Source organism: Brachyistius frenatus, unplaced genomic scaffold, assembly GCF_029030835.1.
Source record: "Brachyistius frenatus isolate BFR_SWC_R1_liver_20210118 unplaced genomic scaffold, ASM2903083v1 Contig_167, whole genome shotgun sequence".
NCBI lineage: Eukaryota > Metazoa > Chordata > Actinopteri > Embiotocidae > Brachyistius > Brachyistius frenatus.
The window spans coordinates 761,367-833,297 of NW_027210766.1; the positions used below are offsets into that span (position 1 = coordinate 761,367).

The 71,931-nt window shown below is 44.0% G+C and overlaps 4 protein-coding genes and 1 pseudogene across 4 annotated transcripts in view; 3 read left to right on the forward strand and 2 right to left on the reverse strand.

The window, feature by feature from the left end:
- Positions 1-1,720: 1,720 nt before the first annotated feature.
- On the forward strand, positions 1,721-7,422 carry LOC138631841 (cyclic AMP-responsive element-binding protein 1-like). The gene is given in 9 exon segments (XM_069717028.1): positions 1,721-1,834; positions 1,837-1,878; positions 2,828-2,940; positions 3,013-3,159; positions 3,409-3,509; positions 4,569-4,720; positions 5,105-5,290; positions 5,451-5,604; positions 5,838-7,422. Coding segments are annotated over 9 exon segments (1,056 nt in total). The 5' UTR covers positions 1,721-1,818; the 3' UTR covers positions 5,983-7,422.
- A 4,294-nt stretch (positions 7,423-11,716) lies between these two features.
- ccnyl1 (cyclin Y-like 1) lies at positions 11,717-26,958 on the forward strand. The gene is made up of 10 exons (XM_069717050.1): positions 11,717-12,821; positions 15,263-15,337; positions 16,206-16,249; positions 16,711-16,811; positions 17,240-17,275; positions 17,486-17,537; positions 20,249-20,368; positions 21,128-21,294; positions 23,779-23,941; positions 24,600-26,958. The coding sequence occupies exons 1-10, from the start codon at positions 12,659-12,661 to the stop codon at positions 24,714-24,716; spliced, it is 1,038 nt and encodes a 345-aa protein (XP_069573151.1). The 5' UTR covers positions 11,717-12,658; the 3' UTR covers positions 24,717-26,958.
- A 1,259-nt stretch (positions 26,959-28,217) lies between these two features.
- Positions 28,218-32,368, reverse strand: LOC138631860 (frizzled-5-like). Its single transcript, XM_069717049.1, is given in 2 exon segments — positions 28,218-31,983; positions 31,985-32,368. Coding segments are annotated over 2 exon segments (1,734 nt in total). The 5' UTR covers positions 32,039-32,368; the 3' UTR covers positions 28,218-30,303.
- Positions 32,369-44,191: 11,823 nt separating this feature from the next.
- The window catches only part of plekhm3 (pleckstrin homology domain containing, family M, member 3), a 33,444-nt gene continuing 5,704 nt past the window's right edge, over positions 44,192-71,931 (reverse strand). The window contains exons 3-8 of the mRNA XM_069717048.1: positions 67,095-68,195; positions 59,302-59,447; positions 58,589-58,782; positions 54,063-54,126; positions 46,024-46,181; positions 44,192-44,573 (exon numbers count right to left, since the gene is read on the reverse strand). Coding sequence (XP_069573149.1) covers positions 44,408-44,573; positions 46,024-46,181; positions 54,063-54,126; positions 58,589-58,782; positions 59,302-59,447; positions 67,095-68,195 — 1,829 coding nt within the window. The 3' untranslated portion in view covers positions 44,192-44,407. The remainder of the gene's footprint in view (positions 44,574-46,023; positions 46,182-54,062; positions 54,127-58,588; positions 58,783-59,301; positions 59,448-67,094; positions 68,196-71,931) is intronic.
- Positions 70,588-71,626, forward strand: LOC138631843 (ubiquitin-conjugating enzyme E2 D3 pseudogene; annotated as a pseudogene).

The window sequence follows — 71,931 nt, forward strand, 5'->3', positions numbered from 1 at the left end:
GCTGCAAGCGCCTCGAGGCAGCCGGGATCACGTCTCCAAAGCGCTTTTATATATATATAAAATATATATTATATAAATAAATAAATAAAAAAAAAAAAAAAAAAAACCTGTGCAGGCGGGGAGATGGGTTCAGACCAGGAGATTCATATGTCAACAACGTTGATTAACTTCTATTTCTGAGTGTTATATCAGACAATACTGAATCTGAGAAGCTCCTAGAGGTCATTTCTTTACAAAACAAGGCTTTACTGTTTGCTTTACTTTATTTTGCTCATTAAAAAGAATTAAATGAATTTAGAAAGTGGGAAGGGGCTGCGTTTTGACATAGTTTAGGACTGTTATCATTATACATTTTATTAAAATTAAAAAAAAAAAAAAAAAAAAAAAAAAGTACTATCTGCCAAAAAACATTCAGATTTATCCTTTACTGTGATTTGTCTCATCCTCCCGTAGTCTATATTCAGCAGCCAGCTGTAGGGGTGGGTATGGTTAAAACTTTATTTTTCATTATGTCAAAACTTATTTCCATAATTAACGTTTCTTTTTTTTTTTTTTTACCTCATTCGTATGACAAAATATATTTTCTCTAGCAGCAACGGTAATGTTTACAGTAGTGTGGATATAACTATGAACTCAGTAGCACGTCGCTGGGAAGTCATCTAAAGCTGTCAATAGAACAAATAATATCCCAAGAGATGGTCATTTAACAGGAGACCAGCTGGTCCACCTTAAAGGTCAGTCTTCGTTAAGGGAGTTCGGTGACCTTCGGCTCACCTGTTGTTTTTCTGCTTTTAGGCTAACCTCCCCCAATCATTCTGATTAGCAGGCGGGAACATGGCTTGTCTGGTGGAGCGTTTATCCACCAACGCACCAACCACAGCCCGAACCGGGGCTGATCAAACCGCGGGCCGGATTGAATCCTGTTTGAGATTTTTTTTTTTTTTAATTTTTTTTATGGCCCGCCAGGGGAGATGCCTGTCTGATCACTGTTTTCACCTGTAACACACGGACACGTAGCCGCTATAAGCACCTTATGTCTGCTTGAAATTGTATTATAAACAGGCCCAAGAGTGTTTTACGTCCCAAATTGATACCATACATGTTATTTTATGGCCATTCATTGACAAAACGGGCCTCCTTGGTATTGAGTTTGAGCCGCCCGTAGCCTGAGCCACACACACACACACACACACACACACACACACACACACACACACACACACACACACACACACACACACACACGCCGTCCTGCAGCCTCACACTCTCTCCCTCTTTGTGTTCAGCCCAGATGCCGTGAAAGATCTGGTGGGCGATGTACCTGAGTGTTATGTTAGGAGGGGAAAAAACCCAGTGAGTCCCAGTAATAACGATTTCAAACCTGTAACAGATCATACAGGTTGTTTTGAGGGGAAACCCGTTTGCAGATTTGTTATTGCAGTTTGGAGGATAACTGTTCAGAGGAAACCAGGAAATCACCACATGACACATTTAATTGCAGATTACTTCTGGCATCACCCAGAACATTACAATATCAGGTTTCTCTCGCGTAGAGGATTTAAAAGGAAACGGTGCGTCATTCGCACTGCTGAAAAGACGAGACGGGACGCAGGGGGACTACCGCAGGAGGAAGGGACAGACCGGACAACTGGCGAGGGATTGTTCGATTCTTCACACCAAACACAAACAGCAGATGTCTTCCATCGCGTCAAAATGTCTCCGTTCCTCTTCAGCAGCAGTTTCTCGTCATTATTTCCATAGTTTTCCGACGCAGACGTCACCATCGAAGGGCCCACGTTCCACGTTCGGGGCGCTCACATGATTTACCATACCCACATTTTTTGGGACGAGAGCAGAGCACCAACTTTCACACCACAAGTAAGATTTGACTTTTAGCTGTAACACGTGTGGGAATCAGGGAGTTAGTTTGCAGGGGCATCCTTTTGATCCACGTGATTTCAGCAGTTCATTCCCCCCCCCCCCCCCAAAAAAAAAAAAAAAAATAGCTGTTTTAAGAAGAATATGAAGACAATGAGACCTGGTCTTAACCCTCGTGTTGTCCTCGGGTCAAAATGACCCGCAGCTGTGTTCAACCGAGTTCTATTTTATTTCTATACTTTTATATGTTTTTTGGGGATCGTTGGTCATCATTCTTTAAAGAAACCCTCACAGCCTCCTTGTCACCAATGATCCCCAAAAAATATGAAAATAAAATAGAACTTGGTTGAACACAGCTGCGGGTCATTTTTGACCCGAGGACAACAGGAGGGTTAATTAGACCTGAAGTTTGATTGTCCCAAACACAGAGGGAACAACCGGCGCCGACAGCACTTCCTGTCACTTTGGCTGCGCTTCACGCTGTCAGCGTCCCTCAGAGATGAACGGGCAGACCGTAACCTTTCAAAACCCCGTCCCAACCCGAGTGAACGTCATCTGTCCTACAACCAAACAAAACAAAGTGGAACCACTGATGAACCTGCAGCCTTCCTATTTTTTCATATATTTTACACGTTGTATTTTTCATTGACCAGATCTTTGCATATCCACAGATTCCGATGACATTTTTAATAGATGACCGACAAATGTAAGAACAAGTAGAGATCTGTGAGTGAATGTTCTCGGAACAAATATAGTCGATTTACATTTTTAGATGGACATTTTTACTCCGATTGGTATTTTTGGCGTCAGCGTATCTACATTTCATGACGGTTAGCTTGTGTGTGTTTTAAATTCAGTTTTCTGGTGTCCTGATCTCTACGGGTGCTGTGGCTGCAGCTCCACAAATGTTCACTTTTAACAGCTTCCCCTTTCAAATCTCCATCCTCAGCTCAGCCGGTGAAGATGGAGTCAGTGGTGGAGGCTCAGCAGGGGGTGGAGACTGCTGTGATGGAGACGGAGACCCATCAGATCACCCAGGCGCAGATCGCCACTCTGGCACAGGTGACGCGCATCGCTTTTGGTTTTCGCCGCGGTCTGTCGGAACAGCTCGGTGACATCCCCTCTGAATTGTAGGTAACCATGGCAACAGGACACGCCTCGGCAACAGGTCCCACGGTAACGCTGGTGCAGCTGCCCAACGGACAGACGGTTCAGGTCCACGGCGTCATCCAGGCTGCACAGCCGTCGGTGATCCAGTCCCCACATATCCAGGCTGTACAGGTGAAAAACACACACGCACACACACACACACACACACACACACACACACACACACACACACACACACACACACACACACACACACACACACACACACACACACACACACACACACACACACACACACACACACACACACACACGTGCAGTCTTTAGTTTTTTGGTGTTTCATATTCTTCGACACTATAAACAACATGAAGTAAGAAGCTCTTGGTTAACGTATTTCTGTGGTGTTTTGGTTGTTTCCAGATCTCCACCATAGCAGAAAGTGAAGACTCCCAGGAGTCGGTAGACAGTGTGACGGACTCGCAGAAGCGCAGAGAGATTTTATCACGGCGCCCCTCGTACAGGTGATTTCTACGAGACACTGCCAAGTCAATTATGCTGTCCTACTGCTAAATTAATAACCTCCTATATCCTGATATTTTGTAATTTAACTCAAACAAAATATTGTACAAAACTCTGGATTAAAGTGCACACACCAATGTCGTTCTTTTTTTGTTGTTGCATGTTTGTACATTTCATAATCAGATTTTTTTTATATATATATATATATATTTTGTTTTGCAAGACATGTTGAGATGTAAACTCTGCTTGTTTGCGGGGCATCATGATGATAGTCTGTAATAAGAAACTTGTACATGTAACCCGAGGAACCACCTGCCTCTGACTGTCTATCACGGGGCTAATTTCAACCAATCAGATCATTCTGATCTCCTCTTCACCCAGAGCTGGTTGTAGGTCCTCATGGGTTGGTGCTTGGCACGGGGGTCATCACGTCAAGTGTGTGAAGCTGTTTTATTCTGCCGTCTGCACAGCTTCGTACCCAAACGAGGAGCGTCTGGTCGTTTTTTTTTTTTTTTTTTTCAACGTCCTGATTTGATCTTTTTTTTTCTTGATTTTTCTGCTTCTGGCAGGCAAATGTTGTGAAACCGTTTATAATTTGTCCAGTTTTTTTTCGTTTTTTTTTTTTTTCTATTTCCTACTTTGTTGTGCGTGAGCTTACAAACAAAGACGTAATTGCCGTTGATGTAGTTATGTGATGTGCAATCGGGAGTCTGCACGAGGATTCTCTGTGTTGTTCCTCCGTCTGAACTCCTGCCCGCTGGATCTGCTCTGTCGAGCGTTAGACTGCAGTGGCAGCGATCAGCTGCAGCGGACGTCTTCAGTCGGAACAAGAAGTCGATGCGAACAGGTCCGGTGGAGAAATAGCCTTAAGCTCGACAGGGTGGATCCTTGCAAGGTTGCATTATCTCATGAATCCGGCTGACTCGCAATGTAAACAGACATGTGCACCTTTTAAAAAAATCGTGCAATTTCACGCAAATAATTGCGCACTTTCTCGACCATGACGACCTCAACTCGTGAACTCGTACGAAGTAAATCTTGACGGCTGCTTGTCCCGACAGGAAAATCCTCAACGACCTCTCGTCCGACGCGCCGGCCGTCCCTCGTATCGAGGAGGAAAAGGCCGAGGAGGACTTCTGTGCTGCCACCACGCCGTCCATCACCACCGTCACCGTCCCCACGCCCATCTACCAGACCAGCAGCGGCCAATACAGTAGGTGACAGCAGGCTTGGAGCTCTACGTAATTCAGACTTCATAGTTGGGTAAGCTTTGTCGGTTAAACGGAGCAGGTTGTGTTCACGGTAACAGACTTAAATCAGCACACGTCAGAACGCTCGGTCCCGATGCTGGAAGTCAACTAGTTTTGGCGTTTGTCACCCACCAGTAGGTCGAAGTAGACGGAAATATTGCCTCATAAGAAGTTACGGTGGTCAGTCTGGGTCATGTTTCACGGTTTTGGTTCATAATTGAAATGTGATCTGTCCTGGTATGACTTCCCAACTCTTGAGTACAAAACTAAAAAGGGCCGTACCATCATCTGATCGTTTTTGGATTCGTTCTCTCATCTGTTCCCGTCTTCTCCCCGTTCTCACGCAGTTGCGATCACGCAGGGCGGGGCCATTCAGCTGTCCAACAACGGCACCGATGGGGTCCAGGGTATTCAGACTCTGACCATGACCAACGCGGCAGCGGCCACCCAGCCGGGAGCCACCATCCTGCAGTACGCACAGACCAGCGACGGCCAGCAGATTCTGGTTCCCAGTAACCAGGTGGTGGTCCAAGGTGAGAGCGGGGATCCGGTACCATTAAACGCGCCCATAACTTTAGAAAATATGTCTTTCTAATTGGACTAATTTTCTGCTGGTGTCAGCAAATACATTTATCTTTTTTTTTTTTTTTTTTTTTTTGAACAAGCTAATGCAACATTTCCCCGGCCGTTTAGCTACCTCCGGTGACGTCCAGGCCTATCAGATCCGAGCAGCACCCGCCAGCACCATCGCCCCCGGGGTGGTCATGGCCTCTTCCCCCGCCCTCCCCACCCAGGGTGCCACCGAAGAGGTCACCAGGAAACGGGAGGTCCGCCTCATGAAGAACAGGTATGAACTGAGGAGGCATCTCTTGTGTGGTAAATAACCCCTTTGCAGTTTTGTGAGATAGAAGCTCAGCATCCACAGCTGCTGCTGTCTGGAGAAAGAAGCCTGATGGTCAGTGTCAGTAGTATAAATAGAAGGCTCTCCCAAAATCCCCCCTCTCCCCCCCCCCACACACACACAAAACCAACCATGAGAAAAAAACCAAACATCCAACCTGTGTGTTGTTCCTCCTGCAGAGAGGCGGCCCGTGAGTGTCGCAGGAAGAAGAAGGAGTACGTTAAGTGTCTGGAGAACCGAGTGGCCGTCCTGGAGAACCAAAACAAGACGCTCATCGAAGAACTTAAAGCCCTTAAGGACCTTTACTGCCATAAATCTGAGTAGCTCCTGTCCTTCAACACCGAGCTGGGCCAAGTAGCATTTCGAGTTCCTTTCAAAGTACCTTGACGGTTTGATTCTGCCTGTCTGTCTGTCCGCAGCGAGCATACGGCTGTCGGTACAAGAATTTCAAAATACACAAAGTGTTGTGGACTGTCATCGAGGTCGAACGGTAAAACATCGGAAGTGAAACTTTATAGTCTGAAAACAAAAGCTACAATCCTGTGCAATATTATTTAAAGGTGCGGTCAGCTGCTGGCGACAGTTAGCATGTTGCTACACACACACACGCCCGCGTCTTATTGTCATAGTTTTGGCCAACACCCGTATCCGTCAGCACGTCACTGCTGAGAACCTTAACTCTGCTTTTCTACATCAAAAAGAGCCTCCGCGTGGTTTCTTCTTGTCGTCCAACCAGGTGAAACAAAAGGGTGAATACCAACGTGGTTCATAATAGTTTACCGAACTACCGACGTTTATCGTACCTGCTGAGACCTCCAGTGTTTCTCACTCGCATTTAGTTTCAGCGGCCCCCAAAAAAAAAAAAAAAGGGCTGCTTTTCATATATATTTGGCATCATTGGACTCCAGTAGAGTTTCCGTGTTTACTGTGTAAGCAATAATGCCCCCGTCGCGGTCGGCCTTTTGAGGCATCGCCACTGTTGCCGTGGTTACCTGCCGTTTTGATTTACCTCGGGCTCTGACGTGCAGCTGTAGTTAAACAGTTGTGTTTAAAGTGCACTAATACTCCACTGTTAAACCGTTTACCGGCCGAAACCACGACAACAAGACAGCTTGTGAAAAAAAAAAAAAAAAAAAAATCAGAAGCCTTTTAATGTGAATACAAATTCGATATTTTTGCCTGCTGCATATTTTGGTCTACTTTATGGCACATTTTACAATTAGCGCAACGGTTCAGATGTGTATGAGGCAAGCTGCGGTTAAAGGCTTTGAATGAATCATGAATCTCTACTTGATCCACTTCCTGATGTTGAACCGCCCTCGTATAGCGACTTGTAGGGACTCTTACAACTCAATCGGGCTCAAACAAGTCTTTTTTTTTTTCTAAGTGTTTTTAAAGATGCTACCAACTGCCGATCGAAAAGGAAAGGGAACTGTGTGTGTGTCTGTTAAAAGGGGACGTATTATAGCGTGACGTCACACTTTTCCATTCATTCATGTTGTTTGTTTGGTCGTCAAGGCTGCTGTTACTGTAAGATCATGAGCAGGCTGAGTTTTAAAAAGAAAGATTATTGTTTTTACAGCCTGGGGTCTTATTTTTTACGAGCTTTGGACAACATTCCTATCAGTGATGGAAACATTTTACTCACGAGCTTAAAGGATCAGCGTGTCAGACTAGGGGGGATCTATTGACAGAAATTAATTCAAATTATGTTTCATTGGTGAATATATATATATATGAATTAATGCATTTTAATTTCCTTACCTGTAGATATATATATATATATATATATATACAGACACCAATGAAACATAATATATATATATATATATATATATATAGATGAATGCATTTTAATTTCCTTACCTGTAGATATATATATATATATATATATGTATGTATGTACATATACATATATATATATTGTTGATAACGCAACGCGCTGCTTGTGCTGCCTCCCCAGATATCAGCCCTTAAGTGGGTGAGTGAAATGTTGTCTCAAAACAGATACGAGTGACGTCTAACAAGGGCGAAAATAAACTAAACGAAAACGCACATTAGATCAGCAACTTTCTAGGAGGTTTCACGACTAACGTTAAACGTGAAATCAAGCTTCATCTCATCAGTTTGTCATTAAAAAAAATTATCACCAGGATAACAAAAACAAATTCAATTTTTTTCGTATCATTTGTCAGTTGTTTTCCAATGTTATGTCTTGTTTTGCAACATGTGAAATATGGATTGTGACAACATGCCAGACTGCGCAGCCATTTTTTAATAATAATGTAGCAGATGGGATTCTTTGTGAAATCCACAGGAGTTATCGGCTACAATCATACGAGTTTAATACTAATAATCATAAAAGACGTGCGTTCTGTTGAAAAGAGGCGACTTTTGTAGGACTGTTTGATGTTTTTGAGAGGATCCGTGTACGTGTTTGTCAGTTTATTTTTTTATATTCCTGTACATATCCTCTACAGCATGTGTAGACCTCATGTATTTCTGTTTGTTTGATATGAAACATGTTCTTATGGCTCGTATGAATCCGACTTTGCATATTTGTAAGATACATCGGCGTACGAGTCGAAGGGCATCGTATGTTTGTATTCGTGTCATCCACCAGGCCTACCGTCGTCATGGCAGCTAAGTGTGTGAGAAAAGGCCTTTTGTTGGAGATGTTATACTTTGGAGTGTCGTGCTCTGTTTAGGATCAGCAGTGTTTGTTTGTGGAGAAGAGCGAGTCTGTTGAGAGCAGTTGGGGGTATACAACATGTGTCAGTCTCATCATGTACAATCCTCTTCATTGGGAAACTTTATTGACCATATTCTTTAACTGTAAATGTATTTTTTTTTATCTGTGAAGCAGAAACGGCTCCGGCAGTAAATGTTTTTTTTTTTTAATATCTCTCAAGTCATCAAATGAAAGCACAACTTTTATTTCCACTGGAGCCTTTTTTTTAATGTTTATTTTATTGTACTTTTACGACATTTATTTTATTACAGAGCTACTTTATGATTGTTTTTTTTTTTGTGTGTTTTTTTTACTGACATTGGATTCAGTGGAAAAATACATGTCAGTAAATCAATCATTAACATGTGAATAATCTTCAAACAAAGGTATGACATTTTTAGGGAATCGGATGACGTCAGGCGTTTTCCTCTCGATCACTGTCAATGCTCGATCGTTGTTCCGGTAACTTCTATGTCGACCTTTAAACAGTAGTTTGGTCCACTTGTTAGCTTTTTTTCCCCTATAGATTTTAAATGTATTTCAAAGCCGCATGATAAAAAGCGGCCGTATGTGAGTGGGAGCTGTTAACTCGGGAAGGCCTTCGGTTTGTTTGGCTGAAAGCTCCAGAAGCTAATATGTGGACCTTAAAATGAAAGTTAAAGTTTCTAAACCTCAGTCGTGAGCTGAGAAGAAATTTGAGGGATGTGGGGGGGCTCTAAGAGCCCAATTTACATGTACACTAGAATCCATGTAGACAACCTTACAAAATCACAAATAATCTTTTTGTAAAGCGTTTCATGTGATGAAATGAAGTCTGGCAAAACACATCTCGGGCCTGTCTGGTTGTAAAAGCTTATTTTCAGAGGAGAGAACAGAACCAATATTCAGTAATAACTGCGATCAGTGCCAGGGGTTGAACAGTGAGTGTAGGGTTGGGTAGCACTCAAAACATTTACCAGTGCCATTACGTCATCTAAATTACTGAGATGAAGTGTATTCTGGGTAAAAAAAAAATCGATCTCGTTCACATCCGGTGTTGGTGCTGAAAAAAAAACAAAAAACTGGAGTAATAATCTTTTTTTTCTGTTCATTTGATATAATGAGCTCAACTTTGTGATGTGAATACACTTTATCTTTCCAACGATACCAACAGTGGTTTGAGTTCTGCCAGAATAGTTTGTACCCACGGGCCTCATTTGTGCATGTAACAGATGTGTTTAAAAGCATATATATATATATATATATAGAATTTCTAGGTCAGTAATAATGACATTTTTTTCTAACTTTTAATGTGATCAGTTTCTATATTGCCACTTTTACACGTTATCAAAAATGCCATGTATTGTATATTACCTTGTAGAGACATGGTCACCAAACGAGGCATTACATCCTGTTTGTTTGAACATTTGTCACATGATGAAACTACCAGCCCATTATTTCAAAGTGCTGTTACTCCGACATTACATCACTCTTTTGTAAACACCTCCTATGTCACAATAAACTGCTCTTGAAGACTGTTATGTATTTTACTGTTAATTCATTATGTATAAACGTTCAATTCACGACAGATCGATGGACTGCAAGAGGTAAATTTTAGAATTTGAAAGACAGCTACCCTAAAGATTGATTGCAGAGAATTTGATAATTTTGCAAGTAAATTTTTAGCATCTCATTTGAACAAACGTGAACCTGCTTTGGTTAAAGGTTTAAAAAACTATGGCTCACACAATGTTTTCTTCGTCTTTAAAAAATTAAGAGCCGGGTTCCCATATTCTCACATCAATAATTGGAAAATTTAGCTTAAAAATCATGTTTTGACTACATTTTATGAATTTCCATTGGTGGTGAAAGAAATATTCAGATAGTAATGTGAAAAGCTGTGTATTCAAGCTTTTGTTTAAAGATGCTGTAAAGTAGAAATGAAAATGAGTTTTAAGCTGCATTACATCACATGTCAATTCATTATATCACGTCAATTCATTACATCACGTCAACTCATTACATCACGTCAATTCAAACTTTGAACCTGCTCAGGTTGAGCTGAAAGTCTTTCTCTTCCACTGATGTCCCTTTAGCGAGGCTCTTCACGAAATCAATCCACCTCGTTTTCCTTTCTTCATCAGTAGGGAATTTAAATAGCGGTGCAGCGCTGCTTTGGAGGTTCTTGCTTCCAGGAAAGATGCACTTGCGGGTGGAGGGAGACGTCCTGTAGCAGCCAGCTGATGTACAATAACAATCTGACTACGGCAGGAGTAGAACTGAAGTCGAGTGGGATGACCTCTTATGCAAATGAGCTCCAGGCTTTCACCGTGTGAGAGGAGGAGCCATGCAGAAGGTTATATAAACCGGCTGTGATCTGACATAGATAGGCTGTTGTGACGTAGATAGGTTAGGTTTTTAGCCCCGCCTAAAAAAAAAAACCTGAGCTGAAGACGGGTGAGAAACTGTTTAACGGTCTAACTCCACATTTCAGTGCGACAAAGTTTAAAAGCTTTGCACATGCTTTCAGCAACTCATTTCACACGTATGTAATGTATTGAGAAGCAAATCTTGGAATTTGCTTTATAGCATCTTTAAGCAGAAGAATAGAAGTATTATTCGAAAAATATAGTATCAAGATTGAAGTACTGATGTAGAAGGTCTCATCCCAGGTTATTGCTGATACATTCATGTGTAAGCAGCATTTGAATGTTTACCTATTTACATTCTGTTGGCTATTTAAATCTATAGCTATACATACTAGTTTTACGCCTCACTGATCATTTTATCCATGCAAAAATTGCAACATCACATTTTGAGAAAATTAAGCATTTCAAGAATGGGACAAAAACCTCCAAATTGTAGCACTTAAGTTTATGTGCTCAGTTGCTTTCAGTAATGTTCAGTTTTGTTTTATTTTATAACTAGTTGTATGTAGCTGCAGAAACATTTCTCCCATTTATGACACTATGCAACTTCACGCTAAAACATCTGCAGCAGACTAAATATATCAATAATATATTTCACGGACGAGGAGATGAAATCAAATATATTAAGTGTTACCGTCCTCAGGCTTCCCGTTTCTTTCGTTGCTTGAATGAGGCGGGATGGATTGATTGACAGGTAGAGAGTGCAATAGAGGACGTGCTTCAGTTTTCACTGTCAAAAAAGGGTGTGGATCGGTGACGATACAAAAATAGTAGCGTCGTTGTTTCATCGGTTTAAATCGATTTTAACAGACGGCCACTCCAACCAATGAGCGACTTTCACGGGTCCTTGTTTTGATTTATCAGCCAATAGGACTGAATGGAATTCCTAAATGGGCGGGTGCACAACATTCCTTGCCAAGTAGTGCCGTTTGTGAGCTCCGGCAACAGATGGCGGCGGCTCCTACGTACGGCACAAATCTGACAGGGTGGAGACTCTGATGGGGAAGACCGGACCAGTAACCAGAGTTGTTTGTCCAGTGAGGAACCGGGAGAAGGCGTTGTCAAGCGAACTTCATTGATAATTTCTCGCCTACAGTTTTGGATTTCTTCCTCCTCCTCCTCCTCCTCCTCCTCCCCCCCCCCTTCCCTTAACTTCCTGCTGGAGGCCGCAGAAAGCCTCGAGCTAGATTTGACGACAACGCCGCGCCGAGTGCAAAGAAGAGCCCCATATGGAAATGTTTGGAAAGTCTCGCAAAATGTATTCGCTTAGAACTTGACGTTTTGAAGTCGTAACGCACTCATTTTTTAATTTATTTTTTAATTTTTTTATTATATAGAGTTAGTTGTGTTTACATGATAGTAAAAAGTAGAATTAATGTGGAACAGAGGGGAAAAAGTTACTCGTTAGCCAGCCTGCTACAATGCTAGTTAGCCACCTAGCCGCGGAGCCTCCTATCATGTTGAATGAATGAGTGAACGGACGAGCGACCCGCCCGCGTTTAACTTGACAACCCTGCTTGTTTGTTTGTGCAAAGAGCACGTCGAATATTACGCGAGGCGACGCTGATTGTCCTACGACGAGGTTTCTAGGGTAGCTGCTCTTCGGCTTTGTCGCTCTGCTTTTAACCCGCAAATGGACAGGAATGCGGTCCCTCGGAGTCGGCGGACGGCGGCGATTTAGCACGCAAAGATAGCGTCGCGGTAATACCGACTATAGCCCGGTGATGTTTATGAGGCTGGTGGAAGCCAACTTTAGCTAGCGACTACAATACATATATATTATTTTTTTTTTGCACTACCCCACCCACCTCCCCCCTCGGACTTGGCTGCTATAGTGTGAAGCCTGCTCCCAGAGGTTGGCATGGGGAACACGGTGTCATGCTGCGTCTCTCCCGAGTCGAGCCCCAAGCTGCCGTCGCGACAAGCGGCGGAGCGGCTGGAGGAGCTCCAGACCAGCACCGAAGTGAGCGATGACAACACGGTGCCCTACCTGCAGCACATTAGCGACAGAGAGGTCCCTGATGGTAAGTGTCGACCCTGATATCTCAAGCACACTTGTAATGTTTAAAAAATAAAAATAAAAAAGCAGATTTTTTTTTTCCTTTACAGTATTTGAGCCCATGAAACACAACAGCCTTATTTATTTGTTTGTTTATAGGGGGGGCACTGACACTGAAGAGTGATTTTTGACATGTGATGCTCAAGATGACAGACACACACACACACACACATATATATATATATATATACCTAGTTACTTGTGTCAGTGTTATGGACACGCAAACAAGGAAGAATCTTTAGTGTAACCACACACACAACGTATTTGTCATCTTAACCCGTCACAACTGCAGGCTCAGTACCCAAACAGATTTAAGGCGGCTGCCAAGCTGCCAGACGTGTTTATTGCCATCCTGCCGCCAGCACTGCAACGATGATGAGGGCATTCTTGGCACAATTTAGTTAGCCACTGCATCGTATTGATCTCACCGGTGTCGCTTTACCAAGTTCAACATGAGCAATCCTCATCTTCGTGGAGCCACATCAACCACTCAGAAGCCCTTTATTGTTTTGTCATAGTTTATTTCCCACCGATCAATGAAATAAAGTAGAAATAGAAAGTGATCACGTTTAAATTGGAACAAACGTGATTTCTTCTTCTTCTTTTTTTTTTTTTAACAGCCGGCAAACAAGCTTCTTCTTCTTCTTCTTAATAATGTGTCTCTCCAACCGGCTCCTCTGTGACTTCACCCAGCCAAAGGTGCAAGTTAAGGTTAGCCAATGGGGGCTGTGTCTTCAGACAACACTACTCAGTGTGTCTTTCACCCCTCTCTGTCCGTGCTGTGATTTCACGCTGGGATGCAGACCCCCGATCAGAAAGGCATCTCGGACATTTCTCTCTGATGTCCGCCTCAAGCTCAGTTTTTGCCCCATTGGCCCTGATGTCGCCACTCTTCATTGATTCCCAGACATGTCCGCGTTCTCGTGGACAGAAGTGTGTGAGTGGGGTTTGGTGAGACCAGCTGTCGGCCGGGTGATCAGTCCGGCGGTCCTTCTCGCATTCCTTGCTGTCGTCGCTTTTCAGACGCTTTCCATCGCCTAATCCCCCTGTTTTTTTTTATGTAATGCGCTGTCTGTTCGGATTTAGAAAAAGAAGACTTATTTTCTCAGTAATTCTCATGCACAAACCAGGGCGGTTGTATTTGCTATCCGTCATATCTACAAACAACTTGGTCTTCTACAGTAGCTGCTGATGAATCTACAATTTCATCTAATCATACTTCATGTCGTCTTTTACACAGTGGCAAAAAATAAAACCTGAAGTTATGTTTGGATATGTAAGTTTCAAATGTGGTTTGTGATTGTAAAACGGTTTACTATAAAAGCCGGTTAGTGTCGTGACCTCAGGTTAATTTTGGAGCTGTTGAAGCAGCCTTTAACCAATCGGCATTGACCAGCATATGTGCCAAAACTTTAATCACCACAACTACATTTGGAAATACGAGACTTGACTTCAGTATCATTGCACTGAGCCACTTCCACTCTGATTTTTGTAAAGAAAACTGAAGCTGTTCCTCTCGATAAGAAAACCTCGCCATGTTCCTCGGGTAGAATCTTCATTGGTAAAATGGTCAGCAAAGTCAGAAAGTAATGGGGTGCAATATATTTGCTAATACACAGACAAGTTTGATTTGAAATGTTCATTATTAAAGGTAAATTACAGAATTTTATCTGAACAGGGAATATTAAGCCATTGATTCACACTCCACCTGCCAGTCCGTATATTAACATTTGTTTCTTTTAAGTCGTGTTTGTTTTGTTTTTTAAAATTTTTTATTTTATACACTTTATTAATCCCCGAGGGGAAATTTCTTCACTACAGCAGGGGGCTCTCAGGGGGGAGCTGCTGCAGCAGGCTGCCACTAGCGCAGCGCCAGGTAACCTGACCTGAGGTGCATGTTTTTGGATGATGGGAGGAAGCCGGAGAACCCGGAGAGAACCCACGCAAGCACAGGGAGAACATGCAAACTCCGCACAGAAAGGCCCAGGACCGGATTCGAACCCGGAACCTTTTTTGCTGTGAGGTGACAGTGCTAACCACTGCACCACCGTGCCGCCCTAATCACATGGTGTCGAGTGTCCCACAGACACAATCAAACAGTTGTCTGTCAGTGACCCCTGATAATTCTCTGCCAATCTATTCTGCAAGCAAACTGCACTTCCTGCTCATCTGTGGGGCTTTTTTTTTTTTTTTTTTGCGGTATTAGTTTACACATGTCCAAGTCTCGCGTTGCACCAATTACTTCATAACGGATAAAGATATTTTACAGAACCATACCGCGTGCACGAGTTTGTTAGCGCCTGGTTTTTGTATTTTCTCCTTTTGGATTTATCTCTACCCAAAAAAAGAAGTCAAGAGTCAGGCAGCTCACTGTTTAAGGTGCATTTCTGCGTTTTGTTTCCTCAGAGCTGGCGTTGGAGTCGAACCCGTCGGACCACGCCCGAGCAAGCACCATCTTCCTTAGCAAGTCCCAGACAGACGGTGAGCACTCCTAACCTGACACACACACACACACACACACACACACACACACACACGCACGCACACACACGCACACACCATGTGATTCTCATTAACCGTCTTCTTTAAGACCCTGTGAACAGTAAACACGCTCACATCTTAAAAGACATGAAGTGGAATTAGATCTTCAGACAGATTATGTTTTCAGGTGTGTGATGTTTGTTTTGATTTGCTTGAAGGCTAATTTCCAGTCACAGATCCTGTTTTTCTTTTGTTTTGATTTTATAGACGCTTCAATGCTGCCCGTGTTGTTGTGTTGTTAGCTTGTTAAGTTTAGCGTGCGTTATGCACCACTGGAGTCACAGGCATCTCTAAAAGTCAAGTCAGTAAATCCTGACATTGACTAATGTAGATTTCTTCAATTAGATGTACGTAACCGATGACGACAACATATGACCGGATGTAGCTCAGGACGTTCAGAGCAGAGTTTGCAGGGTATCTGCAAGTCTCGAAAAGTCTTAAGAATCCATTAAATTACACATTTATAAAAACATTTGAAATATTGTTTTTTTTTTTAATCCCTAATCCGTTTGTTTCTTGCCTCTTATCTGGGTCCACATTTCAACCGTCACTTACTGAAGGATGTACAAACTTGACTTGTGACTTGAATGCAAATAAATTCACATGACAAATACACAGAGACCTTCATTTTTCGTCATATTTTCCATGATTCTTTGCACCAGTACGACTGAAAAAGGAACTAATTTTTGCTTTAAAATGGTAAAAAAAAAAACTTATTTTAAAAATTGATTTGGTGAATGTTGCAGACGTTGTATGATCTATGCTACCTTCAGCTTGTTTTTAGCTGAACATATCTCTTCCTTTGCAGTACGAGACAAGAGGAAAAGCAACCACATAAACCATATCAGTCATGTAAGTATCAGTTATTTTGTCTTTCATGAACTGATTCAAATTTGAACAGTTCTGGGTTTTTGAAGTCTGTAGATTTTGGGAATTAATTAACATTTCATTGTAGATAGTTTTGTTTGTATTTAATATCTTTATATGTGCCTATTGTTGTGCGAAATAAAATAATTAATTAGAATGAAATGCTGTTGGTGTGGAAACCCTTCAAACAACATTGGAGCTCAGAAGTAAAAAGAAAATGGTGTATTTTCCCACTTGGGGGTCGGAACTTTCACTCTTTTTCCAGTTGCTCACGAACGCATCATTAACAACTGACAATAAGTTAAAAGCCCCTTTTTAGATCACAGGTGAAGTGTTTTTTTTTTTTTTTCAAGAGAAGAAATGACACATGGCTGTTTGACCCAACAACTATTGCCCGTCCCCGGATCAATTCAAGTTGTATAATGTTGTGATTTCACCGTCTCCAGGTATCCCCTGGTCCACTGTCGAAGAAGTACAGCTCCTGTTCCACCATCTTCATCGACGATAGCACCGTCAGCCAGCCAAACCTCAAAAGCACAATCAAATGGTGAGATTGTCGTGCTCATAAACACACACACACACACACACACACACACACACACACACACACAGAGAGAAACATAAACACACAGCGCTGCGTTGTCCAAAAGTCGCCCATTTTACATGAGAAAATCTTGTTACATCACAGCGCTGTAATCCTAAAGTAATACCGAACGGATGCGTGACTAAAACAGATGTTCTTACACCTCATGTAGGACAGCCATCTCTAATGGCATTATTTTCCAGAATCTGGATAATCACGACTTTATCAGGATTATCTGAGTGTGATTAAGCGAAGCACTCATTCTGAATGTGTCAAACGTTTTGTCGCACTATAATCTCGGACACACACACACACCCGACCACAACCACATACCAGTGTCCCATTCAGAAAAAAAAGTAAACAAATTGTAATTTTTATCTCTCTTTCTCCAGTGTCACTTTAGCAATATACTACCACATCAAAAACAGGTAAGTGTACAACTTTCGCTTCATCCTTCTCATGTCGTTTGTGGCACAGTTTGTTGCTGAAACAAGTGTGTGTGTGTGTGTGTGTGTGTGTGTGTGTGTGTGTGTGTGTGTGTGTGTGTGTGTGTGTGTGTGTGTGTGTGTGTGTGTGTGTGTGTGTGTGTGTGTGTGTGTGAGAGACGCATATTGACTGACGTGTTGTTTGATCTGTAGGGATTCTGGCAAGTCACTGGACATCTTTGATGAGAAGTTGCACCCCTTATCAGTAAGTATGTTGATGAGATTTGCTCAGACTGTCAGTCTCATCACCTCAGAGCAAACAAGGGTACAACAAAGGAGGACCAGTTCATCCAGTCGTTTATTTATCCTAGAGCAGGGTTCTCCAGCCAGCGTAGTGGAGCGGCGGTTTAGCTCCGCCCTTCATGAAACACACAGAGATCAGAGGACAGAAACGCAGAGACTCTCACACTGAGCGGGAAAGAAACGGGTGCTCAAAAATTAGGTCAATTTTATAAAGACTATATTTTTTGGCTTGGACTATAAAGCGAGTGTCTGTGAGTGAAAGAGAGATCAAAGTTATACTGCAGTTTGACTGAATGCTGCGACTTTTCAAATGAAATGCCTTCTAGTTTCATAAAGGCTCCAGCCATATACCAGGTTTTGACCTGGACGTGTTTCTTTCAGAAGGGGCCCAATCGAACAGGAAACGCTGGATTTTCCCCTCAAATCCTATTTAGACGCTTTTATTGGAAACTTTTCAAACCAGTTTGGCAACATGCTGCGTGCCAAGTTTCAGAGATCAAAATACAAGATGAACATAAATAAAACAGTCTGGGCATGTTTATGATTTATGATGAGATCAAAACAGTTCCAGACCTAAGGTGCCTATTAGCTTAAAAATCCTTATTTGTTAAAGGTGAAAGCGGTGCAACTGTATCCAGACTAACAATAACTCGGCCTTTTTGAATTGTCATAATAAAACAGATCTCGAGTATGTGCATTTTGACAGCGTTAGCATGACATCAACCAGGTGATTTACCACAACAGAACTGTTATACATCGGACTATTGTATTTTTGGAGTCAGTGAGAGAAATGACGCCGTCTTTATTTTAGTATCTCAACAGAGTTTGTCCCGTAAGTAGTGAAGGCAGTCCTGAGACACACTTCTAGTTTTATATCATATGAGAACAACAAGACTCACACGTGTACGTGGATGTGAAGATGTACTTTCCTTCTCCGTTCTTCCGAGCCTTCAGGAAACCCGGCAGAAAACAAGCCTCGATTTGACTTCTCTTCACGCCGCTTTCTTTCACGACAATCATGCGGTCGTTTCACAACAAACAAAATGATTTATTACTTGTTTCAGCCGACAAAGCAAATACAAACAGACCTTCCAGTACATTAGCTCTGGGTGTGTCGATTTTCAAAATCAATTTTACGTCTCTTTAGCTTCCAGAGAGACATTTTGAAGCTTGCTATTAGTTCGGCTTGCGTAACTCTCTCTTTAGCAGGTGTGACGCAGATAATCTCATCGCAGTCAATTCCAGCACACACTCTTAAACACACCGAGAGCTTACGCACAAAGACGGTCTATGAGTTTAGATGCCACACTCCTACTTGCCTCCATCCTTGTCGATTGTTCAGATGTCTTAAAGGAGTTCAAAGATGTTCTACTTTAGTTTTATTCATCATCCCATTTACATGTCAGGCATCTTCTCGTAGAAAGAGTCCAGCGGGACGGATCCGTCCCGACGGCTGCAGCTTGAACAGCTCTCTGCTACAGAAGATAATGACTGGGAGCTGGTACGGTAGATCAGACCTGCTCTCAACTGATTATCTCTCTTGCTGCAGACCTTTTTTTTGTTTCTGTCATCGCCTTCGTTTTCTTTTCAGTCTGGTAGTTCGTCCATGCGAGAGCCAGAGGTTGACCAGTTGGCCTCTTACAATTATTACACAATCGCCTGAGAGCCTTTAATCAAGCTGATCCCAATCATTTTTTATATATCATTCAAATCTTTTTCTCCATCTGTATGAAAACAGCTCAATGCAGCCAAATTAAAAATTTGAGGGCGCCTTTTTGATGACGCTCTCGTCTTCTTCTATGGTTTTAATGGCACATGAGTGGAGAATTGGCACCACCGGCTCTTTTCATTGAGACATGTAACCTCTCATTTTTACCGGCTGTATTTCAATCGGCATCCATCGATATGAACGTCAATGACTTGGTTGCAAAGCCAAACACCACAGCAGTGCTGATGGGAACGTGTTGGTTTGAAGCCCGGTGGGAAAAAGAACCGCCAAAAAGCAGTTCATCACAATTATTCCTATGAGAATTAATCATCAATTATAATTCAATGATTATAACAGCCCCAGTGGTGTCTCAGTACAATACTTTGCTTTGTGTAGTACCAGTTAAAATACCTCTGCTTCCTTCAGTTGTTAATAACAGTGCTGTGATTTACTGGTTTAAAAAAAGAGGACAAATGTCCATCTCATCCCCTCATGTGGTCGGTGTTAATGGTTTCCATAGTCACTGAGGGACGTTAGTGGCGTTACATCTGAAGGTCCCAAACATCTGTACCAGACATCTGCGACCATTGTTGTGATTACTTGCTACTGTTATTTCACTTGTATCCAACAATATGATTTTGGCACGCTTGACGAGATGCACGTTTAGACGAGCTCCGTTTGCGGTTTGTTTTTTCTCTAGAAAGTTTTGAATATTTCAAGAGCCAAGTCGGCACATTAAGCACACGTGAATTGAATCTCCACGGCGACCGTTTACAGCACATACGATGGCACAGTGCACTTATCTTATTTACCTGTGTGTGTGTGTGTGTGTGTGTGTGTGTGTGTGTGTGTGTGTGTGTGTGTGTGTGTGTGTGTGTGTGTGTGTGTGTGTGTGTGTGTGTGTGTGTGTGTGTGTGTGTGTGTGTGTGTGTGTGTGTGTGTGTGTGTGTGTTCACCCCGTACAGAGAGAGCCCGTGCCAGATGACTACTCCCATGTTGACCCAGAACACAAACTGATCTACCGCTTCGTCAGGACGCTGTTCAGCGCTGCACAGCTCACCGCAGAATGTGCCATCGTCACACTGGTACGTGGCTGCCTCCATCATTTTGTGGTATCGCACAACTGTCGCCTCCGAACATTGAATACCAATGAAACTACTTCTATCTGTCCAGCTGCGCTCGTGTTATTTGCTGTTGTTAAAAAAAAAAACCTGTGATGTTGCATTAGCTGGTCACCAGAGGGCAGTAAACTCCTGGAAACGGACTTTTCCTAAACAAATGGCACTTGAGCTGTGGATGTGTGTATGATGATAACAGTACAGGTTGTACATCAGACGGTGGGTTCTCATCAAAGAGTTGGACCGGTTGGATTACTGTACGCTTTTACGTTACACGATGCGACACACTGAGCAGGCTTGTCCTATAATGTGCAAATGAAAACTATTGTAAAACAAAATGATCATCCGTCACAGTTTGTGTTACGTTTTTCTCTTTTTACCACCTTATGTTCTGTTTTCAAAACGGCAATCCAGTCTTTATGATATCACCATATCTATGATGTTTTTTTTTTTTTTTTTTTTTTTTCAGTTCGTAGCAGGTCGGCTGTTTGATTTGCCCCTGGTTGTTTTCTTTCTGTTTGTCAGGTGTAACAACAACAACAACAACAAAAACTATGACAAGAATAAAAACCTTTTAAAGATAATGTTTAATAGTTACATAATGGAGAACGTGTTGGTACACGCACGCATACAGATGTCTCTGATGGTACATAAAGGATTAGTAAAGGAATTATGGAGGATGTAACTGCAAAAAAAAATGAAACGTTCCTTCCCCCCCACCCCCAGGTGTATTTGGAGCGCCTGCTGACCTACGCCGAGCTGGATATCTGCCCCGCCAACTGGAAGCGCATCGTCCTGGGAGCCATCTTGTTGGCCTCCAAAGTGTGGGACGACCAGGCTGTGTGGAACGTCGACTACTGCCAGATCCTCAAAGACATCACCGTGGAGGACATGTGAGTCACACTGCACGCAAAGGCACTGAACAATGAGCAGGACCACAGAATCCCTCGCTTCAGTCAATTTCTGCGGAGAGAGGTCGTCGGGTCGAAAATACTCGCGTCGCTTTAAAAGCCGCGATCTGCAAATACATGTTCAAATTCGGTACAGTCGTCAATTCGTTTATTTTAGATTTATTTTACACATACGGGGAGAAAAGTCGGACGGAGACGTGGTGCCGTTTTAACATGTGGAAAACGACGCACGTTTTCAGACGGTCACTCCGGGAACGCGTAGAAGAGGAGAGAGACTGTTTTCCCGTGTCACCTCCTCACTGCCAGCGCGAGGTCGGTGTGAATGTCGGATCACGGATCTCGGAAAGTTGCAGGAAAGGACGCAGCTCCCCTTTAATTCAATGTCAGGCAGTTGTGGAGGTTTTCTTGAGCGCTTTGACCGTCCAGCAGGCAGTTTGGCAGCGGCTCCCCTTTTACGTGTCTGGCCTCAAATCATACAGTTTTAGTTGAGGATTATCTATCATACGAATAATTGATTTAATTACTTTTTTTTATGCCACAAATTTTATAGTGTAAGCTTCATCATAGTTTATTAATACACATACACCTTATGAGGAAGAAGAACAATTTATTAGCACTGACCATTGGAACTTGTAAATAATTCCGCCTCTTTTGGCGTTGTAAACAAAATTGCACAGGACAGCTATAATATAAACAGAGCGGAACCGGCTCGTCGAATAATGGCAGTCGGGTCATTTAACTTCAAACCGAATCCAAAATCGTATCTTATTCTGTTGTTGTTGTTGTTGTTGACATTTCAGATTCCCCTCCAGATTTGTTGTTTTGGGAGTAATTGGGTTTCTGTTCGGCAGACGGTCGAGATGTAGAAAAAAAAAAAAAAAAAAAAAAAGAGGGTTCCGAACAAATATGACCGGGGTCCCGACGCTACATGCTTGCTCCCCCCCCCCCATAAAAGGAGCGTAATAGCAAAGATGCACTTAAAGCAGACGGAAGAAGTGCTGCGCTCAATGGAAGCTGCAGCCTCTCTGCTGTCTCTCGGGCTATAAGCCAGTGAAGAGGCCAGGGGCTGCGCTTGGAGAGGACCCAGGCTTTATTTCCTGCAATTGCTTTTCTCGTGTGTGTGTGTGTGTGTGTGTGTGTGTGTGTGTGTACCTTGTTTTTGGTGATTTGCAACATTGCTTGCTCCCGCCTGCATGTGTGTTGTCTGCCTGCGAGCCCCCATCTCTCTCTCTCGCTCTCTTTCCTCTCATATACCTCTGACCTGCATGCTCTCTGCTCTGTTTTCATTGCTCGCCATTGAAGTGTCTTTGTGCGCCCGCTCCGGTCCGGATGGAGGGACGGGGAGGACGAGTAGAGAGGGAAACGGAGAGACGGGGAGAAATGAGGGGGGCGGGGGGGAGGGGGGTGGGTCTCAAGTGCTCTCACTGCTTCTACATAATGGCCCTGGCTCTCGCCCGCTCCATTAGTTGCCCCGGGAGACCAGACATCACACACACACACACACACACACTCGCACTCACCACCTTTGCTGACCAACAAAGCAGCCTGGATGCTGTCTCCTTGGCGACCACCTCCCTTAGATTATTATTTATTTTTATTTTTTTTTCCTCTCATGACTGCGATGAGGATGGATGACGGAGGTTGTAGTCTGGAAAAAAGAAAAAGAAAAGATGAAGCCGCGATACTCGATCCGAGTGCTCGCAGGACACGCGTCTGATTACCTGCAGGCCGGTGTGGGAGAGATTGGATTTCCGTCCTCACAGACAGGATGAAGATTTAAAGTCAATGCATTAGCCAGAAGTTTGGAGTGAGATTTGCCGTCCGTTCCAGCTCCTGACTTCTGCAGTGCAACCGCGTCGTCGTCTCTTCAGGTGAACGAGAGCAGAAGTTTCCTCTCGGTGACCTGATGAAAATTCATACACGTGTTCCCTTTTTCATCAAAGTTGTGAGGTCTGAACAGGAGCACAGTCAGCCTTGTCCTCCGCTCACATGACGCAGTTTGAATTTTAGTCCCGACGAGAGTACTTTTGTGGTCGGGAATGGTTGTCGTTTACTTTGACTTTTCAGAGGAGAATCTATAAACGTGCTTAATATTTTCAAATTTGTTTATTTGCTTTGATAAATGTCTACAGGAAAACTCGTGTATGACTGCAGAATCATTACAGGTTAGCTTTTTTTTTTGAGTCCGAATAAAATTTGAAAAAAGTATTTAGTGCATGTAGTTTTGGAGTCTGCTCGGTCATTGGTTGAACTTGTGTGACGTCTCCTGTATTGATCACGTTTATCTCTTGTATGCGTCTATTGACCTTGTACTTCTTTCTTTATTAAATATGTAGGACTTCTTCTGTTCCTCTGCTGCCCTCAGTACATTTTGCTCTGGAGGAGCATCGCCGGCTCAACTTGTAGACTTCGTTCCGTAGCGGTCGTCCAGAGTTTAACCCTCTGTCGTCTCCTTGCTCTTTTCAGGAACGAGATGGAGCGCCACTTCCTGGAACTCCTCCAGTTTAACATCAACGTGCCAGCCAGTGTCTATGCCAAGTACTACTTTGACCTGCGGCAGCTGGCCGACGACAACAACCTCAATTTCCCTCTGGAGCCCCTCAACAACCAGCGCGCCCAGAAGCTGGAGGTGAGCTCGCTGCGCTGACCTGACGGAGGTTCTTTCGGCTTCACAAGTGGACGGAAAATACCTGCTTATTTTAGTTTAACGTTTACAAGTGCTGCTGTGGATGAATTGAACTGCAGGCGTTGGGTGATTGCTACCGTGGTAACGCAGTTAATTATGCACTAAACAGTAGAGTGGCAGAATCGCGACGTCGTAACTCACATTCCGTGAATGTCAAGAGGCCGTGAAAGTTCATTTTTCGTTGGATGTCAAGTTAATATATTGTAGTTTTAGTCACGTAGGGTTTGTCTTCATAACTTCCATAAAACGCTACGACGTCTGAGGAGTATGTTGATCTTCATCTTTTCCCTCCGAGTCTTTGCATTTCCAGCATTACGTTACCCCCCCCTCCTTTCCCCCGCCCCTTAGAGCTTGCTAAATTCTTAGCCTCTGTGCCTTCTAGACGCCCGTCCACGTTGCTGTTGCCTAGCAACAGTGTTTGTTTTTTTACGACTTAACCACATCAGGGCCAAGCATACGGCGCACACGACTTGCCCGTGTCGTAGCCACGAGTTCCAATTCCACGCAGCGTATAACTCCACTGATGAGTTTACGCCCTCCGTCCTTTCAGTCACTTGCGTTTGTGTGATTCTTTTTTTTTTTTTTTTTTTTTTTGGTCCAGGCCATTTCAAGACTATGCGAGGACAAGTACAAGGACCTGAGTCGGGCGGCGATGAGACGATCCCTCAGCGCAGACAACCTGATAGGTATACGACGTTCCAACGCCGTGCTCTCATAGGCTGCCGCCCTCTGGTTTCCCGAAGCCCAGCGAAGCCACAGCACAAACACGGCCACCTCACAAGAGTCACCGCGGCCACATCGGGCAGGAGGCGGGCTTGAAATGGCGCTCTGTCACCGTGCCCACACGGTAATTTAACTCAGCTGTTGAGGTGCGCGATTGTCATGTTAAACTTGAAATAGAGGAGTTTACCTAAAATTCAGAACAATTTTGTTTTTACAAGCCCTTTATTTATTTATATTGTCCCATATTTCCACCACAAATTGTTAAATAGGAAAGACTGATGGAGTTCATCTACATGAAGTCGACTTTGAACTGTCAAAATAAATGTCATATTTTTACACAAAAGAAGAAAAAAAAGTTAGAATTATTTCTTGCAGCCTTAAAAGGACAAAGCTGGTGATGTTCTATATTTTTGATATTGTCACTAAAACCAATGAGAAGACCAAACCAACAATATGTCAGTCTGACGTCATTCGCTCCTCATGACGATTTAAATCTTGAAAAATGGCCATCAAAAAAGCAGAGTGACACATCACGAGCGGAAACGATGTGTGCAGGCGGAGTGGTGGGTTTCACTTTTTCTAAAAGTTCCGTTCAAACGGGTATCGAACGACACAGATTCGAATGAATTCGAACGGGTTACAGTTACAGTTCGAAGGGTAATTAGGTTCGTACGATTGTTTAAATTTTGGATAAAAAGTGACAGCCCTAGTTGAGGTAGAGGCAGGGACTATTTACATATTCATAGATCTTCATGTTCTGAATGAAGTCAGAGGTGTTGAACTACATTTAAGCCACTTTAAACCAGTAAAAAAAAATTAAAAAGTATTATTTTGGTGAACAGTTTTCAGAGGTTTTAAAAGAAACTAAGAAGATAGCTGTAACTATCTTAGATCAGTTTATGTTGGTTTGATTTTTCTTTTCTGGGATTCACGAACAGTATGAAAAATATCTTAAATCATCACCGGACTTCTTGTTTTTAAAAGGCAAACAAGTTCAAAATGCAAAATCTCCTGTCTCGTAAATTAGACTTGATACCAAAAGTAACTTTGGAGTGTAAATCCGACGTGTTTCCTGTCGACACCGGCGGCGTTCTCATCATGTCCCGTCTGGACGGAGCACACGGCATGTGTCATATCACAAGGTATTGCATTATTAAGACTCCTCTGAAGTAAACGACGCTTCGGTCGGCTGTTGTCTGATGTGCGTCGGGAAATCGGGAGTGCCGAACTTTGAGCGGCGTCAAGTTACAAAGCCGAGGTGGTCAAAAGGGACGAATCGCTGATCCCGGATCGGCGCTGCGGCGCCGCAGCAGGCGGGCTGACGTAACGTAAGGGGGGGTGGGGGGGGGCCCGACACAGCCCGAAGCTCAAGTTCCCCGCGGCCCTTCAAAACCAAGGCCGTCCCCGACCTCGCCTCGAGGAGCCCGCCGACACGTCGCCGACGTCGGGGGACCCAGACAGTTCAAACGCGCTACATAGATACCGAGGGGAGCGAGAGACTCGATGGACACCCCCCCCCCCCCCCACCCCGTCTTTTTGCTTACTATGTAGGCTACTAGCTGTGAAATTTGTCTTGTTTTTAATTGAAGAAAGAAAGAAAAAAAAAAAAAACATTTGCAGATGGAGTATTTTAAATAAACACTAATCATGTAACAAATATGTCGTGGCACCTTGAATATATTGTCTTGTATGCGTGCTGACCGGGACACCGGAGGAGCACAACAAGAGGTGACGGTAGTTGTGGACACGAAACCGAGCGGACCGGGACGAAACCGTCCGCGGCCGGTCTCGGCCGCTCCGCTTTTGTCCACGTCTGCATCCAAAGCTGCACGTTTACGGCGGCCATTTAGAAACGCCGTCACCTACGAGATGGCGTCGGGATCTTACTGCTTCGGCCACGTGGTTTCCCGGGAGACATCCTGAGTTGTAAGTATTAGCTTTATTGGCAGACGTCATACTGTCTTCCATTTCTTTTATAAATAATGGTTTCATGACGGAAAATGGCGTCGCACCGTTGGTCACGCGTTAACGGTGTTTTGTGCAGTTAAAGTAACAAGTGACTTAACTAGTTTTTTTTTTTCATTTTAAATGTATTTGATTCTCCACACCGAGTACAACCGCAGTATTAAAACAATGCGACACGTCACTCTTCAGGTGCAGCTGCATGTTTGTGAGCCGCCTCATTTTCAATTTAAAGACATTATGATACAGATTTCGGACTGTTTTTGTGCGACGTTGGAGGAATGTTTTCTCCTTTCCGGTTGAGATGTTTCCCTCGTTGGTTAAATACAAATTATGATCATATTAATGTTTGAAATGCTGTAACGGCATTTGTTTTTTGGTCATTGCTTTTAACTGCTGTTATAATACTGAACTGCACTCGGAGGCTTTGAAGTTGTAGTGGTGCTGCAGTCCACGGTGAAGTGGGGGGGGGGGATTTGAGAGGACGATATTCTGGGAAACAAATCTAGTCTGTCACCTTTGTCAGAGTTAATAACGGTTAATAACTTCTTTTTTTTAATGTAACCTGTATAAGGTGAGTTTGTGCGTGTTGTAAATTAATTGACAGCTGTCCATTTTTAAATGATCTTTCTGGATCTATCTGGATGTGTTTGTTATGCAATTTGCTGGATTTGTTCTTAATTAATTTTTGTATTATATCATTATATATATATATATATATAAATACATACAGCATACCGTGAGACTTCTATATATCATTCCCTCCTAGCTTGGAGATATGAAAGTCCCTTTGAAGAAGACGGCTCTGCGAATCCCAATTTACTCCAAACACATTGAACTGTACAAGTTTCCTCCGTTTACATTTAGGTGTCCAGATTTAAAATGTAGTATTCGTAAAATGAACCCGATAGACAAACTCTGTCAGTAATATCGATTTATGTGCGTCTAAAATCTGCATTTAATGCAAACGTCGAGCGTCAGCGAGTGAATGAGTGTGTTGTTGTTGTTGCATTGTCTTCTGGTCTGAGGCCTCCGAGAGTTTAAAGACAGAAGACGGCGCTTCAACGTGACGTCGTGTGACCGGAAAGCAGCAATATGTTCATGGAATTGAAGAACGTGCAAAAAGAAGGTAAGACTTTGTTGTATTTTAAGAATAAAGTCCCTCTTGACCTCCTACAGCCCTTTACGTGTTAATTGATTTCCATATATTTACATTATTATCAAATTTAAACCACGTTAAACGGTTCGACTTTAACTGCGCGCCAATTATTTTCTGAAGGTAAGTCTGCCATTTTCAGTTCAAATTCAACTTCTTAATGACGTTTTTGAACATTTTCTTCTCGTCGCATCTGAGCTGAAGTTTAAATGCAGTTCAGATGTGCGTCGACAGACTGACGCTCACATCCTGTTCATCTGCACTTGAACCTTTTGAAAACCAGAACATTTCAAACTTGGAGCTCTTAGGTCCAGAAACATCACTAAAATATAAGTTAGGTCGAATATACCGACACCGTGCACCAAACTCAAGGTCAACTCGGTTTTAATTCCACAATATGAATCGAAATCTACAATATTTTTCAATAATATCCTTTGAGGGAGTCTATCGATGTGAAAGCGGATGTACACGTGAACAAATAAACCTAGATGTCTGTTTACCAGCAGTTTTTTTTTTTGGCGTTCATCATCCCTTACGTGATCACATTCGCTCACACACACACACACACACACACACACACATCAGGCTAATAAATTAGAGCTATCATCTAGCATGTGGCCACACGATAGTCTAAACAACACTGACTTGAAATACCACAAAACATCACAAGTTTCAGTGAGCTTCAGGTTCACAAAACCTCATTTCATACAATGATTCTCGTTTACTTTTTGTTCTTTGTTTACAATTTGGGTTATTTTGCGCACTTGAACTCCCAAAAGAAACACTGACTGACCTCGAAGAAGACGAGAGGTTTTTCACTTCCTGTTTTCAAGGAGCCTAAAAACAGAAGTTCCATTTAGACCACACATCCCTGCTGACACCTGTTGTTACATACAAGCTTGTAAAGATTCTGAAATAGTGTGAATACAGTCAATTGTAATGAAAAATAAATAAAATTTAAATCACCTTTTAAAAGTTTCTCAGATTAAATAATTAATGTAATAAGCAAAACGGGTTGTTTATGCTGTAAATTGTCCCAAATAATGACGGCGTTCAAAGCGGACTTTTCAAAGTGCTCAAGTTATCCAATAAAAGGATCAATAGTGTTGAATTAACAGTGAATTCAAAACCAGTAAAAGAAACACCAAATCTTCTCATTATAGCGGCTTAAATTATCACTTATTCTTTTTGTTTGATCTATAAAATGTCAAAAAAATAGTGAAAATGACATCTATATTTTTCCAAAGCTGTAAGTGACGTCCTCAAATTGTTGGTTTTCAATTCTAAACTCAAAGATATTCAACTTGGTGTTAAAGAAAAATCAAAAATTGTAAATTCTTTCATTTAAGAAACCGAAAATGGAAATTTTTTTGGGGGCATTTAGTTTTAACAAGTCAATTATCAAAACGGATGCTTGTTAGTTATCTGTGTGGTCGTCAATTTTATTAATATTACCAATACGTTCCAAAACCGATGTGTGACCTGAACAATCTGTCTGATCTGGTGTGACATTATTAGAAAGCAACGTTTCTCAAAGTGAGGTCCAGGGACCCGTTCGAGGTCCTTGAAATGAAATCAGGGAGTCTAAAACAGAAATGAGAAAAACACGAGAATAAACGTTTCTACGTCACTCTGACCATATTTTTTTTTATAATTCATATATTTTCATACAGTTACGGTAGAAAGTTCAGACGGTCTGTGGATCTGTCGCTGGGTCCATGTTGTGGACATCATAGAGTGAGCAGCTCCACCGTGGACCAGCAGATGGGGGTAAAGACCAAGGTCAGTTTCATACAGGACACCTTTTAGCCATGACCAGTCGGCCGGTAGTTAGTTAAGTCAGTTAGTTCGTTAACACCACATGGACCCAACTTCTCCCTTCAGAGAGACTTTGGTGACTTTACAGCGGAGTTCATCTGAGGAGCCGTCACACAGACCGAATAAATGAATTTTGTTTACAAGTCTGAGAAAAGAAAAAAAAAAACACTTTCAGTTTGTCGTCATACCGAACACACGCCACTCAAACACCGACGTACAACAGCGTATTTATACACAAGTTTGTACAGTTCAAATCGGACGCGATTCCTGTCTCTGGTGTCTCACACGGAGCTTGTGGCATTGGTTGGTTAGAAACTAAACACGTCTTCTTTTCTTTCTTTCTTTCTTTTTTTTTTTTTACAGTAAATATATACAATATATACATTAATAAATATGATGTTTTTTTTTTTTCTCAGTGCTCATGATAAGCAGATAGGACGAAGCACGTGGGACTCCATTACGGATCCATTTAACTCTTTGAATGTCAAGTTTGGTCAACTGTTGGAGCTCTCCTCCTACCAAAAGAAGGTTCAGTTGTTTGTTGTCAGTTTTCGCAAAAGTCAGAAAATGTTCTGGTCGGATTTTCCTTTTAGTTTAAATTCCGGTGACACGGTTCGCTTCAAAGTGTTTCGCTGTGCCAGTTAGTTCATATATGAGACGGAGCAGCTTTGTGGTAGATCCCCGATGTGAGCCCACTTCCAGTATGGCCAGTTAAAGCCGTGCTGGCCTCGCTGTACATGGACGGCGGAGCGTTGGCTTTCTGCGGCCAGCAGGGGCAGCATCGTGCCACAAACCTCCTCCAGGACTCCACGGTTTTTCCGGACCAAATCCAGACTCCCGAGGTGATGCCCACCACTAAGCACATGAAGTACTTGAGCATGAAGACGGCGTAGTCGGGGCCCAGGCCCGAGCGCTGGCGCTCCGGCGGGCAGGAGCAGGCCAAAGCTCGCTCCCAGCCGGGCCGGTAGTGCTGCTCGTAGACGAGGCACGCCACCACGATGGTGGCGGGGACGGTGTACAGCACCGTGAAGAGCCCGATGCGGATCATCAGCCGCTCGAGTTTGTCCGTCTTGGTGCCGCCTTGCTTGATGATGCTCCTGATGCGGAACAGCGAAACAAAGCCGGCGAGTAGGAAAAGTGAACCGGTGAAGAGGTAAACAACCAAAGGCGCGAGTACGAATCCCCGCAGATTCTCCAGACTCTGGTTCCCCACGTAGCAGATTCCGGCCACGGGGTCTCCGTCCACAGAGCTGAGAGCCAGGACCACGATGGACTTGACGCTGGGGATGAGCCAGGCGGCGAGGTGGAAGTACTGCGAGTAGCCGGCGATGGCCTCGCTGCCCCACTTCATCCCTGCGGCCAGAAACCAGGTGAAGGACAGCACCACCCACCAGATGGAGCTGGCCATGCCGAAGAAGTACACCAGCAAGAAGACGAGGGTGCAGAGAGCGGGACCGGTGGTGTCGTAGAGGACGTGCAGCTGGTCGCCGCCGCCGCACGCCACCCGCTCGTGACCGGCCACCAGGCGGATGATGTAGCCCAGAGAGACGAAGAGGTAGCAGGCCGCCAGGAAGATGATGGGCCTCTCGGGGTACTTGAAGCGCTCCATGTCGATGAGGAAGGTGGCGACGGTGGTGAAGGTGGAGATGAAGCACAGCACCGACCACAGTCCCACCCAGAAGCTGGTGAAGGCGCGTTCGTCGGCCGAGAAGTAGGGCTGGTGGCAGGGCTGGGCGCAGTTGGGGAGGGGGCCGGTCTGGACCCGGCCGTACAGAGGGTGGGACTCCCTCTTGATGGGGACCAGAGGGTCTCGACAGCGGCACTCCCTGTCACACTGCGGGGGGCTGGGGGGTCTGGTCCTGCCTTTAGGGGTGGGCTTGGGGAACGGCGGAGCCAGGGTGGTGGTCTCGCTGCTGTTCTGTTCCATGCACAGGGTCTCGTCGCCGACCTGGGGCAGCTGCTCGCAGCTCATCCTCTCGGGCCACTCGAAGCCGTACTGGCTCATCAGAGGGGAGCAGCCCCGTTTGGCCCGCTCGCACACGGAGCGGCACGGCGGAAGCGGCTTGCGGTAGTCCGGAAGGCAGATCGGCGTGTACATGCTGCACAGGAAGAAGAGCAGTTCTGGGGAGCAGTGGATCCGGACCAGGGGCCAGAACTGGTGCACCTCCAGCCCCACCTCCTCCTGGGTGTAGTGGTTGAACTGATTGGGCATGTAGGTCAGGTTGTAGCCGATGCCTCTGCACATGGGCACAGTTATGGGCTCGCACACCAGATCCTTAGAGGCTCCTAACGTGAGGCCAGGACACCGAAGCAGCAGCAGCAGCAGCGAGGAGCCGCGGGGACACCGGGCTGCACGGCATGCGTCTCGCTGTAGATGCCATGTAAATAAATATTTCAATTCAGATTCAGTAATTTGGAGTCATTAAAACAATTAAAAAAAAAAAAAAACGAATAATTTAACGGAGTTTAATTTGAATTCATGACCGAGAACTTTCTTCTTCCTCTGGATAAATGTTTCTGCTCCAACAGAAAACAACCTTTCTGCTTTTTAGCGATTAAAACAAAACAAGTTGAACCCTTGACGGTAGATCCAGTCGGTCCTGCGCCCTGCCAGCGCTGTCAATCATGCACCAGAGCTCCCGCAATCATTACGGAGAAAGTTCATCTCCGGCGGTCAGTTCCAATAAATTTAATGACCCTGTAACATTTTTACCAGCAAAAGTCGCCTGCGCCAGAAAAATTGGCATCACGAGAGTCCCGGTCGGTGGAGGAAAGTCCAAACTGTCCATAAAAACGTTAAAAAAAAAAAAGAAAAAGAATTTTTTTTAAAAAAACGAAATCACAGATTAGTCTGGGAGCAAAATGTCTAAAAGTCTGCTGTCTCTGCGTCCAGAACCTGATGCGTAAAATCCACTTGACGTCGGTTTACTCCCGTCAGAAACTTGAAAAAACACTACTGTCAAACTTTGCTCCAGAGGAGTCCTCTCCGTTGCTTCTGCGGGGGAAAACGGAATAAAACCACAACGATAAATCTCCCGGAGTCCTTCAAGGGTTGAAAACTTGTCCCGTGTTAATCAAACGGCAGCGTGCGGCAGCGGCGCTCTCCGAGCCCGGGGACGGAATAAAGTCCGTCTGAGGCTGCGGCACCTCCTCATCGCGCAGAGGGGGCTGCTGCGTTCGCGGCGGTCCGGAAATGTCGCGATTCCTCCACCGTGAGACGCAACCTTTGCGGTCTCGTTACGTTACATTTCATTTTAGCTGACGCTTTTATCCGAAGCGACTTACAATAAGTGCATTTCAACCACGAGGGTACAAAACCCAGAAACTTGTTGTTGGAACTTCTCGTGAAGCGTGACTGCGGAAGGACAAATCGATGCTTTTCCGTTCCGAACTGTGACGTCATAAATATATGACCATCATTTTTGAATTTTTGAACCTTGTCAAGACGAGTTAAAGGCACAATGAGGAGACATAAATATAATAAGGTTTGATGGGAAAACAGTTTTTTTTTTCCCCCACAGGAGGCTACAAGTGTCTTTATTTAACTGCAGGTAAGTAACAGTATTCTCCAGTACTCCATTAGCATTTTCATTTTGTGTATCGGTGTTATTTAATGCATTATGGACACATGACTTAAATAAATCCCCCACTATAAAACTTAAATTAAAAAGTCCTCGAGCTCAAATAACTGGTTTATCAACTAGTTGTTTCAACACTAGTTGACAGATTTATTAACAGTGGCCTAGATTAAATAAGGTCTCAAGCATTTGCAACAATACAATGTTGTATTGAAGTTGATGGATTCCCAATAATAATTCACTGTTGTAATGTAATATAAATCACTTAAAAGAAGCGCTTCTCAATAATGTCATTGTTTGATTTTTCTTTTCCTGTTACCCGCATGTTCAATGTTTCCTCTAATGTGGGAGTTTCTGCTTTTACTTTAAAAAAAAAGATATGTCCGCTTCTTCAAACTTTGTGATTTAGTTCTCGTCTCTGGTGCAGTTTGAAAAAAAAAACGTTCCGTCCTGATCTGGGTTTGTCTTTTATAAACATATTTTGTGCAAAATCCACATTAGTTGGGGAAAAATGTGAACTTCCTAATTTTTTTTTTGTTTTTTTTTGTTTCGTCAATGTTCAACAGCTGAGTGAAGTCTCGATGTCTAAAAGCAGCCTCGGTGCATGTTGGGGTCATCTCCAATATCCATGCAGCACGTGAACGCATCACTGGGTCTATTTATGACTTCCTGCATTAAGAGCTTGAAGGTATAAAAATGATGGATGAGGTCTCTTAACCCACTGACACCTCCACCAAATGACCACACACACACACACACACACACACACACACACACACACACACACACACACACACACACACACACACACACACAACAAAGTTTTCTGTGTTTTTGACACAGTGACAGGTGTTATTCATCCGTCCAATTTTTAAATCAGTACAAACATACAACACGCTACATCCGGGGTCCGTTTATTTCCAACAGCAGTGGACAGGTGTGATGAAAACTTATGGGCCTTCGTGTTTAATATATATATATATATATATACAATAAATCGTTTGTCAAAAAAAACATAAATATGAGTGTATTCTGTGTGTTAGTACGACACTGAAGGTGTCATTTTCCACACATGATAATTGACGTCTGCCTCATTTCTAGTTCAATGAAATTCGAAATCTGTCAAATAGGTCAAGTTGTGTTATTGACTCGCATTCACCGTGCATTCATGAAGAATCATGACGTCGACAATAAAAGGGGAATCTTCAGCTTTCATCACGGGGCCAAATATTCATGTCGGCGGGCCAGATTTGGTCCGCGTGCCTCGACTTGCCCACCGCTGCCCTACAGCCTCAGTTTGATTAAAAACAAACACTCAAAAGAAATGTAAAGGAAAAAAAAAAAAAAAGTGTCAGTGTTCAATCTGAAACCGTTTTGAACTGACTCGGGCGTTACCGGATCAAACGAGATGATCAATCTGAGCTGCAGTTTGATGTCGACGCTCGAGTGCTCGGCGGTTGTTTTTTTTTGATTCGTGGAGCTGCAGACAAATCGGCATCAAGATCCTGATCGCAGCGTGTCTGAGTGCGTTTAAGGGACAATAGTTTTGATGCTCAACGACTCAATCAAACCGAATGAAAGAAAGAAACGTGGTGCTCAGGAAGTGACTCCGCTCTCTCTGCTCCTTCGCAGCCTCGCCGGACAAAGGTCACCGCGCTCTCTGGGGGACAAAGGTCTCAAAAGGTGTGTTTGTGTGTGTGTGTGTGTGTGTGTGTGTGTGTGTGTGTGTGTGTGCGTGTGTGTGTGTGTTTATTGCTGAGGCTGTGTGTGCTCAACATATCAGCCAAGACAAGTCCCCCTTCTGATTTACCTTCTCTCAGGTGACTCTTGACAGATTAAAGCAAACAGTCAGGAGTTCATGTATAAAGCCTGTAGGGCATCAATCTCTCGTGTGTGTGTGTGTGTGTGTGTGTGTGTGTGTGTGTGTGTGTGTGTGTGTGTGTGTGTGTGTGTGTGTGTGTGTGTGTGTGTGTGTGTGTGTGTGTGTGTGTGTGTGTGTGTGTGTGTGCGCCCACGCACGATTACTCAGTGATCTTCCTTGTTTGACTAAGACCTCAGCGAGAACATGAGGAGACGGGACCTGCATCATTAGCTGATCAGGTAACTATGGGACACACACACACACATTTTGAATTTACAATACCTGTGAGGACCCTCCTTGACTTAATCGTCACCCAGTCGAGTCCTTTACCTTAACCCAGACATTTGAAACCTCGCGTAGGATCTAGAGCGAATTTATTGGCTGAAAATGGGATATAATATCTCTCATCATGTTTTCATTAGTTTGTAATCACCTGAAACTAAGAGTCATTGTGTTTTTGCTTCCCTTAAAGTGAGCCCTTCATATAGGGGGCGGGTCCTCTCCCGTGGAGTCTGAAAGTCTTTTGTTTTTCAGTTAAAGTAAAAGATCTCAGACTTGTATGCACACAAACAGTTTATTACTTCTTATTAAAAAAAAAAAAAGGGCTTTATCAGTTTGAGCGTAAAACTGAAGCGATCGCACTCAAACGGAGAATTTACGAATACGTTTTTGTTTTTTTTTGGGGGGGGGGGGGGGCTCCGAACTTTATGGAAATATGATCGTTTTAAAAGGAGGAAGCCGTTTCAAATCACTTTCATTGGAGAATTTCAGAGTTCACGCTGTTGTCAAAAATGTCTTTTATATCTCACACACACACAGAGAGAGAGAGAGAAGTTCCTTTTAAGCATAAAGCTGCAGTCCGGCGGTGATGCTGCAGTAATCCATCCAGATCCATCCAGGTGCGGCACATCCAGATGTTGACGAAACGGCGGGGACATCGCACCGTCGGCACTCCGCTGCAGCTTCGTCGTCGCTCGTCCTCCGAACACTCCCCCCCCCCCCCCCCCCCCCCATAGTGACTCATGGAAAAGAAAAAAAAAGAAAAAAGCCGTTTTTAGGAGCCGGCCCCTAGTGGCACTCGGTGGTATTGCACTTTAAAGCACTTCCGCATCGGCCTCCATTTTTCAGACGCGGGAAGCGACGACTACTTTTACCTCTGGTCTTCGGTTATAAAGCACGCGCGGCGCCGCAAACGGACTTCGTCGGGGTTGAAACCTTCAGCAACACTTTAGCGGGCACACGAACGACCGGAATCACCCGATAATGAAAACAGGTGCCAGAAGAGTGGTTTGTTTGTTTTTTGTTGTTTTTTGTTGTTTTTGTTACCGGCTCCAGTCGCTCTCCGTTCAGACCGAGTGAGGGAGTTGTTTTATGCTTGAATGCAATCGATGTAAAAAAAACAAAAAAAAAAAAAAACAACAACAACAACAAAATATTTTACAGTGATAAAGAGTTGAGTAGAAAAACAGTGGGTGCGCCCTTTAACGTCGGTAAAAAAAAATAAAAAAATGTTTTTTTTAAACAATAAAAAAAATGCACGCGGACGATCCGGCCGGGCTGCGACCTGCCGAGCGATCCGATGTGGAGCCTCTGAACAAGCAGGTCACCGGGAACACCGGGGGCCCTGCCAGCTTTTGTGTAGCAGCTCGCTAGAAACGTCGAGGTGGGGGTACCGTGTGTGTGTGTGTGTGTGTGTGTGTGTGTGTGTGTGTGTGTGTGTGTGTGTGTGTGTGTGTCCTCTCTCATGTTGGGGAGAGCAGAGGCCCCGGTCCTTCCCTCCTCTGTGACCGTTGCCTCCCCCCTCCTCTTCATCCTCCTCCTCCTCCTCCTCTCTCTTTCTTTCCTCCGTTCCCTCTCCTCCTCCCCCCCCCCCCCTTTTTTTTTTTTTTTTTTTTTTTTTCGTCCTTAAACTGTCTTTTGTTTTCATTTTCGTTGGCATTTCTGCTCCGTCGTTGTTCGGACCCTAAATGAGTCTTGACTGTCTCGCAGGCCACTGGAGAAGCACAAAGGACTTCGTTCTGCTCGCTACAGTTGATCCATTGTGGGCGTCCCACAATGCACTAATTGGCGATGACAATTAAGCGCGGTCGACACTCGGCTTCAATTTGCCCGCCGGTCCGCGTACATCACGGGCAAATGACTCGCCTCCCCCCCCACCCCCCCCCCCCCCCCACACACTCACACCCCTCCGAGCCCGCCAGCCCTCTCGGCTCCGCTCAGGCAGGTTTACGGCCACCTTTATTCACGTGAACGTTTGAGGGCTGACAACGTGACACGTCATCATTTGTCACCTCAGCGAAACCGTGAACTCATCTTCGACCTCGGAAAAACGGGCGTCTCAGCACGCGGTCCGTTCGGCGGGGCCTCGGTCCAGATCACGTGGTCTTCCTCTGCAGAAAGGGACTTGAAACTGTTTCCACACTTTGGACGACGTGTTATAGTATGACTTTTTAATTTTTTTTATTTATTTATTTATTTTTTTTACACACTTTGGACGACGTGTTATAGTATGACTTTTTTTTTCCCCACACATTTTTGAAGACATGCTATGTTATGACTTTTTTTTTTTTTTTTTCCACATTTTGGATGACAACATTTTTAGGGGGGGGGAAAAAAACTCCCCATGACCTTCGTCTTTATTGGCATATTTGACAAGCGATGAAAGCGCGAATCATAAAATAACATTAAAAAAAAAAAAATGGAAAGAATCAAAGAAATAAAGACTTTTTGTAACGTTGATCAGACGCAGAAATCAAGTCACTTTAGCTCCGTGGAGATGAATTATAGGAGTCCAGCGGGTGTTTTGCGGTTGTTTATTTATTCATTCGTTCATTTGAACTTGTGCACACAAAGGAGTAACTTCAATGTGAGAAACAATATTTCGACCTCTCTGTATGTCCTGTACATACATGGTGAATAAAGTTGACCGACTGAAGCAACGGCTCTATCGGCCTTTACGTTTCTTCAGTTTGTTTGGCTCTATCTAATTACGTGTTTAATCTAAAGCCGAAATGGTTTGTTTTAAAATAAAAACCTGAAGTAACGTGAGGATGGATGGATGGATGGATGGATGGATGGATGGATGGATGGATGGATGGATGGATGGATAGATGGATAGATAGATAGATAGATGGATGGATGGATGGATGGATGGATGGATGGATGGATGGATGGATGGATGGATGGATGGATGGATGGATGGATGGATGGATGGATGGATGGATGGATGGATGGATGGATGGATGGATGGATGGATGGATGGATAGATAGATAGATAGATAGATAGATAGATAGATAGATAGATAGATAGATGGATGGATGGATGGATGGATGGATGGATGGATGGATGGATGGATGGATGGATGGATGGATGGATGGATGGATGGATAGATGGATAGATAGATGGATAGATGGATGGATAGATGGATGGATAGATAGATAGATAGATAGATAGATAGATAGATAGATAGATAGATAGATAGATAGATAGATAGATAGATAGATAGATAGATAGATAGATGGATGGATGGATGGATGGATGGATGGATGGATGGATGGATAGATAGATGGATAGATGGATGGATAGATGGATAGATGGATGGATAGATAGATAGATAGATAGATAGATAGATAGATAGATAGATAGATGGATAGATGGATAGATGGATGGATGGATAGATGGATGGATGGATAGATGATAGATAGATAGATAGATAGATAGATAGATAGATAGATAGATAGATAGATAGATAGATAGATAGATAGATAGATAGATAGATAGATAGATAGATAGATAGATAGATGGATGGATGGATAGATGGATGGATAGATGGATAGATGGATGGATAGATGGATGGATAGATAGATAGATAGATAGATAGATAGATAGATAGATGGATAGATGGATAGATGGATGGATGGATGGATGGATGGATGGATGGATGGATGGATGGATGGATAGATAGATAGATAGATAGATAGATAGATAGATAGATAGATAGATAGATAGATAGATAGATAGATAGATAGATAGATAGATGGAAGTTTAGTAAGCTAAAACAGAAAGAAAAATGTACAACAGGACTCCAAGAAACACAAGTTGTTTATCCAGAAGATCCAAATCGGTTTATTTTCATGTAAAACTGATGATCAGATTTACATTTTGCCTTTTCAATCAGTTTTAACATCCCTTTTCAGAGGAAACAAACAAACAAACAAAAAAATACTATAGCATGTCGTCCAAAATGTGATAAAAAGTAATACTATAGCATGTCGTCAGAAATTGCAAAAAAAAGTCCTAGCAAGTTGTCCAAAATAGATTAAAAAAAATTCATAATATAGCACGTCGTGCAAAATACATAAAAAAAGAGTCGTACTGTAGCGTGAAAAAAAAAACTACGCACAGCTTCCGCCTATACCTAGCACTGTCAGCTCACCGATGCTAACGAGCGTCAACTGTATTTAAGGTTCTTAACTAACGTAAAAGCAGCAGAAGTTAACAAAGTAAAATCCAACGCAAACTTTTTTTTTTTTTTTTTTTCCCCACACAAGCTCCAAACAGTTCGACTGTTAAGAAGTTTGTCTTTATTGGCATCAGTGGCGAGCAGACGAAAACGAACGGGAGGAGACAGGAGGAAGGGCCGAACAAATCAAAACATCAACTCCCTGTTCTTGCATAAGAGTTTGGCTGCGATGAAAAATAAACGGTGATTTAAAAATAATAATAATAATAATAATAATAATAAACTTAAAAAAGTGCAGAAGAGTTTGGCTGCGATGAAAAATAAACGGTGATTTAAAAATAATAATAATAATAATAAACTTAAAAAGTGCAGAAGGGTTTGGCTGCGATGAAAAATAAACGGTGATTTAAAAAAATAATAATAATAATAATAATAATAAACTTAAAAAGTGCAGAAGAGTTTGGCTGCGATGAAAAATAAACGGTGATTTAAAAATAATAATAATAATAATAATAATAAACTTAAAAAGTGCAGAAGAGTTTGGCTGCGATGAAAAATAAACGGTGATTTAAAAAAATAATAATAATAATAATAATAAACTTAAAAAGTGCAGAAGAGTTTCAGTCCAGTTCTTCTGCTTAAATACTGTACAACATATTGTTCTCCAAAAAAAAAAAAAAAAAAAACACTGCCATGATCACAATGAGCCTGAAACGTAGAGAACATTTCCAGCATTGTCACGAGAACGCTGGCGCTAATTTTCCCATTTTAATAATCTCTTCAAGTTTTAGTTTCCTGAAAACAGAACTTCACGTGGAGCGTAAACAGGACAGTCAAAAGTGCAATTAAAAGAAAAAAAGAAAAAAAATAAATCAACCCAACACAAAACTTGTACTTCCAAGTTGCATGAATGAACACAAAAACATGAAACATTAAAAAAATGGAAAAAAATCAAAGAAATAAAGACTTTTTGTAACGTTGATCAGATGCAGAAACCCATTAACTTGAGCTCCGTGGAGATGAATTATAGATCCCAGCAGGTGTTTGTTGTTTTTATTTTTTTTTGGGGGGGGGGGTTTGTTTATTTATTCGTTCATCTCAATCTATCTGTTCGGTTTGTTTTGCTCCGGCGTCTTACTTGCGCGCTCAACGTAAAGCTCGAAATGGTGCGTCGCAAAATGAAAACCTGAAGTAACGTGAAGCTAAAACGGGGAAGAAGAACGTCCGACGGAGCCGTTCGTCCCGAAGATCCGAATCAGTTTATTTTCAGGTAAAACCGACGTTTGATTAAATTGAGGTTTTGCCTTTTCAAGACCGTTTTCTAACGTTCCCCCTTTTTTTTTTTTTTTTTTTTTTTTTCGCAGGAAACGAGTTCGTTTTCATTTCCTGAATGTTCCTGAAATAACCGCGGCCGTCGCCGTTCGGTTCGGCGACGACGTCGCAATTCGTGACGGTCGTCTCCGACCGATCGGCCGTCTTTTTTCACTTCCTGCTTTTGGTATCGGCAAAGAAACCTCGACGGCGGTCCGCAGCAAAAATAAAAAATAAAAATAAAATAGCACCCGGCGTTGTCCACGACTCAAACAAACGGCGATGGAAGACGTAAGGTGTGACGGCGGGTGACTTAGGCCCGATAAATAAACAGCGTAATAATAATAATAATAATAATAATAAATAGATCCCCAAAACCTGCCGGGCTTCACAGTAACACAAATAAACAGCACAAAAAAACCCACTTTTACACAGCGAAGGTACAAACTCAAAAACGGTTCTGGGCCGAAGGCTTCGCAACCTTTTGTTCAGTTATTTATGCAGCGGGAAAAGTCGGTCAGCGACACCTTAAGACATTTCGCTTTTAATATCACCCGGCAAGCCTCGGCCTGACCTTCGGAATAAAACGAGACAGCTGCAACTCCGCTCGCGCGCTCGCCGCACTTTGAAACCCCGTTTGGTTTCAGCCGGCGGCGTCCCCGCGCGCCCCGCGAACGCGAGCGACCGTCCCGTCCGACCGCTGCTCGTCACGAAAACGCAAGATTCCTGAATCCAACCAGATGTGGGGTTCGTCGGTCGGTCGCCGAACACGTCAGCCTCTTCCCACGTGAACTGGTTAACACGGTTTTATGGCTCAAACAAGCTGAACGAGGAGGAGGAGGAGGAGGAGGAGGAGGAGGAGGAGGAGGAGAAAAGTGGACAGATGAGGAAGTGAAATTAAACCGAGAAACAGCAGCTGCGTTTCCATTCGCGTTATAACTTCTGCCGTGTCGGACTTTTAAGCTGGAAAACTTTTTTTTTTTTAGAAACTTTTCAGACACACACACACACAAAAAAAAAAAAAAGATCTAAGAGTGCATCTTTAAAGAATTTACTGAATTTAAAATGATTTTTCTGACTGGAGACAATTTTGTATTTTGCAAACTGTTTTATCGGGCTAAAGTGTGCAGTACACCCGTCCGTCCACCGGAGGGACAGGAAATGGCGTTTCGAGCAAAAAAAAGATCCGACCGGATAGTCGCTGGGAACTAATCGACTAATATCTTTTCGAGCTTCTGCTGCTGGCGCCGTGGACAGCTTTCAGGTGCGTCGCCGCCACCTTGCGACGACAGCGAAACAGCGGAAATGCCGGGCCGGCGTTTGTTGTAAACAAACCACAAACGCGCTCATAAATAAATAAATAAATAAATAAAATGTGCAGAATCGAATCAAATCTTGTGTTTTGTTTCGTTTATCAGCTACGACCGGCTGATTTATTATCCTCTTCTTCTTCTTCTTCTTCTTCTTCTTCTTCTTCTTCTTCTTCTTCCAAGGTTTCATAACGTTTCCGTACGATCTTCCTCGGACGCGGAGGGAAACGCAGCTGGCGCGGCGGCGTCGAGAGAACGAGCGCGTTTCCAGACCTTTGCACATGAACGCAGCGTGGGTTATAAAGGCCGTCTAGGTTGCATAGAGATACTAAAAAGCTAAAGCCGCTATCACGTTCGATAGATTCCGCACGAGCAAAGCGCGACAGGAAGTGGAACCACCGAGGGAGGGAGGAGGGAGAAAGGCAACGATGAAAGAATAAGTTACAATACGTTATTGCCCCTTGTTTTTTGTTTTTGTTGTTTTTTTTTTAACAGATCGGCAAGAGTCCCTTTCAAAATTAAAGTCTGTTTTGCAGTTTTAACATTTACATCTCGTTTTCCGCAGGCTTTCAAACGAGCGCATTTACATTAACAGGTTACAGCCAATGCGAATAAAGTAGGAGATTATGTTTTAGTGTTTCCGATAAGTTGTTGTTGTTGTTTTGTTTTCTAGCGCCGGGAAACCCGGAAAAAAGGACGAGTTCGCACTTTTGCACCTCGGTCTGAACTCAAACGCGGACGGGCGCGTACGCCTCCCGATTTCTTCCGTTACTGTCGCAAATAAAACGATCGGGGGGGGGGGGGGACAAAATCTGCAATCCTCAGTCAGTGCGAAAATACACTGCAAACTCGATCTCGAGTTGATACGAGGCTTCGGCAGTCTCAGACATCAACGGGGTTCGCTTCCAAAGACTCTTTGGGGTTTTTTTTTTTGGGGGGGGGGGGGGGGGGCAAAAAATTCCTATCTCGGGTTCCTTTCTGAGGTACGATCACACAAAAGCGGAAGGATTTCCACACACAAAAAAAAAAACAGCAACTTTGGAAGAAATCCAGCCGATTTGACTGCCGAAGATTTTTTTTTTTTTTTTTCCCAACGTCCGACGGACTTTCGCCGCCGATGTTAAAGTTGATTCGGGGAAGAATTTTCTTGAAATGATCAGTATGAACAGGGTGAAGGCAAAAAAAAAAAAAAAACCTGCTTCATTATTCAAAGGAGCGCCGTTTTTTTTTTTTTGTTTTGTTTTTTTTGTTGTTTTTTAGATACGGAAATATTGAATTATTTATTTAATATTTGATTCCACTGTAAGTGACCTGAATGCAGCTCGCCGCTCTCTGAGAGGAGAGACGTATTGACTCTTCGCCGCCACACTTCGAGGCTTCAGTGCGAGAGTTTCACTCGCCCATGATTTTGAGCCGTTTATCCCTTTAAGAAGAACAGGCTCGCAACTAATGAATATGTTAATTATATATTAATCGTTTTTTTTTTTTTTTTTTCATAATTTAGAAAAAAAAAAAAAATTCTCCTGGAGGTCGAGGAGACATTTTCACTTTGATTATTTGGTTTGATAGACAGTCTGAAATCTGAAGATTTGAGGAACCAGAAAACCTTTTTTTTTTTGGGGGGGGATTATTTAAACTGCCAAAATTGCCCGCAAATGTTCTGACCGCCGACTAATCGAGTGACTTCTGAACTTTTATCTAACTTTCCATCCGTCAAGTTTTGAATTTCTCCAGTCCGTCAGCTGTGATTTCACGCGTCGAGCTGCTGGAATAAGACATGAGTGAAGGTGATGACGATGGCGGGATGAAGGTGGCGGACGACCGCCTGCGTGTGAAGACTACAAAATGCAAGTGTGTGTGTGTGTGTAAAGTCTGACGCGGCAGTTCTTCAGTTCTTCAGCGGGCCAAGCTCGGGCGTGTGTGTGCGCGCGCGCGTGTGTGTGTGTGTGTGTGTGTGTGTGTGTGTGCGCGTTGGCAGGTACGCGCACACACACACACACACACACACGAAACACAAACCTGACGACGCTTCAGACGCTCCCGAGTTCGTCCTCTGGTCCAAACTGTCCGGGAGACGCACACAGATCAGGAACAAAAAAAAAAAAAAAAAACAGGCGCAGCGTCCGGCGCCACGGCAACCGTCGGCGCCTTCCCGTTGTCGTTTTTTTCCGGCCTCTGTGTGTGTGTGTGTGTGCGTGCGTGCGTGCGTGCGTGCGCGCGCCCGTCCTCAGGTGTCGTGGTAGGGCAGGTGGAAACAGCCGGGGCTGTCGTCGTCGTCAGGCGACCAGAAGGACGACGGCCTCTTGTGGTGGAGCTCTCGGCGGACGCAGCGCGGACACGGCTGAGCTTTCTGCCGACACTCGGTGTGGAAGACGGCGCCGCAGCCGTCGCACCTGCCGACGAAAAAAGACCAAGCGCACAGCGGGTCAGGTGTCGTGTTGGGGAGTCACGGTGAAATAACACACACACACACACACACACACACACACACACACAGACGAAGAGCCCTGCTGGTGACGCAACACCTCGGGTGACACCTCTGTTCGTGACGGGCCGAGATTCAAACACCGACCGTCAGAAGTCTTTGCTTTCTGTCGACGTACTCCCAGAACCAAGCGTCTGAAGAGCGCCCGCCGATTGATGCGGGGCGGCTTCGCCGCGCTCGCGAGATTAAGCCCCGATTTTTTCGCGACTCTTCGCAACCTGGTTCGAAGGCCAGAGATTTGACGGTTTCGCGGTTTTGGCCGTCGATGCCAGCGGCAGCTAAAATCCACGACTCCTGACACTAATAAAACACCGCATTCAAACTGGACTGTAACAGACTGGAGTTGTCCACGAAGTGCGGTCGGCTGTTCTCCTCCGGTCATCGTTGGTTTTCTCGAGTTCATTACCTTCATGGTACGGTCTTTTTTTGCCTCCTGTTTTCTTTAATGTTTACCGGTATTGACGTTATGTTTGACTATGCTTTGCTTCTCTGTAGAGCACTTTGTAAACTCTGTTTTTAAAGGTGCTATATAAATAAAGTTATTATTATTATTATCGTTCGTCTCCGTCAGTGTGTGAGGAGCCGATCTTTACCGCTCTGCTCCAGTAAGTACGGCAGATACCGCCGCTGTCAGTTCACACCTAACACTCCCTTCTCAAGTCATAAAACACAGCTCAACAAGTCAGCTGTCTCTGTGTGTGTGTGTGTGTGTGTGTGTGTGTGTGTGCGTGTGTGTGTGTGTGTGTGTCTTACTCCACAGCTCAGAGTCTTTCAGGGATCAGTCCTGACCAGCTCTTATCTCTCTGCTAGGACGAGGCTCTGCACTATTCACCTTCACACACACACACACACACACACACACGCACACACGCACACACGCACACGCGCAGGTCTCTCTACAGTTGTGAGGACATTCCCTATCCCCAACCATGACCTAATTCTAACCTTTAACCCTGACACAAAGTCTTAACCCTCGAATTGCATTTTAAAGCTGCGAGGACCTTCCTAAATGTCCTTTAGGACGGTCCTAAATGTCCTCACAAAGCGCGTTTGTCCTCAGAAATGTGGATTTTTAACCACAACCGGTCCAAAACAACCAGAGCGATACAATCTTAATTCAATGAAAAAAAAAAAAAAAAAAAAAAAGGGTCACTATATTCCGGCTCTTACTCCGTTGACTCCTTGTCCTCACTGAGGTGCAAATGAAACACCGGTACTGCTTGTAAATCTTTTGTGACATTCTCCCAATGAATCAAGTCGCATTTGATCGGATCAAATCAAATCCAAGTCGTATAATTGACCGGCTCAGACTTCTCTGGCTGCGTGAAGGTTCAGATTTGTAGGAAGGTGACGTGTACCTGCGGGTGGCGTTCTCCTGGAAGGGGTAGATGACCTGTCCGTTGTGGCAGAGCTCACAGATGAAGCCTTTCTCGCGACACAGGCTGCAGCTGAAGACATGGGCGCTGGCGAACTTGATGACCTTGGACAGGAAGGGAGCCAGCTTTCCGTCGATCACCTGGGGGACGAGGAGAGACGGTAGTAATGACACACGGGGTCAAAAAGTCCAGTTACTGTTTGACCGGAGGTCACGATGGACACCTTCATGCTTTTCAACTGGCGACCTTTTTCTTTCAAATAAATAATGCGGTATTCGGTCATTTGATCCAACGTGACGCGGACGTGTCGGTCCGGAGAAGATTTCAGTTTTCCAAAAAAAAAACCCGGATTTTAAAACGACTGAAAGTGGACTTCTCTTCAACTCGGAGGAAAGACGAAGAAACAGGAGGGGCGGAAGTGGATGACAGCAAATGAAGTTAACGGCAACGCTTGGCAAGTTCCTTAAAGAAGAGCGGGTGGGATGGGGGGGGGGGGGAGGGAAGGGATTCGGCAGTGTGTGTGTGTGAGGGGGTGGAGAGGGGTGGGGGGGGCGGAGATGTATTGTGGTGGATAGACGGTGGATGAGTGCACAGCAAAAGCTGTGCAGAATCCGACACGTCAAAAGAAAAACTCCACACGACTGCAAAGCTTCATCGTTTGGCGCTGATAACGCTGATGGAGCTAAAAGCACGGCAAGACAGAGGAGGGTGCGGGGGCGGCGGGGGTGGAGGGGGGGTGTAACGGAGAAAAACGGAGTATAAAGTAAGAGAAAGACTGGCAGAGATACATTATACAGGAGAGATCTTGAGAGAGAGCGAGAGCCCGTATTCAGATACAAGTGGTTCCACCTGGCAGAGCTCTGGACCTCCCAATTATAACCTCCTTCATGCTGTTTGTCAGACGATGAGGACGAGAGGAGGACGAGAGGAGGAGAGAGGAGAAGGAACCGCTCTCTCTCTCACGGACGCACACACACACACACACACACACACACACACACGGACCGGGGAAACACACTGCAGTATCCCTGTTTACAGTAAATCCTCCAGCAGGCCGCTACACATACTGTGAGTCCTTATGTAGTCCATATGATACCAAGACTCTCACTACAAACAGCTTCTATTTCAGTCAGGGCTGCTGACAAAGTACATTATGTGCTTTTTTTTTTTATTTTATTTAATTTTTTTTTTATGCAAGTGCTTTGCTTTCAGATGCACTCTTTGGGGGAAAAAAAAAAACAAAACAAGGACGAGGTTGTTGAAACAACACCGACTGTCCGCTCGAGCCTCCGGATACGTTTCCTACCGACGAACCTTCTCCAGAAAGTCCCGAACACGAGTTCTCAAGGCCGACCGAACGCGGGGCAAAATTTGAGAAAGCGGGAAAGGAAACGGAGAGATTCAAAAGAGCGGTCCAGTCGAGAAAACAAAACCGCCAAAAATGTTAACTATCGCTCCACGAGGAAGTAAAAACCACAAGACTAGAAAACGTTGTCAAGTTGCAGTTTCCGTCGATGTTTGTTCGGACTCTGGCCGTTCCCGAGACGTCGCGTTCGCGAGAACGGGACGGACGCGAGGTTCGCGGTGATCTTCGACCCTCAAAAACCGAATCGGTCCCTTCTTTGGCGCCGAGTGAACGTTTGTGCCGAGTCTGAAGAAACTTCCTGGAGGCGCTCTCGAGATGGCAGCGCTCAAATGTCGGGGGACGGACGGAAAAACCCGAAACCACGACGGCTCCATCGTGGAGGCAGAGAAAGAAAAGAAAGAACCGCGGCTCCTGGGAGGTTTCGGGGGGAAAAAGAAACACCCGGCAACAGCTAATGTCCGTGTTGTCGGTGCGTCGGCTGTCTGTGGCGAATCTTAAACACTTTCGCAGCCCAATTTTAGTCACATAAAAGGTTCTTCGTGTGTTTGAAGCTGTTGGACGCAAACTTTAGTAAACAAGGCACCCGCAGTGCGAAACTGTACGAAGCCCACAGCGTCCCCTGCGTCCCCCCCAGTCCCCCGATGTAATGCTCTTCAGCATATGAGGGAGGACAACGATGCAGATGACAGATGTTCACGGGCAGACAGGTGCCGAGAGCGGCGGACAAACATACGTGCGCCCCTCCACCCACACCAAAAAAAAAAAAAACAACCTAAGCGGGCCTGCTCAGTCCGGTCCAGCCCAGTCCACATGACGAATTGCTCTCCTGATGGAGGCTGACAGGCTCGGTAATTAAGGCCCGCTATAATTGGACTGGGCAGAATCAAACGACTGGCAGCACAGCTCCGGCGGCTGACCGGAGGGACGATGGGAAAGGGGGAGGAAGGCACGGAGAGGCGGACGGATGGAGAGTGACAGAAGTAAATAGGTGAAAATGGAGCGGGGGGGAGACAAAACAGAAAATAAATCAAATCCAGCTTCTTCAACTTGCATGAAGCCTGGGTGCAATTTGTCATTTTAAACAAAGAATTACTCTGGGGGGGGGGGGGTTTACTTCTGATTGGACTACATGTTCCCCAAAGTCAAAAATCACTCCCTGCATTTTTTTTTTTTTTTTTTCATTTTAAATGCCCACATCTCTTCTGTTGCTGCTCGCTATAAATATCCAGCGACCATTTTACGAGCTCCACCGGAGCGCCGCGGCCGCGGCGTCGCACCGGGACGATCACTCAGACGAGAACTTCCAACGTGACAGCGATGAAGCCGAGCATCGGTGGCCGCCCAGAGTGTCCGGGATCCGTCAGCGCCCCGACGGACGCCCGGGGGTCGACCGGTTCGGACCGACTTTTGTCCCCCCGGTGAACAAACAGAATTAGTTGACGTTGATTAAGGGTCCTCGCGGAGGCGTCGGACGCACGCCGAGCGGTCGCGACATAAACCGGAAAGAAAAGGACAAAGATGCAACACGGTTGTATTTACCTCTAAATAAAGCAACTGGAAAAAAAAAAAAAGGTAAACGACTCCGCGGGTTCGGGTCCGCTCGCGGGCCAGCAAACGTGCGACGAGGGGTTATGAACACATCTCCAGACGCCGGGGGGTCCGTTTTACGCTCATGTTTTCCTTAAAGAACATTCAACTCGTTTTTCATGCTAAATGACGAACGCAAACCGAGGGAAAAGAAACATGGAGTTTCTTTTTGCCAATTCTTTCGTTGCGGTTACTTTGTAAAGTAAAAAGCTATCAAAGAACGTGCACTCCGGGGAACGCCGCTCTTTGTGACCTCGTCTACGCTCGTTATTATCTCAACCCGAGCCATCGCTGCCGTTCCTCGCTCGCCTCATCTGAGGCCCTGGATATCGTTTCAAATATTTACGATGCCGGTTCCTGAATGCTACTTTTAAATTACATAAAACATTACGATTGCACGCAGTTCAGAAGGGGAGAGCGTCACTTGGGTTTTTACAGATGTTCCCCAGCTGCGTCATTACGAAAGCTATCGCGGGATGTTAAAACTGACAGATGTTTCCTTAAAGAAGTACGATTTATTAACCCACATATAAGCTAAAGTGATTTTTATCGTCCAGGGTGGAGCCTATGTGTAGTAAATGCTCTATTGGCTCGCCTTTATAAAAAAAAAAAAAGTTAAAATGTGTACATTTGAAAACCAAAATGTGTTGGTGTGGATGGAGTCCAGGTATTGACACTTGGTACCGAATTACAAGGCGTCTTTCGGTGATAGATGACGTTTGCCGGTGTCGTAAAGGTGCAGAAGTTTGGCGCCCGGCCCGCGTTTCGTTTTTATGTGGGTTTTTTTTTTTTAACATGCAGTGGAAACACAGAAAGAAAAATGTCCAAAAGTGACTTGTTCTTCACGAGTTTTGTACTTTCAAAGTTCCTGGAAGTGTTTGGTTTAAAAAAAAAAAAAAAAAAAAAAAAGGGCCGCCTGAACATAAAGACTCACGGAGATTGACATCATCAGCCTGCTGCTTAACACACAGCAATAACACCTCCCGGCGGGTGCCGGTCTGAACTTTAAAAAAAAAAACACTGCACCATTTATAAGAAAGGGGGAAAAAAAACAACAAAAAAACCCAGCATATTTTAACGGAGCACACAAAACGATGTGGGAAAACAACAGCAGCAGTTTCAAGACGACTAAACACAAAACACAAATTATATCAAATATTCATTGCAGCCTACAGGACAGCCCTTCAGATGCATTGACCCGTTTGACCCTCTTTTCCCTCCAAAAACCCTCCCAAAACATACACACACTTTTCACCCCACCCCCAACCCCCACCCCAACGCTTCATCCACCCTCTTAAACTCCTCCCCCTCCAGTTCAACCTCCTTCTCTGCTCCACGCAGAGTCTTTGTGCTCCAAAACCTCCTAATCCCCCAAAACTGCTGTTTAACAGCCGTTCGCCTGCCCTCTCTCTCTCTCTCTCTCTCTCACACACACACACACACACACACACACACACACACACACACACACACACACACACACACACACACACACACACACTGACTTACCGCAGCTCCATTGAGAAAGTAGAAAGCCAACCGGGATTACAAGGCTGGAAAGAGCAGGGTGAGCTCTGTTTGGATAACACCCTCTTCCTCTCTCTGTCTCGAGGGAAACCTGATGCATGTTTGGATGTCGCTGTTTGCATGATGGACTCTTTTTCTCCACAATGAAAAACTATACCTCCGCCACTGCGGTGTGAGAATAAGCCCCGAAACCATCAAATATGCACCCAGCTCCACAATCAGGTCAAAAATCAGGTGAAATTCGGTTCAAATATGAAACAAACAGGTCCCCGAAAACTACGATACTCGCCCTGAATTTCCGGCTTCTCGTGAGGATTTCATATTGCAACTGATAGATCTTTATGAGGAACTATTGTTTTTAGACATGTATGCACATAGATTCAAATTTTTTGTTTTTTTGTTGAACGTATACGATTTGAAGCCAAGTAAGTATATTTAAATGGATATCTTGGGAAGTTAATTTCAAAGATTTAAGTAACGGGCATCAAAAGCAATTACAAAAACGTTGTTTTGGAAAAAGAAGTAAAGCTGGAGAAAACAAATCTCAGAGGAAACTGTGATTTCTGAAAAATTGTGAAACAGGACATTTTATAGTTTAAAAAAAAAAGAAAAAAAAAAGGTCCTTTTTGTTTTGTTTCTAAATTAGCTGGAACTTTGTTTCTCATTTCTGTACTGTTACTTCCACAGATATACATGGACCCTAAGTTAATGTGGCCAATTCATGTATTTATCAAGCTCTTATTGAAAGAGATGTTTGGGGAGCTGAAGCCAGATACACGGATGAAGCAAAGCATGAACAGGAATCCCGCAGTAGACACTTACACCTACAACCTTTGACGGTGATAGTATTTTACTTCGACGTCGTTTTTCATCTTGTGCTGGGGGCAGTCTTCGCTCTCGTGCGCCGTAAACGTGGGAGAAAACACCAGCTGACCAATCGCGGATCTGGCGCGTGTCAGAATCAACACGCGCGCGCTACGCGGTGCGACGCCGTCACGCAAACATAAACGAGGCCTATTTCGGGCCGTTATTATCTCTACAGTTTGCCCCTTATCACATGATTTCGTGCTGAGTGCGTACGGGTGAAAGCTCCTCCTACGCTCTGAGCCTGCGACGAGAACCTGCGAACCGTTTCTGAGAACATCGAACGTTTACTTAAGAGGCCTCTGTGTCTCTGGACAAGTGTGAGTGGAGAGGCATGCCTGGCATACAGGGAATGCCAGGGTGTCGGTGTGGGAAGCTCGCTGCGTTGTGCGTGCATACACAGGCGCACGCACACACACACACACACACACACACACACACACACACACACACACACCGCCCTACTGGTCCTCACACAAAACCCTCGAAACCATCCTTAAAGCCGGCGGAGGAAAAGGGCAGAGCGTCCTTAGACAAACACATATAGCTTCTACCAAATGCACCGTCTCCCAACGGGGGGGGGGGGGGCTGTTTGTCGGGAGGGTAAAAAGACTAGTGTCGTCCAGGCTTTAGCCAAGGAGGGGAGGGGGGGGGAGGGAGGGGGAGGGGGGGGGATTAGCCTTCGCTGACCTCTGAGCTGGGACAAAAAAAGCCATGTTGATTAAGAGCGGCATTTTATTTTATTCAGGAGGTGAATCAAAAGAAACAAGCTTGTTAATATGGAAAACCAATTAAGAGGCCGAGTGCTTGAGAATCTCCGAGAAGGGGGGGGGGTTCGGGGGAGAGGGAGGAGAGGGAGGAGAGGGAGGAGAGGGAGCTGTGCACACTCTACCAAAGACACCCCTTTTGTTGAAATCAGTACCGAAACACCCCGTTTGGGGATTTATAAGTAAATAGTGGCGTTTTTAGCAGGATGACACACACACACACACACACACACACACACACGCACACATGTGTGCTGAGCGTGTGTGAGGCCGAGGGGATGTTGGAAAGAATGGAGGGATGTCACGCTTTGTTTTTCTGCCTGTTGATTCTGAATGTGACCAATTAGTGAAGCAGAGAGACACAGAGTGTGGGAGGGGAGGGGGAGGAGGAACGGGGGGGAGGGAGGGAGGGAGGGAGGGGGGTCCAATCTCTTTCACCGTGAGAGTCTGTGGCCGAGCTCTGAGTCAGAGCGCAATGAAAGAAAGAAAAAAAAAAAAAAATGGGGCAGGGTACAACATAATGAACATAATGACAAACAAAAGAACTTTTCAGTCATTTGTGGTCGCTTCGCTCTGACCCCCCCCCCCTCCACCCTTTCCCCCCACCCTAACACTGAACAGCTGAAAGGCTGCCTTTCCTTTTTTTTTTTTTTTTTTTTTTTTATCATCGCCACTAAAAAAGAAAAAGAATTTCTCTGCTTTTGTATGAACCTGAAACACTTAATTGGATTTAAAACGGAGGTGAGGCGGTGCGACGGCGCGCAGTTTAATGTGCTGATTAAATAAGCGACAACACGATGAGACGAGGCTCCGGCGTTCAACACCAATGCCAGATATGAATTCTTTCCACCGAGATCACTGTTTTCCTGGATCGGGACACTTGTAAGAGCTTGCTACACCACCACCACCACCACCACCCCCCACATCAGGCTGTCGGAGGGTATTACCTTCTCTTATCGCCGTTTTGTCATGGACACTCGCCAAAGAAACATAGCAGAAGGTTGTGTTTACTGAAAGGATAAGAAGAGCATCGCTCCATAGGTTTCTTTTTGTTCTTATTTGCTTCGGTTCCCTTTAAAAATGACTCGGTAGATTATAAACTACTGTCGATTTGAGCGAAATATGACATGACGCGTGTTGGGGACTATTTTTTTGTATTTATTTATTTTTTAATGGCGGAATGAATATATAGTTTGGGCTTTAAGTGAATATTTCCAGCAGCAGGACGGAGAATGTGGAACCGAGTCCGAATAAGTGAAGTGTTTGTTGATAATGAGGGAACTGCTGTGGCTCACCGTTTCCAGACGACAACGGTACATTTTGACTGTTGAAAGTTTGCAAGCGAGATAAAACATCAGCAAAACGGGTGCGGCATTGGATCGGCGGGAAGGACGCCTGCGGTGGCGTTCGTTTTTGCTTCTTCTTCAGCCTCCCTTCGACTTCTACTTATTATCTTATTATTTGCCGATGATCCTTCTTCCGCAGCGGAACTGAGCATGCATGCATGCATGCATCCAATCCAGAACCAACAATTAGCGAACCTATAAGTATGCACCTTGGCCTCCGGGTCAACATTTCTCAGCTCTAATTGAGAAAATAAAGCTGAGACCACATAGTATTATTGCAGCCATATTTCAGCTATTTTTTTTTTTCTCATCATGCTTTCTTACAGGAAATTGGGGGAACTTACATTTCCTGCAAGAACGTATAAACCCAGATTGACTAGAGGAGGATTCTGGCTACTAACGCAAGCAAATATTAGATTAAACATCCCATCATTGTTTAAAATGAAAGTGTAACCAAGCCAAAAAATGCGCACTTCAATTTTCACCTGAACGACTCCCAACAGTAACGTAGGTGGTGAAGAGGTCGGGTTTGCGATCGAATCAGGGGTGTGTGTGAGCGTGTACCTGCTGCAGGTCGGCCATGGAGTACAGGTGGATGTGCTGGAGCAGGTATTCCCGGGGGAAAATCCTGTGAACACACACAAGAACAGGTTCACGGCATCATTCGCTATAAAAACAGGTTGCAGTCCGAGATCCTGATGAGACACTCTGACTCTTCACTAATCAGCGGGAAAGATTTAAACCGGCTCCTAAACCTCAGCGCAGTGCAGTTTTTAAATAATACGCTCAATTATGCAAGCATATATAAAATAAAAATAAAAAAAGGAAACAATGATCACACACACTGGCTAAAACACAGATAGGAGAGCTCTGGTGTGTGTGTGTGTGTGTGTGTGTGTGTGTGTGTGTGTGTGTGTGTGTGTGTGTGTGTGTGTGTGTGTGTGTGGACAGTGCTCTTAACTTGAAATGGCTGTATGTGAGCTGAGACTAGAATTAGGTTTATGCATTATGTCAATGAGTTTCCCCACTAAGACAGAAAGACATGCCTCTGTGTGTGTGAGGCCACCTCTCAGACTGCTAAGACGGATGGCACCAAGTTAAACCCCCGTCTCAAGCTGTGATGAGTGTCACTAAAACACAAGGATATGTGTGTGTGTGTGTGTGTGTGTGTGTGTGTGTGTGTGTGTGTGTGTGTGTGTGTGTGTGTGTGTGTGTGTGTGTGTGTGTGTGTGTGTGTGTGTGTGTGTGTGTGTGTGTGTGTGTGTGTGTGTGCGTGCGTGCGATCCGGACACCTCGTGGTGATAGGCACAACCGATAAAACTGCTCTGTTGGGCACGTTACCAACGGTTACCACATCAGTATTCATAAGACAAAACACACACACGCACACGTTGCTTTCTTGTCGCGCACTCATAAATCGTGTGCCGATCTTGATGAAAAAAAAAAAGTAGTTGACGCATTTTACAATCAGGTTACAAAGAGCGGAGACAGATGCAAATTCACAAGTATGACAAACAGCTGATGATATTTGTATAAGAACACACTGTTTTATTCTGTTATATTTCCGGGTCCTCTGGGCTTTTTCCACTCCAGCAGACACACCTTTCAATAAAATTCTGTTATGACTCTGACTATGATTGACTCAGGTCAGACCCTCCTTCAGTATACAGTGTGTGCAGACTCAGGAAGTGTGTGTGTGTGTGTGTGTGTGTGTGTGTGTGTGTGTGTGTGTGTGTGTGTGTGTGTGTGTGTGTGTGTGTGTGTGTGTGTGTGTGTGTGTGTGTGTGTGTGTGTGTGTGTGTGTGTGTGTGTGTAGGAGGTGAACAAACCAGCACATTACAATATGATGATTAAATGTAAACAAAAGCTGTTAGCTTTTATATATTTGTATAGCTATTACTATTACTGCCACTACCACTATTACTACTACCACTACCATTACCACTATTACTATTACCACTATTACTATTACTACTACCACTACCACTACCATTACCACTATTACTATTACCACTATTACTATTACTACTACCACTACCACTATTACTACTACCACTACCACTACCACTATTACTATTACCACTATTACTATTACTACTACCACCACCACCACCACCACTACTACTACTACTACTAATACTACCACCACCACTACTACTACTACTAATACTACCACCACGACTACTACAACTGCAATTACTACTACTACCACTATTATTACAACCACTACTACTACTTCTAAGATTACTACTCCTACTACTACTACAATTACTATTACAACTACTACTATTACATTTACTCTACTACTCCTACAAGCAATACTACAACTACTCTACTAGTACTACTACTACCACCGCCACACAGAAATGATCAAATCTCAAAGCAATAGTCGTCATCTCAGTTGACAAAACTGCGTTGCTTTTGTTTACACGTGTCTGAAAACGAGGACCCATCGTTTCAGATATAGAAAAACTCATTTCAAGCGGTTCATCTGCCTCCGTTGTCATGGTAACCATTACATACCGTGCGTGAATAGAGGCCCAGCAGATTTAGCAACAGGTCAGTTAATTTGATTAGGCGCTACTACAAACAGCCTTTTTTTTAAATATATATATATTCATTACAATCCGAATTTTTGATGTCAAAGTACGTTTGGAATTCGTATCCTTGCACCCATCACGGGGAACATTTGGACTGCAGCCTTGATTGCCACAATCGCATTTACGTGTTTGCGACGTCTCACCCGCGCTGACCTCCGACAATAAAACGACAGCCTTCGCTCTGAGTCTTTAATCCCGTCTGTTATCACGGACATAAACCTCTGATAGTGTTTGAGAACTTCTGCTCGGGGCCACGAGCCGTCTCTCCGGCTTCAGGCTTCAGTGCCTCGCACGGCCGCGCGCGCGTTGCAACAGACAACTCTCTTCAGATCCCCCTGAAGTAGACGGATGACAACGGGAAGGTTTTAGCGCCACGGCCCTCATCAATCCTGCAGTGTTTGGAAGTGGCGGGGCACGGGCCGGCACTCGCTAATGGGACAGAGGTAAACACAGAGCGCCAAGATGCCGCAAGAGCACGACGATCGTGCCATTTTAAAATTTTTTTTTTTTTTTAAGGCGGACACAAATAGTTTGTGGTCCCGATCTGTTATTTTGAAATGTTAGAAACGGACTTGTTTATAGTAAATTTGCATTAATGTTACTGCAGCTGCCCTTCAGATTAATCCTCCAATCCGTAGATAATCAATTAAGAATCTTGACAATACATCCCGTGGGAAAGCCTCATTTGCACACTCGGGATGGTCGATATGAAGAAAATATTTGATCACGTTAAAAAAAATAAAATCTAAATCCCTCTGTTGAAATATATGTGCTATTGTAGAATTCCTGTAAATTCAATAAGAAAATGTTTATAGATCAAATATTAAGATTTTTTTTTTGGGGGGGGCTAATCCAGTGAATTGACTGTGTTCACTCACCCAACAACCGCTGATATTATTGGAGTAATAATTTCAGGATAAAAGTTATTATCTCAAAACTAAGGTGACGTCTTTAAGCTGCATGTTTTGTTCGACACCAAAATATACTCAATTTACAGGCAGAAAAGTGTCCGAAAACCAGCAAAGATTCAAAGTTGAGTGGATGATTTTTGTTACAATGAAGAATCAACAATGGAAATTGTTATGCATTGATTTCCTGCACACACCTAATTGTTTCAGTATATATAGTCCTTATGTAGAAAATGCTATAATTCCATAACAGCAGCTAACTTGTAATAAATTAACATTAAATTTGACAAAGAAAGAATACATTTCATGTCTGTCTGCTGACTCTCTGTCAGATCAGGATGTATTAGTGACCTGCGCCGGGGCGAGAAGCATCCATCACCCCCACAGACAAGGCCTTCAGTGTGGGACCCCACTCAGATAAACAGTCATCCATTCTGACCATCGCTCACAGCAACACACACACACACACACACGCGTGTCCTTTATATATAAGAAGTATACACTGTATATACACCCAGTAATGCATGCAGATAAAAGTTATGGCGATATATACAAATGAATTCAGACACACATGAAAACACAAGTTAACAGTCTGTAATATAACAAATAATGTGGGAGTGTGGGTTTGATGACACGCTGCTAATCTTCAACATGGAAAATGAATACGTTTTTTTTTTTTAAATCACCACAAATCTAGCTGAAATCAAAACACAACAAAGAACCACCTGAATCAATATAGATGACTGGATATTTTCTGGACGGTCAGTTAACCCGAATTACAACCAAAAACAAAATGTTTTCACATTTTCTGATGTGATTTATTTGTGATTTGTGATGGTCGTGGACAATTTTGCTCCATTATACACACACATAACATCTCCCGCATGTCCATCCACCAACAATGATTCCTCTCCTCTGTTGCTCCTCTTGAAGTTTGTTAAATGTTCCCCTTCTAAAGTTGCTCTTTGGCAAAACATATTTCACTCTTTTAAGCAGTTATACAAAAACAAGATACTGATACCGCCATTCAATGACGGAGGATTATTAATCTAGACGTTTTGTTTCTGTCATCATCTACGACCCACCTTCAAAAATTGCCAACTTGGTAAACTCCAAAAAGTTAAGTTTGCTTGTTTGTTTCAGAATAGATTTTTATATGTTTCAGGCTCACACATTATTTATTTCAACTTCTATTTCCTTACAAACCTCTGCAGGTGGATCTTCAAGAGACACGTTTCAAAGTTTAAAACATGGGTGTAAAGTGTCTCTATTACTGATACTGTTTTCCTATTTTTTTTTTTTTTTTTTACATCGTACCATCAATATGGGTGTTGAACCTTATGATTGTAATTTTATTTTCTGATCATGTGTCCATTCAGAGTCTTTTCTCCTGCGATTCAGCTCCACATCCACTGCAGATTAACCCCCCCCAAAAAATGTCTATGGTGTTCAGAACGATGATACTTTTAACATTATTTCCTCTAAGTTAGTGGGTAGTTAGAGAAGTTAACCGTTAAGACTAGCTCAGGTCGGTGGTTTGCCAGTGGACAAGAAACACACCACGCCACCACAGCCAACCTACCTTCGCCTGAGGTCCTCGGCAATGGTTGCCCGGCAGCTGAACAGGTAGGCCCGCAGTGACTGGAGCTGCTGCCGGAGACGCAGCACGGTGCTGAGAGGCTCGCAGTGTTCGTACAGACAAGGGTTGAGCTGCTGGATGTCCAGCAGAGGCTCCTCATACACAAACTCCAGGAACTCCTTGGCCTGTTTGGACACCTGGAGGAGCACATCACTTTACATCGCAGGACCGCCGATTCATAAGAGGCGATACCCAACAAGCTGTACTTTCCATGCTTGTAATGGATGACGGTGCGCTGAGGAATCCTCACACAAGTCGACACTTTTTGTCCAGCAAGGGATAACAAGCTAATTCGTCAGACTCATTTTCTTTAGCTTTGGACGGGGCTGCTGTTTTCCCCCCTCTTTCCAGTCATTATGCTAATCTAAGATAATATCTTCTGGCTGTAGCGCCGTACTTATCATACAGACCATTACATCGAGTTTCAATCTTTTCATCCAACTCTCAGAAAAAAAGAACATTTATAGGAAAACTTGCACTGATTGGAAAACAGTGGCTCATTAACGGTGCCCCGAGTTTCACATGCATCCTAATAAGAGCCAACGACACGCCAACACGGAGACTGCATACTTTCATAGTGAACCATTTCACATATCTGTGTGTGTGTGTGTGTGTGTGTGTGTGTGTGTGTGTGTGTGTGTGTGTGTTTTACCCACCTTGTGCTTGTTGGTGTCCCAGTTGTGCAGCAGGCGTGCTGGGATGAGGAAGGAGTTGTCCTGATGGCAGCTATGGCAGTAGTACCAGCCACTGTAGTAACACACCTTCGCCTTTCCTCTGGATAGACCGACCGGACGCTGACAACCTGAGGAGAAAATCATCATCTAGAATTAATATCTATTAAAAAAAAAAAAAAAAACATACATGTGATACTATATGATCCTCTATTGTTTCTAAATGTCTCTTCTTTTTTTTTTTTATCACAAGAAAACCAGTTAAATTCAATCCAACACAACAATCTTTTCTATTTTAACATGGAACAAGTTCTGTATTATCGCCGAGCTCAATAAAGAGATAATTATTTACAGCTCTATATCTCCATCTATCACCGAGGTGTTGCACAAGTCACCTTTTGGTGTTAACAGTGTGCGAAACATAAAAAAAAAACCTCAACGTGTGTCAATATCTGTCGGTTTATTGCCCTCACTAAATACCACAGTAATGCTGCCAAGTAAACCTGAGGATAATAAACAAGATCGTTTAAAAGGATCTTTGACCCCAATAAAGTAATCCGTTGCATCATAACCCACAGAAAAGAAAAAAGAAAAAAAGTAATGCGTGTTTAATCAGATTTCTCGTTCAATCCAATTTGTTCACCCGTTCTTTTGATAAGCCTGATCCCCCCCCCAAAAAAGTTGGGGACGCTGTTTGGAACGTAGATCAAAACAAAATGCAAAAATTTGCAAATCACATAAACTAATATTTGATTGCAGATAGACCAATATATGATATATTGAAAACTAAGATGTGTTTATTGTTTCATAAAACGTGCTTATTTTAAATTTGATGCCAGCGATACGTCTATCAACACATTAATGATAGTAATACCGTGTGTGTGTGTGTGTGTGTGTGTGTGGGTACCCAGATTATGTGTATAGGAGTCTGTACACATTTGATATTTCAGATATCACGTCAGACAAAACTAGTTTGCTTCAAGCAAACCTGCACTTCATAAAGTTTTTAAAACACATTTTAAAACACATTTAGTCACTAAAACTATTTTTTCTACGTCTGTTGATTATGTACTTTTTGTGAAATGATCCATCTTTAGATCTTTAGAGTCTATCCCAAGAAGTAAATGTGGTATTCATGGTAAAGAGTTTTGCTTTGTGTCTACTCCAACCCTGAAACTCCTCAAACCGCATAAATAAAAACCGTGTGCAATATTTCACAGACGGCTCATGTTTAGTGCGTCTTCTATCCAAGTCTGCCTAAAGTCCACCTGCCCAATTCATCAGAGATACTCCAAAGAAAAAAAGAGTCTTGTTTTTTTTTCCCCTGTAGTCACAACACGGCCGACTTCAATAGGAGAGAGCTTTGTAGAGCTCACAGACCAACAGATCCTCCGCTCTGTTCAGACCGATAGATTCTCTGTTCTGCTTTGTCTTGCAGGCTTTAAAGTTAATTCTTCACCCAAACACCCGGACCTGCGCCATGATCACACACACACACACACACACACACACACACACACACACACACACACACACACACACACACACACACACACACACACACACACACACACACACACACACACACACACACACACACACACACACACACACACCCAAACAAGTTGAGCGCTGAAGCACCGCAACAGGTGTCCCTTATCCACGCCATCTCAGAGTACACGGGGTTCGGGAGGAAAAACAGCAAATCAACAGAGATGGAGAAGAAAAGAAACGGGAGATTGTTATCTCTGGGGTTTTTTTTGGGGTGGGGAGAACCGGCTTCGAAAGCTACCGAAAATAAAGGAAAGACAGAGGAAGAGAGACGTGTGTCAGCGCGTTTGACCGCCGAGCTTCAACACAAAAAACAACACGGGCTGAAAAAAAAGAGGGGGGGAAAAAAAAAACACCTAATGCATAAAAGGCTATCGAGAGATGGGAGGGAAAAAAGAGCTGCATGAAAGAGAAGAAGAGCGAGATCAAACGAGAGCAGATGAAGGCCGAGAATAAAGACAAGTTCGTCCGGCTACTTTTCTATCGCAGACGACAATCTGGCGTCTGAAAAAGACGGACAATCGGACAATCAGCATTCAGAGCTGAACTCGTTCTTTATCTGACCAAAAGATAAAGACGTACTTATATCAGAGACACGCAGACTGAATGGCGGACTGACCCTTGTCAGGTTTGGTGAAAATTAGTGGCCTCTTTCAATTGCTTGATTTCTAAAAGGAAATTCTCAAAAATCACAACTACAGTTTGCTAAGATTTCTTTTTGACATCCTTTTTTTGGGGGGTTTATGATGAATCAGATGGGTTGATGCATCAGATAATCTTAACGCAGTACAGTACAGAAATGTAAGAGACATGTTTGACAGACTCCCATTCGACTTCTCTAGTGAATGATACCGTTATGAGTTGTGTTTTTTTTTTTTATATTTCATGAAAGTCACTTCATATTAGTTTTTCTTTCAGTCCTTTTGAAAATAATCCCGACATAATCAGATATAGGGTTCTAGTATCGGTGGGCGGGGTCTAGTGTCCTCAAGTTCCCGATCAGACAGAGTCAGAACCACCGCTCCCTCCTCCCGTCCAAATATGGTCACTTCCGGCTCCAAAACAGCAAGATGGCGACGGTCAAAATACCGAGCTCGAAGCTTCGGAGCGACAGTTCACAACACTAACGGGTGACGTCATCATCGGTTGCATCTTTCTTTTCATCTCTCGGGCCATTAAATTCACAGCTGGTGTAATAGAGCATTGTCTTTATCTCCATTTTGCCTGCATTATGGTCCAATTTCATAATGGAAATTAAGTAGGTGAGCTGGCAGACTTGTTGAAAGCCGACACTCACACCGAAGAAGACTGCCAGCACTGCTGCTAACTCAGCAACCCTATCAGTCACATGACCTTTGTCTGGCGCGTCATATTGGTCCTTTGAGAAGCTTTAGAAGCCGAGTTGCTGTATTTTCTTTTTCCAAGGACAGTCAAAGTCGTTGTTTTTTTTTTTTTACATGTTTCAGTTCAGTTTAGGGCTGCGTATCGGCCCAAAAACCGATTCCTGAACGCTACTCTTTCAATATTAATTTTATAAAATCAACAAAAAGAAAGTACCACTCAATCTTTACTTTTCATGCAGTTTAGAGGGGCAGAGTGTAGCTGGAGTTATTTTCTGTAGCTGCAATTAAAAATTATGGTTTTTTTTTTTTTTATATATATATAACTAAAACATGTTGGTTTGGATGTAGTCTAGGTATCAAAATGTTTTACCAAATGATAAGACATTTTTATAAAGTCAGTGATATCAAAGAAAATCCGGTCAGTGCTATAAAAGTATCGAAGTTTACTACCCAGTTGTAGTTAGATGGACTTTCAAACTAATGTTTTCTTAAGAATTTAGGTGAACTGTTCAAACTGCCTGAACATCAGTCTGGACACAACATGAGTCAAACCACCTCCAGATGTAATTCCTGTGCTTTCTGCCATTTTTCTGTATTCATTAAAAAAAATAAAAAAAAATAAAAAAAAAACTTTGTTGAAAAGCTGTGTGCCAAATGTTAATCTATAAATCATCAGCATCTATTTTTTAAGACTTCCCAAAGTTAAAACAATAGATATTTGTTTTGTCCTTTGGTTGAAACTATTACTCGCGGACACGATGGGGGAAAAAAAGAAGAAAACAACAAAGTCTTATCTAACTGCGGGACCACGATCGAATACATATGTTTAAGTCAGATCTAGGTAGGCTAATTACAGCAATGATCTCATGCTGTTGTTGGGGTGGATGCTCTTTCAGAAAACCACAGTCCACTGGTGCGGAGCCAGCAGGCTGAGGGGATGGTCAACAGTCAGAGGAACACTCTGTCACTTCGAGGAAACAGCTGACCACCAGACTCGCTTTCTGGCCAACTGTGGTCTCAAACTCAGTCTGCTGCTGTTGGGACCGAGAGGAACAAAGACGCATACGTATGTAGCCCGAAGACATTTGCAAACGGAATAACAACCTTTAACCTTAACCTCAAATTCTATATCATGAGCGTAAAAAGGAGAACACACCCACACATAAAAGACACGCGATGGCAAATGTGGTTGTTTTTTTTTCTACCACAGGAGTGGCAAACGTGCTCAAATGTGCTCTTCACAGCAAAAAAACAAAAACAATAGAAAATACATACCAAGTATATAAACCTGACGCTGACCTGATCTCGACCAAGACCACAACAAGCGACCTCAAAACACACAGACGGCTGGAAGTTTTACCAATGAGCGGAGAGAATTTAATAAGGACGGATGGTATGTTATCATTATAAATAAAAATAGTATTTAGGGATGGAAAAGAAGAACATGTAACCTCCAGCATCTGTTTAAACATGTGTGGCTCTATGAGACTAGAAACAGCAGAAACATACAAAGACACGATTACCTGATTGTGATGTGATTTTTGTGTATTTATGTGATAACTGTTCTTTGCAATAAAATGAAATCAAATAACAATTGTTTGTTTCAGCAAAAGCTTTTGCGTCCCACCAATGGTACATGTACCACAGGTTGAGAATCACTGTTAGAGACCAAAGAGAAAGAGGAAATAATACATAAATTGCCACTGAAACAATTTTGTTTAATTGCCTCCCAAAAAAATACGTAAGTAATACAAACAAGGGGCTCGATGTGCAAATGGTGAGCAGGAAGGACCCTGTTTCTTTACTATTAGTACTTTTATTTGTATTTAATATTATCCTGAACTTTTTATTTTTTTCATTTTCATTTTCAGAGCTTATTACTGCTCCTTTTTTCCTTTTTTTTTTTTCTTTTTTTTTTTTACAGATACGCTACGCCATCCCTCACAAATGCCACTTACCTCATTTCTAGAGTCTGTATTAATAGTTTCAGCTGCTAACTACTTCCTCTATTATCAGCACAGAGTAACAACTGTGTTTTCTGGTTGTCTCTGATCTTTTATGTGTCTCTCCGGGATGAAGAGAGAGCGGGACTGAGGGAAAGATGAATGGGAATTCAAACATAGCTCAAAGGTCTACCGATTGTACTGCGGCTCTCTGTAGTGAGAGAGGGTCACTTTGACCTGCTCGCGGCGAGAGAGAGAGACGTAGAGATACAGAGGGAGAGAGAGGGATGACATCAGGGCGAAAAAAAGGGGTTCACGCTTTCATCTGCCCGCCGCTGGTTCAGACCACCACACCTCTGACGGGACACCGGTGTGTGTGTGTGTGTGTGTGTGTGTGTGTGTGTGTGTGTGTGTGTGTGTGTGTGTGTGTGTGTGTGTGTGTGTGTGTGTGTGTGTGTGTGTGTGTTATGTACATGTGTGAATTAAAACTGAAAAGACGAGAGAGGCCCGAGCTTTGATGTGTCTCATTCACACCGACCAAACACTCAAATGAAAAAACGTGGAGAGTACTGAGTAAGATTTTGTGTGTGTGTGTGTGTGTGTGTGTGTGTGTGTGTGTGTGTGTGTGTGTGTGTGTGTGTGTGTGTGTGTGTGTGTGTGTGTGTGTGTGTGTGTGTGTGTGCAGTGTGTGCGTGTTTCGCAGAGAGAAACTGTCCATCTTTTGATGTGAACCCACCTCCTACTTCCTCGATTCCCTCATATCTACTGATTCCCACTCCACCCCATCCCTTACCCCCTCCCCCCAAGCCCCCATCTCCCTGTCCAACAGACTCACATGGTACGCGGGGGCCTGAGAATGTGCTCCAGTGCAACAACAGGGGTCACCAAACCTGAGGACGCTCTCTTCACAACGTGTGTGTGTGTGTGTGTGTGTGTGTGTGTGTGTGTGTGTGTGTGTGTGTGTGTGTGTGTGTGTGTGTGTGTGTGTGTGTGTGTGTGTGTGTGTGTGTGTGTGTGTGTGTGTGTGTGTGTGGTGAGGGGGTAATGGGGAGTCACGGTCTTCAAACGAACGCCATTTCCTTCAAAAGGAATCTAAAATGCAGTGATTCCCATATATAATTAGTTGAATACAATTTACATTTTGATGTTAAATAACCAATTACTCAATATGTATGGATGGAGGTAGCATGCATATGCAAGGGGCAGACTTGAAACAAGTTCAAAGAGAAAAACAGTGTAGAGTAAAGTAGCACGCTGAACGTTAGGCTCTACGGTCGCAACCATCAAGAGATTTTGTTCATGTTTTGTAGCGGCTTCCAAAACGAATAATACGATTTCCTTTTGAGGTTAACAACAGAAGATCAATGTTTTTGATGAACGGGGTTTCCTAATGGACAACATGGTTGGATCTATAGATCTGTCAGGACTCACCGACCCATGCCATACCGTCTCATTCTGCGATCATCTCATCAAAAATAACGGCCCAGGTTTCAAGGCCTCATCGATTTTAATAGTGACATGAATGTTGTGGTAACGGTTCAGCGTGAAGGATTTCTAGGGTATCTTAACATTGGTCACATCTCAGTAGAAAGTATCTGGCATGCCACCAATAAGATGAGAGGCAGGAGAGGGCAGCAGACAGAAAAGCAGTGAAAAGGTAGAAAGGTTATCTACAGTTGGATTTAAGATTCTGGTATTAAATCTGAGGAGAATGAAATTTCAAGATCAATTCCTCACCATAACAATGAACACTGTAAACCTACAAGAAGACATGAGACATCGAACAAAACCTTGTGGATTTAGAATACAACTTTGAGGCCTCGATTTGAGAAGGTGTAAAGGACTTTTCAGGGCTAAGTAACACTGCAGGAGACGAAGAAGGGATACAGTGGAATAAATGAGGGGGGTGACAGCAGGAGAAAGGGAGACAAAGGGAGGGAAAAGGCTGTGAGTGTGAATGAACTGGTGAAAGGAAAAGGAGGGGACTAAACGGGCTGAGTGAGCAGAGGTGTGCTCTCTATAGAAAATGGACGTATCCAGCTGTCCCGTCCATCCAGCTCTACCCAGAAACCCTTCAAACAAACAACCCCGATCGCGGCTGACCACTGTCGCATCCCCAGGCCGCTTTCATTTGCTCTCATTCATTCATTCATTCATTCATTCATTCATTCATTCATTCATTCATTCATTCATTCATTCATTCATTCATCCATTCATTTTCCCTTTCCTCCGGTGCTATAAGCCTACCAATTATCATCCATTGGCCCCAGACGGCCTCTGTCCTTGTTCCTGTTTCAGCTGGCCTTTCAAACAGCTCTGCATTAATAAGCCAGTTGTTACAAATAAAAAAGGGAGGTGAGCGGTGATTATTCAAAGCCCTCCTAAGAGAGAGCGAGAGAGCGAGAGCGAGGAAGCCCATGTTTCACACCCAGGGAGAGTAAAAAGCACCGCCTGCCATTTATGGGGCTGTCCGAGGGCCCGGTATGACGCCTAACAGGGAATAATAATGAAGAGGAGAGAGGCCGTCATGGTCCTGGATGTGAGAAAGGGCTCCGACTAAATACTGAAAACCACCCAGCTGGTAGGAAGGTGGAATCATCAAAGAGAGCATCCTTCTTATATCTGTTCAACAGAGGAGTTTATAATTTAAATGCAACTGAAGAAGCAAAGGTTTAAAGGATCGAAAGGATCTTTAAAGGAAAGCAGATCATCAATCAGAAAACGGTTGAGAGCAGAACACCAGGGTGAGAGTGTAAAGGTACTCAATCATTTGTTTCAGACTTAAACCATCAAATTCAGCCGGAATATAATTTTGGAAACCTATAACAATCTCTTGTAATTCTGTGTTGAAAATGTGCACACACCATGATTCGGCTGCAGGAGATGAGGCCGACAAAGAAACAGTTTGTGTATAACCTGTGTGTCCATGAAGGCCACTCACCTGCACATTTGAAGCTCTGAGCGGTGAGCCCCTTCTCCACAGCCAGACAGGTGAGAATACTGAGGAAACTGGTGGTGACTGACTGCCTCTTGGCTCTCTGGGCCTCCCTGTGCCTCCGATCCCTCGACGGTTTCGATCTCAACAGTACCCCTTGGAGGCTGGCGGGTCCTTCTCCCGATCCTTTTCCTTCTTCTTGTGCAGGCCTCTGAGCTCCGACCGCCTGCCGCAGAGCCTCCACCCATTCCTGGGCCTTGACCTGATCGTCCGCCCGAAGTCTGAGCACCTCTTTGGGGAAAACAGCCTGGAAGAATTCTCTTCTGTCGGTCCATGGCTCTGCGTTCTCTTGCTCCTGATCGTGCTGCACAGCCAAGCAGGATGCCAGGGAGTACTGGAGGACGGGGTGGGACACGGAGCCACGGCCTTCGGTGGGGAAGGCCTGGAGAGCAGATCTGGTCAGGACAAAGGTGAAGGCGCGCCAGTTGTTCTGATCCACGAGCTGGCGCAGCACACCGGCTTTGAGGACGTCCTGGCAGCGTTGGGTGAACAGAGGCAGCGTGGTGGGTCTGCTCGGGACACCAGAACCAGAGAGCGACGCCTCCGCTGAGTTGGGGGTGTCGCTATCGCCATCGGGCCTGGTGTCGAGTCCCGACGGAGACGGCGACGAGGAGGGTGACATGGGCGTGGGAAACTTGGCGACCTGTTGATTTTCCGCTCCGGTCTTATGCTTGCGGTTCTCCTGCCTCGCGGGCCTGGCCGCCTGCACCTTCTCCCACATCAGCCGCCTCCACTCCATGGCTTCCCACTGGTTGGCCGCCTTCAGCTGGAGACGCGTGCTGTTGAAGAACAAAGCCTGGAGCGTGCGTTGGTCGGCGGGCTGGCTGATCTGACTGGGCTGGCTGCAGGGTGCTGGTGAGATGACGCTCTGACAGTGTGACAGCGAGTAGGCGGTACCCAGCTGGCGGTTGGCGCTGCTGTCCAGAGTGTACAGCCGGAGCTCGCACGGCGTCAGCTCGACGTGGCAGGCTGTCCAGCGGCCCCGGGGCCCCTCGCGCTGCTCCATCGCACCCTGCTTCACCACACTGCTACTGCTGCCTTTATCTGCTGGGCAGGGACAGAGTCGGAGGGGAAAAAGGGAGAAACGAGACAAATATTATGAATATGTGTGTTGAGGAAAAGCTATTTTATTTCTGAGTGAACACCATCGCACTGGGCCAGCCAGTTGCAGCTCATTGAGGTTCTGTGGGCCCAAAAAACTGTTCTTTAACATTCCTGTTCTAAGTTGTCACTAGATCCATGTGACTTTAGCAAGTAAAGAATATATGAAACTTTAAAGTATTAGACATTCACCAAACTGTAAGCCCGACCGACAGTTGGCTCAAGAGTCTGAAGCTTCATGATTCTGTGGGTGTTGGCAGCCGTTGTTTTTGGATGTTTCAAAAGATAATTAACAGTTTTTCATACACGAGTGGCATGATCAGACTGGTGTTAGCAGACCCAAATTCTAGAAGAGGGATAGTTTCTAATTTCCACAAACCTCAGTCACATAAGCGATCAATAAGTCCTGACACATTGAACCAAACGAACCCTCCACCCTGCGCTTTCTCTACCACTTGGGCTTGAAGAGGGTGATGGCAGGTTGACAAGGGGGATGCATTTTGGTCATTTAGCAAACAACGGGGAGGCGTCCGCCCTCAGCCTTCTTCCAAATCCTCCACTGGGTGTATGTAAACCTCAAAACGTGCAATTAAAGTGGAAAGTGTTGCAAACGCCGATTAAACCTTAATATTCTCGATGCCTTTTCGCCTGCAGTTCCTTAAATCAGGGCTCACCGGGCAGACAGGTTGCGTTAAAAATAACAACAATAACTTATGCTTAACCTCTAAACCATTCTGACAAACTGATTTAATTGCAAACCCCCACCACAAACAGTATAATTGGCAGATATTGCACTTTGTTTCTTTATCGTGCTCAAGGAGCGCAAAGGAAAAGCTAAATCCCTCACAGCTCTGCTTTAACTTAAGGGTGGCGAGTCTAGTGCCTCATCAATCTTATCAAAACAGCAGCTGACGCGGTGTCAGTTCAGGTCTCGGACTTTGCATGTTAACAAACCTTTTTTGCAAAAAGGAACAAATGAATATGCAAATGAGCTTAGTTGGAATCAAGTCTGGCTGATTGGCCGTCTTCACGCTCGGGAGGGTCGAGATGAGAATTAGGTGTTGTGGCGAGAAAAGCTGCTCTATTCAATTAGCCTTCATGTGTACCTGGTGGGTTTTGACATCACACACAGTAACAGTCTCATATCAACACACAAGCCTTCCACCATAATTAACACTTCGCTCTCAGCGCTGCTAACTAACTCTCCGGTGCCGATGGCCTTCGAGTCAATCGGGGTGCAAAGTACTGCATCGTATTAACCGCTGCTTTGCAATCTAACGGCGACTCCCGATTTGCTGGATACCAAAGTACACGTAATTACACCACCCGTCTGTTTGTTTAAATCACAGCCCACTGGGCAAGAGGCAAAGTACCTTCTGAAGACCTACACGGATAGAAAAAAACAACAACTTTGGAGGTATTAAGAACTTCATTCAAGGTCAGCATCTAAAACTGGTATTAGTGTGTGTGTGTGTGTGTGTGTGTGTGTGTGTGTGTGTGTGTGTGTGTGTGTGTGCGTGCGTGCGTGCGTGCGTGTGTGTGTGTGTGTGCGTGCGGGCGCGCAGTGGTTAATCCCCCGGTTGAGCAAGGCCAGAAATACGCAAATGAACGTAATCAGAAGCAAAAGTCCTTTTTAACATGTTGGATATTTGCAGCTGACGGCGGATCACGCATGTTTTGTGTTTCAACCGAGAGAGACGTGCTGGTAAATAGAAAAAAAGAATATGACTAAAGAGCAAAAACAAAAAAAAGTTTGTGGTGTTGATCATGCACTGAGAAACTGAATTGGAGAAGAAACTCACGAGGATGTGGTGAAAGAATGGATATCTAAAAAAAAAACATGAAACTGAAAACCTACCGCTGATCTCTTCCTCCATTTTTGGCTCTTTCAGTGCCGAACTCCAGTTACTGACAGTACAGTCACTAACAGTCAGGGCTTAAAATCAAAGCCAAAGCATCGCTACCTAAAAGGTCCGACATTTGACACTTTTTTTTTGGAATGTTTTACCTCCAGTTTTGTCGTCCATAATTTTACATCTCCTCTCTAAAGCTTCTCTCTGGATGTCTATTAACAACAGGTTGTTCTGGGTTGTGTACCCTCATGGTTGAAATGCACTTATTGTAAGTCGCTTTGGATAAAAGCGTCAGCTAAATGAAATGTAATGTAATAATAATATCGGTGTCTTTAAGACACTTTGACATAAACAATCATCTTGTCTTGAGTGAGGTACGCTCAGGACAACCACAGGTCCTCTTCAGTCTCCACGACGGAACGACTGCTTCGTGTTTCTTCCAAATAGCATGTTGACAGCCGGTTGTGCTGAGGGCTGACTAGAGCATGAGAGTGTGACATCAACTCACTGTGACATCACAAACTCAGAGAAGTCCAAAGAGCACAGCTGTTGCCTGCTAGAGTACAGGTTCACCTACGGTACACGTGGGCTGAGAAGTCGACAGGCCGCAGTCACGCGAGTTGTTTTTTTCACTGCTTCTTTTGAAGCCATCTTACTGTGTAGTTGTTGATTTTCATTTCTACTTCCTCTCTTATCTATGACCTGCTGCGCACTGACAGTCCGTATCAGGGCGGAGTCTTTTTCCTCACCATTCACTTCCCCACAGATTACTACCCCTTCAAACCACCCGAGGTCGCCTTCACAACAAGAATTTACCACCCGAATATAAACAGTAACGGCAGCATCTGTCTGGATATTTTGAGATCACAGTGGTCTCCTGCGTTAACCATCTCTAAAGTCCTTTTGTCCATCTATGAATCTGTTTTACAAAAAATTGGGCTGCACATCAAGTTTTCATTTTCCCGATTGATCCACAATTTTTTTTGCTTTTCAAATATCAGAAAATATATATATTTTTTAAACAACACCATTTTCTTGACCTCAAAGGGACATCTCTTCCAATTAATGCAGCTTTTAGAGTTAAGCCAGCAGTGTTATAAAACATGATAGATCATCAATAAGATGATAAGTTAAGCCAGTTTGGTTCTCTATATGCACATATATATTGTATCCATAAAAGACTGATAATCATTTCCCTTTACCATCTAAACAAGCCCAGCTGTCACTAATGGGAAAGCAAACAGACCACTTTTTTTTATAAATGTGATTAAAGAGACATAGTGAGACTGAGCTAAATCACTCTGCCTTCTGCTTATTACCGTCCTTTTCCTACTTCTCTCCTTTCAATGCACATCGAGCCAAACTAAATAGCCTGATGTCTTTTCACACATATGCTAATACTAAATAATCCTGCCAGTATCAGGGGCCGGGTAATTGGGTTGCCTCTTCTCTCGCCTCATTTGAGTCCATTTGCTGACAGGATTACAGGCTATTATCCCCCAGGATCCCTTAGGATCTCCTTAGGCCTTCAGATAGCCAAAACACACAAACAAATGGTGCGTGTGTGCGTGTGCGTGTGTGTGTGCGTGTGTGTGTGTGTGTGTGTCTGTTTGGCTCTCTGCCTGATTACGGCCTGTCATAGCACAGCTGTGTCATTTCAAGTTATCATCATCTTCTATCATTATTGCTTTCTCTGAGGATGCTTCAACCTAAGTACAGCACACGCCCCGATCCGCAGCACAAATAGTCCGGGACTTCTGTCCTCCGAAAAGCCTCTCAAAGGCTGAGAAAGCTTTTCAGTGAATGGACGGTCGATCAGAGCGAAGGAG

What these genes read in the sequence shown, in the direction of transcription:
- ccnyl1 (XM_069717050.1), top strand. Translation starts at nt 12,659, where the DNA reads ATGGGGAACACGGTGTCATGCTGCGTCTCTCCCGAGTCGAGCCCCAAG. An exon ending in CGACAGAGAGGTCCCTGATG is followed by an intron (nt 12,822 to 15,262) that starts GTAAGTGTCGAC and finishes TTGTTTCCTCAG; the next exon opens with AGCTGGCGTTGGAGTCGAAC. An exon ending in AGCGCGCCCAGAAGCTGGAG is followed by an intron (nt 23,942 to 24,599) that starts GTGAGCTCGCTG and finishes TTTTTGGTCCAG; the next exon opens with GCCATTTCAAGACTATGCGA.